At 46.2% G+C, this 72,089-nt stretch overlaps 1 protein-coding gene across 1 annotated transcript; it reads right to left on the bottom strand.

The window, feature by feature from the left end:
- Positions 1–31,225: 31,225 nt before the first annotated feature.
- LOC146194224 (uncharacterized) lies at positions 31,226–54,826 on the bottom strand. Its single transcript, XM_084596019.1, has 5 exons — positions 54,643–54,826; positions 48,148–48,348; positions 45,048–45,170; positions 40,884–40,980; positions 31,226–31,514 (listed from the first exon to the last, which is right to left on the bottom strand). Exons 1-4 carry the CDS (start codon positions 54,824–54,826, stop codon positions 40,904–40,906), a joined length of 585 nt encoding a protein of 194 aa, XP_084452145.1. The 3' UTR covers positions 31,226–31,514; positions 40,884–40,903.
- Between the last annotated feature and the right edge of the window lie 17,263 nt (positions 54,827–72,089).

Below are 72,089 nucleotides of genomic sequence, written 5' to 3'. Positions count from 1 at the left end.
TGGTCGATCGTCGAACAAAGAAAACTAAGCGACTCGGCGGCGGTGATAGAAAAAAACGTGCTGGTCGATCGTCGAACAAAGAAAACTAAGCGACTCGGCGGCGGTGATAGAAACAAACGTGCTGGTCGATCGTCGAACAGAGAAAACTAGGCGACTCGGCGGCGGTGATAGAAACAAACGTGCTGGTCGATCGTCGAACAAAGAAAACTAAGCGAATCGGCGGCGGTGCTAGAAACAAACGTGCTGGTCGATCGTCGAACAAAGAAAACTAAGCGACTTGGCGGAGGTGATAGAAACAAACGTGCTGGTCGATCGTCGAACAAAGAAAACTAAGCGACTCGGCGGCGGTGATAGAAACAAACGTGCTGGTCGATCGTCGAACAAAGAAAACTAAGCGACTCGGCGGCGGTGATAGAAACAAACGTGCTGGTCGATCGTCGAACAAAGAAAACTAAGCGACTCGGCGGCGGTGATAGAAACAAACGTGCTGATCGATCGTCGAACAAAGAAAACTAAGCGACTCGGTGGCGGTGATAGAAACAAACGTGCTGGTCGATCGTCGAACAAAGAAAACTAAGCGACTCGGCGGCGGTGATAGAAACACGTGCTGGTCGATCGTCGAACAAAGAAAACTAAGCGACTCGTCGGCGGTGATAGAAACAAACGTGCTGGTCGATCGTCGAACAAAGAAAACTAAGCGACACGGCGGCGGCGATAGAAACAAACGTGCTGGTCGATCGTCGAACAAAGAAAACTAAGCGACTCGGCAGCGGCGATAGAAACAAACGTGCTGGTCGGTCGTCGAACAAAGAAAACTAAGCGACTCGGCGGCGGGGATAGAAACAAACGTGCTGGTTGATCGTCGAACAAAGATAACTAAGCGACTCGGCGGCGGTGATAGAAACAAACGTGCTGGTCGATCGTCGAACAAAGAAAACTAAACGACTCGGCGGCGGTGATAGAAACAAATGTGCTGGTCGATCGGCGAACAAAGAAAACTAAGCGACTCGGCGGCGGTGATAGAAACAAACGTGCTGGTCGATCGTCGAACAAAGAAAACTAAGCGACTCGGCGGCGGCGATAGAAACAAACGTGCTGGTCGATCGTCGAACAAAGAAAACTAAGCGACTCGGCGGCGGTGATAGAAAGAAACGTGCTGGTCGATCGTCAAACAAACAAAAATAAGCGACTCGGCGGCGGTGATAGAAACAAACGTGCTGATCGATCGTCGAACAAAGAAAACTAAGCGACTCGGCGGCGGTGATAGAAACAAACGTGCTGGTCGATCGTCGAACAAAGAAAACTAAGCGACTCGGCGGCGGTGATAGAAACAAACGTGCTGGTCGATCGTCGAACAAAGAAAACTAAGCGACTCGGCGGCGGTGATAGAAACAAACGTGCTGGTCGATCGTCGAACAAAGAAAACTAAGCGACTCGGCGGCGGTGATAGAAACAAACGTGCCGGTCGATCGTCGAACAAAGAAAACTAAGCGACTCGGCGGCGGTGATAGAAACAAACGTGCTGGTCGATCGTCGAACAAAGAAAACTAAGCGACTCGGCGGCGGTGCTAGAAACAAACGTGCTGGTCGATCGTCGAACAAAGAAAACTAACCGACTCGGCGGCGGTGATAGAAACAAACGAGCTGGTCAATCGTCGAACAAAGAAAACTAAGCGACTCGGCGGCGGGGATAGAAACAAACGTGCTGGTCGATCGTCGAACAAAGAAAACTAAGCGACTCGGCGGCGGTGATAGAAACAAACGTGCTGGTCGATCGTCGAACAAAGAAAACTAAGCGACTCGGCGGCGGTGATAGAAACAAACGTGCTGGTCGATCGTCGAACAAAGAAAACTAAGCGACTCGGCGGCGGTGATAGAAACAAACGTGCTGATCGATCGTCGAACAAAGAAAACTAAGCGACTCGGTGGCGGTGATAGAAACAAACGTGCTGGTCGATCGTCGAACAAAGAAAACTAAGCGACTCGGCAGCGGCGATAGAAACAAACGTGCTGGTCGGTCGTCGAACAAAGAAAACTAAGCGACTCGGCGGCGGGGATAGAAACAAACGTGCTGGTTGATCGTCGAACAAAGATAACTAAGCGACTCGGCGGCGGTGATAGAAACAAACGTGCTGGTCGATCGTCGAACAAAGAAAACTAAACGACTCGGCGGCGGTGATAGAAACAAATGTGCTGGTCGATCGGCGAACAAAGAAAACTAAGCGACTCGGCGGCGGTGATAGAAACAAACGTGCTGGTCGATCGTCGAACAAAGAAAACTAAGCGACTCGGCGGCGGCGATAGAAACAAACGTGCTGGTCGATCGTCGAACAAAGAAAACTAAGCGACTCGGCGGCGGTGATAGAAAGAAACGTGCTGGTCGATCGTCAAACAAACAAAAATAAGCGACTCGGCGGCGGTGATAGAAACAAACGTGCTGATCGATCGTCGAACAAAGAAAACTAAGCGACTCGGCGGCGGTGATAGAAACAAACGTGCTGGTCGATCGTCGAACAAAGAAAACTAAGCGACTCGGCGGCGGTGATAGAAACAAACGTGCTGGTCGATCGTCGAACAAAGAAAACTAAGCGACTCGGCGGCGGTGATAGAAACAAACGTGCTGGTCGATCGTCGAACAAAGAAAACTAAGCGACTCGGCGGCGGTGATAGAAACAAACGTGCCGGTCGATCGTCGAACAAAGAAAACTAAGCGACTCGGCGGCGGTGATAGAAACAAACGTGCTGGTCGATCGTCGAACAAAGAAAACTAAGCGACTCGGCGGCGGTGCTAGAAACAAACGTGCTGGTCGATCGTCGAACAAAGAAAACTAACCGACTCGGCGGCGGTGATAGAAACAAACGAGCTGGTCAATCGTCGAACAAAGAAAACTAAGCGACTCGGCGGCGGGGATAGAAACAAACGTGCTGGTCGATCGTCGAACAAAGAAAACTAAGCGACTCGGCGGCGGTGATAGAAACAAACGTGCTGGTCGATCGTCGAACAAAGAAAACTAAGCGACTCGGCGGCGGTGATAGAAACAAACGTGCTGGTCGATCGTCGAACAAAGAAAACTAAGCGACTCGGCGGCGGTGATAGAAACAAACGTGCTGATCGATCGTCGAACAAAGAAAACTAAGCGACTCGGTGGCGGTGATAGAAACAAACGTGCTGGTCGATCGTCGAACAAAGAAAACTAAGCGACTCGGCGGCGGTGATAGAAACACGTGCTGGTCGATCGTCGAACAAAGAAAACTAAGCGACTCGTCGGCGGTGATAGAAACAAACGTGCTGGTCGATCGTCGAACAAAGAAAACTAAGCGACACGGCGGCGGCGATAGAAACAAACGTGCTGGTCGATCGTCGAACAAAGAAAACTAAGCGACTCGGCAGCGGCGATAGAAACAAACGTGCTGGTCGGTCGTCGAACAAAGAAAACTAAGCGACTCGGCGGCGGGGATAGAAACAAACGTGCTGGTTGATCGTCGAACAAAGATAACTAAGCGACTCGGCGGCGGTGATAGAAACAAACGTGCTGGTCGATCGTCGAACAAAGAAAACTAAACGACTCGGCGGCGGTGATAGAAACAAATGTGCTGGTCGATCGGCGAACAAAGAAAACTAAGCGACTCGGCGGCGGTGATAGAAACAAACGTGCTGGTCGATCGTCGAACAAAGAAAACTAAGCGACTCGGCGGCGGCGATAGAAACAAACGTGCTGGTCGATCGTCGAACAAAGAAAACTAAGCGACTCGGCGGCGGTGATAGAAAGAAACGTGCTGGTCGATCGTCAAACAAACAAAAATAAGCGACTCGGCGGCGGTGATAGAAACAAACGTGCTGATCGATCGTCGAACAAAGAAAACTAAGCGACTCGGCGGCGGTGATAGAAACAAACGTGCTGGTCGATCGTCGAACAAAGAAAACTAAGCGACTCGGCGGCGGTGATAGAAACAAACGTGCTGGTCGATCGTCGAACAAAGAAAACTAAGCGACTCGGCGGCGGTGATAGAAACAAACGTGCTGGTCGATCGTCGAACAAAGAAAACTAAGCGACTCGGCGGCGGTGATAGAAACAAACGTGCCGGTCGATCGTCGAACAAAGAAAACTAAGCGACTCGGCGGCGGTGATAGAAACAAACGTGCTGGTCGATCGTCGAACAAAGAAAACTAAGCGACTCGGCGGCGGTGATAGAAACAAACGTGCTGATCGATCGTCGAACAAAGAAAACTAAGCGACTCGGCGGCGGTGATAGAAACAAACGTGCTGGTCGATCGTCGAACAAAGAAAACTAAGCGACTCGGCAGCGGTGATAGAAACAAACGTGCTGGTCGATCGTCGAACAAAGAAAACTAAGCGACTCGGCGGCGGTGATAGAAACAAACGTGCTGGTCGATCGTCGAACAAAGAAAACTAAGCGACTCGGCGGCGGTGATAGAAACAAATGTGCTGATCGATCGTCGAACAAAGAAAACTAAGCGACTCGGCGGCGGCGATAGAAACAAACGTGCTGGTCGATCGTCGAACAAAGAAAACTAAGCGACTCGGCGGCGGTGATAGAAACAAACGTGCTGTCCGATCGTCGAACAAAGAAAACTAAGCGACTCGGCGGCGGTGATAAAAACAAACGTGCTGTCCGATCGTTGAACAAAGAAAACTAAGCGACAGGCGGCGGTGATAGAAACAAACGTGCTGGTCGATCGTCGAAGAAAGAAAACTAAGCGACTCGGCGGCGGTGATAGAAACAAACGTGCTGGTCGACCGTCGAACAAAGAAAACTAAGCGACTCGGCGGCGGTGATAGAAACAAACGTGCTGTTCGATCGTCGAACAAAGAAAACTAGGCGACTCGGCGGCGGTGATAGAAACAAACGTGCTGGTCGATCGTCGAACAAAGAAAACTAAGCGACTCGGCGGCGGCGATAGAAACAAACGTGCTGGTCGATCGTCGAACAAAGAAAACTAAGCGACTCGGCGGCGGTGATAGAAAAAAACGTGCTGGTCGATCGTCGAACAAAGAAAACTAAGCGACTCGGCGGCGGTGATAGAAACAAACGTGCTGGTCGATCGTCGAACAAAGAAAACTAAGCGACTCGGCGGCGGTGATAGAAACAAACGTGCTGGTCGATCGTCGAACAAAGAAAACTAAGCGACTCGGCGGCGGTGATAGAAACAAACGTGCTGGTCGATCGGCGAACAAAGAAAACCAAGCGACTCGGCGGCGGTGATAGAAACAAACGTGCTGGTCGATCGTCGAACAAAGAAAACTAAGCGACTCGGCGGCGGTGATAGAAAAAAACGTGCTGGTCGATCGTCGAACAAAGAAAACTAAGCGACTCGGCGGCGGCGATAGAAACAAACGTGCTGGTCGATCGTCGAACAAAGAAAACTAAGCGACTCGGCAGCGGCGATAGAAACAAACGTGCTGGTCGGTCGTCGAACAAAGAAAACTAAGCGACTCGGCAGCGGTGATAGAAACAAACGTGCTGGTCGATCGTCGAACAAAGAAAGCTAAGCGACTCGGCGGCGGCGATAGAAACAAACGTGCTGGTCGATCGTCGAACAAAGAAAACTAAGCGACTCGGCGGCGGCGATAGAAACAAACCTGCTGGTCGATCGTCGAACAAAGAAAACTAAGCGACTCGGCGGCGGCGATAGAAACAAACGAGCTGGTCAATCGTCGAACAAAGAAAACTAAGCGACTCGGCGGCGGGGATAGAAACAAACGTGCTGGTCGATCGTCGAACAAAGAAAACTAAGCGACTCGGCGGCGGTGATAGAAACAAACGTGCTGGTCGATCGTCGAACAAAGAAAACTAAGCGACTCGGCGGCGGTGATAGAAACAAACGTGCTGGTCGATCGTCGAACAAAGAAAACTAAGCGACTCGGCGGCGGTGATAGAAACAAACGTGCTGGTCGATCGTCGAACAAAGAAAACTAAGCGACTCGGCGGCGGTGATAGAAACACGTGCTGGTCGATCGTCGAACAAAGAAAACTAAGCGACTCGTCGGCGGTGATAGAAACAAACGTGCTAGTCGATCGTCGAACAAAGAAAACTAAGCGACTCGGCGGCGGCGATAGAAACAAACGTGCTGGTCGATCGTCGAACAAAGAAAACTAAGCGACTCGGCGGCGGTGATAGAAACAAACGTGCTGTCCGATCGTCGAACAAAGAAAACTAAGCGACTCGGCGGCGGTGATAAAAACAAACGTGCTGTCCGATCGTTGAACAAAGAAAACTAAGCGACAGGCGGCGGTGATAGAAACAAACGTGCTGGTCGATCGTCGAAGAAAGAAAACTAAGCGACTCGGCGGCGGTGATAGAAACAAACGTGCTGTTCGATCGTCGAACAAAGAAAACTAGGCGACTCGGCGGCGGTGATAGAAACAAACGTGCTGGTCGATCGTCGAACAAAGAAAACTAACCGACTCGGCGGCGGTGCTAGAAACAAACGTGTTGGTCGATCGTCGAACAAAGAAAACTAACCGACTCGGCGGCGGTGATAGAAACAAACGAGCTGGTCAATCGTCGAACAAAGAAAACTAAGCGACTCGGCGGCGGGGATAGAAACAAACGTGCTGGTCGATCGTCGAACAAAGAAAACTAAGCGACTCGGCGGCGGTGATAGAAACAAACGTGCTGGTCGATCGTCGAACAAAGAAAACTAAGCGACTCGGCGGCGGTGATAGAAACAAACGTGCTGGTCGATCGTCGAACAAAGAAAACTAAGCGACTCGGCGGCGGTGATAGAAACAAACGTGCTGGTCGATCGTCGAACAAAGAAAACTAAGCGACTCGGCGGCGGTGATAGAAACACGTGCTGGTCGATCGTCGAACAAAGAAAACTAAGCGACTCGTCGGCGGTGATAGAAACAAACGTGCTAGTCGATCGTCGAACAAAGAAAACTAAGCGACTCGGCGGCGGTGATAGAAACAAACGTGCTGGTCGATCGTCGAACAAAGAAAACTAAGCGACTCGGCGGCGGTGATAGAAACAAACGTGCTGATCGATCGTCGAACAAAGAAAACTAAGCGACTCGGCGGCGGTGATAGAAACAAACGTGCTGGTCGATCGTCGAACAAAGAAAACTAAGCGACTCGTCGGCGGTGATAGAAACAAACGTGCTAGTCGATCGTCGAACAAAGAAAACTAAGCTACTCGGCGGCGGTGATAGAAACAAACGTGCTGGTCGATCGTCGAACAAAGAAAACTAAGCGACTCGGCGGCGGTGATAGAAACAAACGTGCTGATCGATCGTCGAACAAAGAAAACTAAGCGACTCGGCGGCGGTGATAGAAACAAACGTGCTGGTCGATCGTCGAACAAAGAAAACTAAGCGACTCGGCAGCGGTGATAGAAACAAACGTGCTGGTCGATCGTCGAACAAGAGAAAACTAAGCGACTCGGCGGCGGTGATAAAAACAAACGTGCTGTCCGATCGTTGAACAAAGAAAACTAAGCGACAGGCGGCGGTGATAGAAACAAACGTGCTGGTCGATCGTCGAAGAAAGAAAACTAAGCGACTCGGCGGCGGTGATAGAAACAAACGTGCTGGTCGATCGTCGAACAAAGAAAACTAAGCGACTCTGCGGCGGTGATAGAAACAAACGTGCTGGTCGATCGTCGAACAAAGAAAACTAAGCGACTCGGCGGCGGTGCTAGAAACAAACGTGCTGGTCGATCGTCGAACAAAGAAAACTAAGCGACTCTGCGGCGGTGATAGAAACAAACGTGCTGGTCGATCGTCGAACAAAGAAAACTAAGCGACTCGGCGGCGGTGATAGAAACAAACGTGCTGGTCGATCGTCGAACAAAGAAAACTAAGCGACTCGGCGGCGGTGATAGAAACAAACGTGCTGATCGATCGTCGAACAAAGAAAACTAAGCGGCTCGGCGGCGGTGATAGAAACAAACGTGCTGGTCGATCGTCGAACAAAGAAAACTAAGCGACTCGGCGGCGGTGATAGAAACACGTGCTGGTCGATCGTCGAACAAAGAAAACTAAGCGACTCGTCGGCGGTGATAGAAACAAACGTGCTAGTCGATCGTCGAACAAAGAAAACTAAGCGACTCGGCGGCGGTGATAGAAACAAACGTGCTGGTCGATCGTCGAACAAAGAAAACTAAGCGACTCGGCGGCGGTGATAGAAACAAACGTGCTGGTCGATCGTCGAACAAAGAAAACTAAGCGACTCGGCGGCGGTGATAGAAACAAACGTGCTGGTCGATCGGCGAACAAAGAAAACCAAGCGACTCGGCGGCGGTGATAGAAACAAACGTGCTGGTCGATCGTCGAACAAAGAAAACTAAGCGACTCGGCGGCGGTGATAGAAAAAAACGTGCTGGTCGATCGTCGAACAAAGAAAACTAAGCGACTCGGCGGCGGCGATAGAAACAAACGTGCTGGTCGATCGTCGAACAAAGAAAACTAAGCGACTCGGCAGCGGCGATAGAAACAAACGTGCTGGTCGGTCGTCGAACAAAGAAAACTAAGCGACTCGGCAGCGGTGATAGAAACAAACGTGCTGGTCGATCGTCGAACAAAGAAAGCTAAGCGACTCGGCGGCGGTGATAGAAACAAACGTGCTGGTCGATCGTCGAACAAAGAAAACTAAGCGACTCGGCGGCGGCGATAGAAACAAACCTGCTGGTCGATCGTCGAACAAAGAAAACTAAGCGACTCGGCGGCGGCGATAGAAACAAACGAGCTGGTCAATCGTCGAACAAAGAAAACTAAGCGACTCGGCGGCGGGGATAGAAACAAACGTGCTGGTCGATCGTCGAACAAAGAAAACTAAGCGACTCGGCGGCGGTGATAGAAACAAACGTGCTGGTCGATCGTCGAACAAAGAAAACTAAGCGACTCGGCGGCGGTGATAGAAACAAACGTGCTGGTCGATCGTCGAACAAAGAAAACTAAGCGACTCGGCGGCGGTGATAGAAACAAACGTGCTGGTCGATCGTCGAACAAAGAAAACTAAGCGACTCGGCGGCGGTGACAGAAACACGTGCTGGTCGATCGTCGAACAAAGAAAACTAAGCGACTCGGCGGCGGCGATAGAAACAAACGTGCTGGTCGATCGTCGAACAAAGAAAACTAAGCGACTCGGCGGCGGTGATAGAAACAAACGTGCTGTCCGATCGTCGAACAAAGAAAACTAAGCGACTCGGCGGCGGTGATAAAAACAAACGTGCTGTCCGATCGTTGAACAAAGAAAACTAAGCGACAGGCGGCGGTGATAGAAACAAACGTGCTGGTCGATCGTTGAAGAAAGAAAACTAAGCGACTCGGCGGCGGTGATAGAAACAAACGTGCTGGTCGACCGTCGAACAAAGAAAACTAAGCGACTCGGCGGCGGTGATAGAAACAAACGTGCTGTTCGATCGTCGAACAAAGAAAACTAGGCGACTCGGCGGCGGTGATAGAAACAAACGTGCTGGTCGATCGTCGAACAAAGAAAACTAACCGACTCGGCGGCGGTGCTAGAAACAAACGTGTTGGTCGATCGTCGAACAAAGAAAACTAACCGACTCGGCGGCGGTGATAGAAACAAACGAGCTGGTCAATCGTCGAACAAAGAAAACTAAGCGACTCGGCGGCGGGGATAGAAACAAACGTGCTGGTCGATCGTCGAACAAAGAAAACTAAGCGACTCGGCGGCGGTGATAGAAAAAAACGTGCTGGTCGATCGTCGAACAAAGAAAACTAAGCGACTCGGCGGCGGTGATAGAAACAACCGTGCTGGTCGATCGTCGAACAAAGAAAACTAAGCGACTCGGCGGCGGTGATAGAAACAACCGTGCTGGTCGATCGTCGAACAAAGAAAACTAAGCGACTCGGCGGCGGTGATAGAAACAAACGTGCTGGTCGATCGTCGAACAAAGAAAACTAAGCGACTCGGCGGCGGTGATAGAAACAAACGTGCTGGTCGATCGGCGAACAAAGAAAACCAAGCGACTCGGCGGCGGTGATAGAAACAAACGTGCTGGTCGATCGTCGAACAAAGAAAACTAAGCGACTCGGCGGCGGTGATAGAAAAAAACGTGCTGGTCGATCGTCGAACAAAGAAAACTAAGCGACTCGGCGGCGGCGATAGAAACAAACGTGCTGGTCGATCGTCGAACAAAGAAAACTAAGCGACTCGGCAGCGGCGATAGAAACAAACGTGCTGGTCGGTCGTCGAACAAAGAAAACTAAGCGACTCGGCAGCGGTGATAGAAACAAACGTGCTGGTCGATCGTCGAACAAAGAAAGCTAAGCGACTCGGCGGCGGTGATAGAAACAAACGTGCTGGTCGATCGTCGAACAAAGAAAACTAAGCGACTCGGCGGCGGCGATAGAAACAAACAAGCTGGTCGATCGTCGAACAAAGAAAACTAAGCGACTCGGCGGCGGCGATAGAAACAAACGAGCTGGTCAATCGTCGAACAAAGAAAACTAAGCGACTCGGCGGCGGGGATAGAAACAAACGTGCTGGTCGATCGTCGAACAAAGAAAACTAAGCGACTCGGCGGCGGTGATAGAAACAAACGTGCTGGTCGATCGTCGAACAAAGAAAACTAAGCGACTCGGCGGCGGTGATAGAAACAAACGTGCTGGTCGATCGTCGAACAAAGAAAACTAAGCGACTCGGCGGCGGTGATAGAAACAAACGTGCTGGTCGATCGTCGAACAAAGAAAACTAAGCGACTCGGCGGCGGTGATAGAAACACGTGCTGGTCGATCGTCGAACAAAGAAAACTAAGCGACTCGTCGGCGGTGATAGAAACAAACGTGCTAGTCGATCGTCGAACAAAGAAAACTAAGCGACTCGGCGGCGGCGATAGAAACAAACGTGCTGGTCGATCGTCGAACAAAGAAACCTAAGCGACTCGGCGGCAGTGATAGAAACAAACGTGCTGGTCGATCGTCGAAGAAAGAAAACAAAGCGACTCGGCGGCGGTGATAGAAACAAACGTGCTGTTCGATCGTCGAACAAAGAAAACTAAGCGACTCGGCGGCGGTGATAGAAACAAACGTGCTGGTCGATCGTCGAACAAAGAAAACTAACCGACTCGGCGGCGGTGCTAGAAACAAACGTGCTGGTCGATCGTCGAACAAAGAAAACTAACCGACTCGGCGGCGGTGATAGAAACAAACGAGCTGGTCAATCGTCGAACAAAGAAAACTAAGCGACTCGGCGGCGGGGATAGAAACAAACGTGCTGGTCGATCGTCGAACAAAGAAAACTAAGCGACTCGGCGGCGGTGATAGAAACAAACGTGCTGGTCGATCGTCGAACAAAGAAAACTAAGCGACTCGGCGGCGGTGATAGAAACAAACGTGCTGGTCGATCGTCGAACAAAGAAAACTAAGCGACTCGGCGGCGGTGATAGAAACAAACGTGCTGGTCGATCGTCGAACAAAGAAAACTAAGCGACTCGGCGGCGGTGATAGAAACACGTGCTGGTCGATCGTCGAACAAAGAAAACTAAGCGACTCGTCGGCGGTGATAGAAACAAACGTGCTGGTCGATCGTCGAACAAAGAAAACTAAGCGACACGGCGGCGGCGATAGAAACAAACGTGCTGGTCGATCGTCGAACAAAGAAAACTAAGCGACTCGGCAGCGGCGATAGAAACAAACGTGCTGGTCGGTCGTCGAACAAAGAAAACTAAGCGACTCGGCGGCGGGGATAGAAACAAACGTGCTGGTTGATCGTCGAACAAAGATAACTAAGCGACTCGGCGGCGGTGATAGAAACAAACGTGCTGGTCGATCGTCGAACAAAGAAAACTAAACGACTCGGCGGCGGTGATAGAAACAAATGTGCTGGTCGATCGGCGAACAAAGAAAACTAAGCGACTCGGCGGCGGTGATAGAAACAAACGTGCTGGTCGATCGTCGAACAAAGAAAACTAAGCGACTCGGCGGCGGCGATAGAAACAAACGTGCTGGTCGATCGTCGAACAAAGAAAACTAAGCGACTCGGCGGCGGTGATAGAAAGAAACGTGCTGGTCGATCGTCAAACAAACAAAAATAAGCGACTCGGCGGCGGTGATAGAAACAAACGTGCTGATCGATCGTCGAACAAAGAAAACTAAGCGACTCGGCGGCGGTGATAGAAACAAACGTGCTGGTCGATCGTCGAACAAAGAAAACTAAGCGACTCGGCGGCGGTGATAGAAACAAACGTGCTGGTCGATCGTCGAACAAAGAAAACTAAGCGACTCGGCGGCGGTGATAGAAACAAACGTGCTGGTCGATCGTCGAACAAAGAAAACTAAGCGACTCGGCGGCGGTGATAGAAACAAACGTGCCGGTCGATCGTCGAACAAAGAAAACTAAGCGACTCGGCGGCGGTGATAGAAACAAACGTGCTGGTCGATCGTCGAACAAAGAAAACTAAGCGACTCGGCGGCGGTGCTAGAAACAAACGTGCTGGTCGATCGTCGAACAAAGAAAACTAACCGACTCGGCGGCGGTGATAGAAACAAACGAGCTGGTCGATCGTCGAACAAAGAAAACTAAGCGACTCGGCGGCGGGGATAGAAACAAACGTGCTGGTCGATCGTCGAACAAAGAAAACTAAGCGACTCGGCGGCGGTGATAGAAACAAACGTGCTGGTCGATCGTCGAACAAAGAAAACTAAGCGACTCGGCGGCGGTGATAGAAACAAACGTGCTGGTCGATCGTCGAACAAAGAAAACTAAGCGACTCGGCGGCGGTGATAGAAACAAACGTGCTGATCGATCGTCGAACAAAGAAAACTAAGCGACTCGGTGGCGGTGATAGAAACAAACGTGCTGGTCGATCGTCGAACAAAGAAAACTAAGCGACTCGGCGGCGGTGATAGAAACACGTGCTGGTCGATCGTCGAACAAAGAAAACTAAGCGACTCGTCGGCGGTGATAGAAACAAACGTGCTGGTCGATCGTCGAACAAAGAAAACTAAGCGACACGGCGGCGGCGATAGAAACAAACGTGCTGGTCGATCGTCGAACAAAGAAAACTAAGCGACTCGGCAGCGGCGATAGAAACAAACGTGCTGGTCGGTCGTCGAACAAAGAAAACTAAGCGACTCGGCGGCGGGGATAGAAACAAACGTGCTGGTTGATCGTCGAACAAAGATAACTAAGCGACTCGGCGGCGGTGATAGAAACAAACGTGCTGGTCGATCGTCGAACAAAGAAAACTAAACGACTCGGCGGCGGTGATAGAAACAAATGTGCTGGTCGATCGGCGAACAAAGAAAACTAAGCGACTCGGCGGCGGTGATAGAAACAAACGTGCTGGTCGATCGTCGAACAAAGAAAACTAAGCGACTCGGCGGCGGCGATAGAAACAAACGTGCTGGTCGATCGTCGAACAAAGAAAACTAAGCGACTCGGCGGCGGTGATAGAAAGAAACGTGCTGGTCGATCGTCGAACAAACAAAAATAAGCGACTCGGCGGCGGTGATAGAAAGAAACGTGCTGGTCGATCGTCAAACAAACAAAAATAAGCGACTCGGCGGCGGTGATAGAAACAAACGTGCTGATCGATCGTCGAACAAAGAAAACTAAGCGACTCGGCGGCGGTGATAGAAACAAACGTGCTGGTCGATCGTCGAACAAAGAAAACTAAGCGACTCGGCGGCGGTGATAGAAACAAACGTGCTGGTCGATCGTCGAACAAAGAAAACTAAGCGACTCGGCGGCGGTGATAGAAACAAACGTGCTGGTCGATCGTCGAACAAAGAAAACTAAGCGACTCGGCGGCGGTGATAGAAACAAACGTGCTGGTCGATCGTCGAACAAAGAAAACTAAGCGACTCGGCGGCGGTGATAGAAACAAACGTGCTGGTCGATCGTCGAACAAAGAAAACTAAGCGACTCGGCGGCGGTGATAGAAACAAACGTGCTGGTCGATCGTCGAACAAAGAAAACTAAGCGACTCGGCGGCGGTGATAGAAACAAACGTGCTGGTCGATCGTCGAACAAAGAAAACTAAGCGACTCGGCGGCGGTGATAGAAACAAACGTGCTGGTCGATCGTCGAACAAAGAAAACTAAGCGACTCGGCGGCGGTGATAGAAACACGTGCTGGTCGATCGTCGAACAAAGAAAACTAAGCGACTCGTCGGCGGTGATAGAAACAAACGTGCTAGTCGATCGTCGAACAAAGAAAACTAAGCGACTCGGCGGCGGCGATAGAAACAAACGTGCTGGTCGATCGTCGAACAAAGAAAACTAAGCGACTCGGCGGCGGTGATAGAAACAAACGTGCTGTCCGATCGTCGAACAAAGAAAACTAAGCGACTCGGCGGCGGTGATAAAAACAAACGTGCTGTCCGATCGTTGAACAAAGAAAACTAAGCGACAGGCGGCGGTGATAGAAACAAACGTGCTGGTCGATCGTCGAAGAAAGAAAACTAAGCGACTCGGCGGCGGTGATAGAAACAAACGTGCTGTTCGATCGTCGAACAAAGAAAACTAGGCGACTCGGCGGCGGTGATAGAAACAAACGTGCTGGTCGATCGTCGAACAAAGAAAACTAACCGACTCGGCGGCGGTGCTAGAAACAAACGTGTTGGTCGATCGTCGAACAAAGAAAACTAACCGACTCGGCGGCGGTGATAGAAACAAACGAGCTGGTCAATCGTCGAACAAAGAAAACTAAGCGACTCGGCGGCGGGGATAGAAACAAACGTGCTGGTCGATCGTCGAACAAAGAAAACTAAGCGACTCGGCGGCGGTGATAGAAACAAACGTGCTGGTCGATCGTCGAACAAAGAAAACTAAGCGACTCGGCGGCGGTGATAGAAACAAACGTGCTGGTCGATCGTCGAACAAAGAAAACTAAGCGACTCGGCGGCGGTGATAGAAACAAACGTGCTGGTCGATCGTCGAACAAAGAAAACTAAGCGACTCGGCGGCGGTGATAGAAACAAACGTGCTAGTCGATCGTCGAACAAAGAAAACTAAGCGACTCGGCGGCGGTGATAGAAACAAACGTGCTGGTCGATCGTCGAACAAAGAAAACTAAGCGACTCGGCGGCGGTGATAGAAACAAACGTGCTGATCGATCGTCGAACAAAGAAAACTAAGCGACTCGGCGGCGGTGATAGAAACAAACGTGCTGGTCGATCGTCGAACAAAGAAAACTAAGCGACTCGTCGGCGGTGATAGAAACAAACGTGCTAGTCGATCGTCGAACAAAGAAAACTAAGCTACTCGGCGGCGGTGATAGAAACAAACGTGCTGGTCGATCGTCGAACAAAGAAAACTAAGCGACTCGGCGGCGGTGATAGAAACAAACGTGCTGGTCGATCGTCGAACAAAGAAAACTAAGCGACTCGGCGGCGGTGATAGAAACAAACGTGCTGATCGATCGTCGAACAAAGAAAACTAAGCGACTCGGCGGCGGTGATAGAAACAAACGTGCTGGTCGATCGTCGAACAAAGAAAACTAAGCGACTCGGCAGCGGTGATAGAAACAAACGTGCTGGTCGATCGTCGAACAAGAGAAAACTAAGCGACTCGGCGGCGGTGATAAAAACAAACGTGCTGTCCGATCGTTGAACAAAGAAAACTAAGCGACAGGCGGCGGTGATAGAAACAAACGTGCTGGTCGATCGTCGAAGAAAGAAAACTAAGCGACTCGGCGGCGGTGATAGAAACAAACGTGCTGGTCGATCGTCGAACAAAGAAAACTAAGCGACTCTGCGGCGGTGATAGAAACAAACGTGCTGGTCGATCGTCGAACAAAGAAAACTAAGCGACTCGGCGGCGGTGCTAGAAACAAACGTGCTGGTCGATCGTCGAACAAAGAAAACTAAGCGACTCTGCGGCGGTGATAGAAACAAACGTGCTGGTCGATCGTCGAACAAAGAAAACTAAGCGACTCGGCGGCGGTGATAGAAACAAACGTGCTGGTCGATCGTCGAACAAAGAAAACTAAGCGACTCGGCGGCGGTGATAGAAACAAACGTGCTGATCGATCGTCGAACAAAGAAAACTAAGCGGCTCGGCGGCGGTGATAGAAACAAACGTGCTGGTCGATCGTCGAACAAAGAAAACTAAGCGACTCGGCGGCGGTGATAGAAACACGTGCTGGTCGATCGTCGAACAAAGAAAACTAAGCGACTCGTCGGCGGTGATAGAAACAAACGTGCTAGTCGATCGTCGAACAAAGAAAACTAAGCGACTCGGCGGCGGTGATAGAAACAAACGTGCTGGTCGATCGTCGAACAAAGAAAACTAAGCGACTCGGCGGCGGTGATAGAAACAAACGTGCTGGTCGATCGTCGAACAAAGAAAACTAAGCGACTCGGCGGCGGTGATAGAAACAAACGTGCTGGTCGATCGGCGAACAAAGAAAACCAAGCGACTCGGCGGCGGTGATAGAAACAAACGTGCTGGTCGATCGTCGAACAAAGAAAACTAAGCGACTCGGCGGCGGCGATAGAAAAAAACGTGCTGGTCGATCGTCGAACAAAGAAAACTAAGCGACTCGGCGGCGGCGATAGAAACAAACGTGCTGGTCGATCGTCGAACAAAGAAAACTAAGCGACTCGGCAGCGGCGATAGAAACAAACGTGCTGGTCGGTCGTCGAACAAAGAAAACTAAGCGACTCGGCAGCGGTGATAGAAACAAACGTGCTGGTCGATCGTCGAACAAAGAAAGCTAAGCGACTCGGCGGCGGCGATAGAAACAAACCTGCTGGTCGATCGTCGAACAAAGAAAACTAAGCGACTCGGCGGCGGCGATAGAAACAAACGAGCTGGTCGATCGTCGAACAAAGAAAACTAAGCGACTCGGCGGCGGGGATAGAAACAAACGTGCTGGTCGATCGTCGAACAAAGAAAACTAAGCGACTCGGCGGCGGTGATAGAAACAAACGTGCTGGTCGATCGTCGAACAAAGAAAACTAAGCGACTCGGCGGCGGTGATAGAAACAAACGTGCTGGTCGATCGTCGAACAAAGAAAACTAAGCGACTCGGCGGCGGTGATAGAAACAAACGTGCTGGTCGATCGTCGAACAAAGAAAACTAAGCGACTCGGCGGCGGTGACAGAAACACGTGCTGGTCGATCGTCGAACAAAGAAAACTAAGCGACTCGGCGGCGGCGACAGAAACAAACGTGCTAGTCGATCGTCGAACAAAGAAAACTAAGCGACTCGGCGGCGGCGATAGAAACAAACGTGCTGGTCGATCGTCGAACAAAGAAAACTAAGCGACTCGGCGGCGGTGATAGAAACAAACGTGCTGTCCGATCGTCGAACAAAGAAAACTAAGCGACTCGGCGGCGGTGATAAAAACAAACGTGCTGTCCGATCGTTGAACAAAGAAAACTAAGCGACAGGCGGCGGTGATAGAAACAAACGTGCTGGTCGATCGTCGAAGAAAGAAAACTAAGCGACTCGGCGGCGGTGATAGAAACAAACGTGCTGGTCGACCGTCGAACAAAGAAAACTAAGCGACTCGGCGGCGGTGATAGAAACAAACGTGCTGTTCGATCGTCGAACAAAGAAAACTAGGCGACTCGGCGGCGGTGATAGAAACAAACGTGCTGGTCGATCGTCGAACAAAGAAAACTAACCGACTCGGCGGCGGTGCTAGAAACAAACGTGTTGGTCGATCGTCGAACAAAGAAAACTAACCGACTCGGCGGCGGTGATAGAAACAAACGAGCTGGTCGATCGTCGAACAAAGAAAACTAAGCGACTCGGCGGCGGGGATAGAAACAAACGTGCTGGTCGATCGTCGAACAAAGAAAACTAAGCGACTCGGCGGCGGTGATAGAAAAAAACGTGCTGGTCGATCGTCGAACAAAGAAAACTAAGCGACTCGGCGGCGGTGATAGAAAAAAACGTGCTGGTCGATCGTCGAACAAAGAAAACTAAGCGACTCGGCGGCGGTGATAGAAACAACCGTGCTGGTCGATCGTCGAACAAAGAAAACTAAGCGACTCGGCGGCGGTGATAGAAACAAACGTGCTGGTCGATCGTCGAACAAAGAAAACTAAGCGACTCGGCGGCGGTGATAGAAACAAACGTGCTGGTCGATCGGCGAACAAAGAAAACCAAGCGACTCGGCGGCGGTGATAGAAACAAACGTGCTGGTCGATCGTCGAACAAAGAAAACTAAGCGACTCGGCGGCGGTGATAGAAAAAAACGTGCTGGTCGATCGTCGAACAAAGAAAACTAAGCGACTCGGCGGCGGCGATAGAAACAAACGTGCTGGTCGATCGTCGAACAAAGAAAACTAAGCGACTCGGCAGCGGCGATAGAAACAAACGTGCTGGTCGGTCGTCGAACAAAGAAAACTAAGCGACTCGGCAGCGGTGATAGAAACAAACGTGCTGGTCGATCGTCGAACAAAGAAAGCTAAGCGACTCGGCGGCGGCGATAGAAACAAACGTGCTGGTCGATCGTCGAACAAAGAAAACTAAGCGACTCGGCGGCGGCGATAGAAACAAACAAGCTGGTCGATCGTCGAACAAAGAAAACTAAGCGACTCGGCGGCGGCGATAGAAACAAACGAGCTGGTCAATCGTCGAACAAAGAAAACTAAGCGACTCGGCGGCGGGGATAGAAACAAACGTGCTGGTCGATCGTCGAACAAAGAAAACTAAGCGACTCGGCGGCGGTGATAGAAACAAACGTGCTGGTCGATCGTCGAACAAAGAAAACTAAGCGACTCGGCGACGGTGATAGAAACAAACGTGCTGGTCGATCGTCGAACAAAGAAAACTAAGCGACTCGGCGGCGGTGATAGAAACAAACGTGCTGGTCGATCGTCGAACAAAGAAAACTAAGCGACTCGGCGGCGGTGATAGAAACACGTGCTGGTCGATCGTCGAACAAAGAAAACTAAGCGACTCGTCGGCGGTGATAGAAACAAACGTGCTAGTCGATCGTCGAACAAAGAAAACTAAGCGACTCGGCGGCGGCGATAGAAACAAACGTGCTGGTCGATCGTCGAACAAAGAAAACTAAGCGACTCGGCGGCGGTGATAAAAACAAACGTGCTGTCCGATCGTTGAACAAAGAAAACTAAGCGACAGGCGGCGGTGATAGAAACAAACGTGCTGGTCGATCGTCGAAGAAAGAAAACTAAGCGACTCGGCGGCGGTGATAGAAACAAACGTGCTGGTCGACCGTCGAACAAAGAAAACTAAGCGACTCGGCGGCGGTGATAGAAACAAACGTGCTGTTCGATCGTCGAACAAAGAAAACTAGGCGACTCGGCGGCGGTGATAGAAACAAACGTGCTGGTCGATCGTCGAACAAAGAAAACTAACCGACTCGGCGGCGGTGCTAGAAACAAACGTGTTGGTCGATCGTCGAACAAAGAAAACTAACCGACTCGGCGGCGGTGATAGAAACAAACGAGCTGGTCAATCGTCGAACAAAGAAAACTAAGCGACTCGGCGGCGGGGATAGAAACAAACGTGCTGGTCGATCGTCGAACAAAGAAAACTAAGCGACTCGGCGGCGGGGATAGAAACAAACGTGCTGGTCGATCGTCGAACAAAGAAAACTAAGCGACTCGGCGGCGGTGATAGAAACAAACGTGCTGGTCGATCGTCGAACAAAGAAAACTAAGCGACTCGGCGGCGGTGATAGAAACAAACGTGCTGGTCGATCGTCGAACAAAGAAAACTAAGCGACTCGGCGGCGGTGATAGAAACAAACGTGCTGGTCGATCGTCGAACAAAGAAAACTAAGCGACTCGGCGGCGGTGATAGAAACACGTGCTGGTCGATCGTCGAACAAAGAAAACTAAGCGACTCGTCGGCGGTGATAGAAACAAACGTGCTAGTCGATCGTCGAACAAAGAAAACTAAGCGACTCGGCGGCGGTGATAGAAACAAACGTGCTGGTCGATCGTCGAACAAAGAAAACTAAGCGACTCGGCGGCGGTGATAGAAACAAACGTGCTGATCGATCGTCGAACAAAGAAAACTAAGCGACTCGGCGGCGGTGATAGAAACAAACGTGCTGGTCGATCGTCGAACAAAGAAAACTAAGCGACTCGTCGGCGGTGATAGAAACAAACGTGCTAGTCGATCGTCGAACAAAGAAAACTAAGCTACTCGGCGGCGGTGATAGAAACAAACGTGCTGGTCGATCGTCGAACAAAGAAAACTAAGCGACTCGGCGGCGGTGATAGAAACAAACGTGCTGATCGATCGTCGAACAAAGAAAACTAAGCGACTCGGCGGCGGTGATAGAAACAAACGTGCTGGTCGATCGTCGAACAAAGAAAACTAAGCGACTCGGCAGCGGTGATAGAAACAAACGTGCTGGTCGATCGTCGAACAAGAGAAAACTAAGCGACTCGGCGGCGGTGATAGAAACAAACGTGCTGGTCGATCGTCGAAGAAAGAAAACTAAGCGACTCGGCGGCGGTGATAGAAACAAACGTGCTGGTCGATCGTCGAACAAAGAAAACTAAGCGACTCTGCGGCGGTGATAGAAACAAACGTGCTGGTCGATCGTCGAACAAAGAAAACTAAGCGACTCGGCGGCGGTGCTAGAAACAAACGTGCTGGTCGATCGTCGAACAAAGAAAACTAAGCGACTCTGCGGCGGTGATAGAAACAAACGTGCTGGTCGATCGTCGAACAAAGAAAACTAAGCGACTCGGCGGCGGTGATAGAAACAAACGTGCTGGTCGATCGTCGAACAAAGAAAACTAAGCGACTCGGCGGCGGTGATAGAAACAAACGTGCTGATCGATCGTCGAACAAAGAAAACTAAGCGACTCGGCGGCGGTGATAGAAACAAACGTGCTGGTCGATCGTCGAACAAAGAAAACTAAGCGACTCGGCGGCGGTGATAGAAACACGTGCTGGTCGATCGTCGAACAAAGAAAACTAAGCGACTCGTCGGCGGTGATAGAAACAAACGTGCTAGTCGATCGTCGAACAAAGAAAACTAAGCGACTCGGCGGCGGTGATAGAAACAAATGTGCTGGTCGATCGTCGAACAAAGAAAACTAGGCGACTCGGCGGCGGTGATAGAAACAAACGTGCTGATCGATCGTCGAACAAAGAAAACTAAGCGACTCGGCGGCGGTGATAGAAACAAACGTGCTGGTCGATCGTCGAACAAAGAAAACTAAGCGACTCGTCGGCGGTGATAGAAACAAACGTGCTAGTCGATCGTCGAACAAAGAAAACTAAGCTACTCGGCGGCGGTGATAGAAACAAACGTGCTGGTCGATCGTCGAACAAAGAAAACTAAGCGACTCGGCGGCGGTGATAGAAACAAACGTGCTGATCGATCGTCGAACAAAGAAAACTAAGCGACTCGGCGGCGGTGATAGAAACAAACGTGCTGGTCGATCGTCGAACAAAGAAAACTAAGCGACTCGGCAGCGGTGATAGAAACAAACGTGCTGGTCGATCGTCGAACAAGAGAAAACTAAGCGACTCGGCGGCGGTGATAAAAACAAACGTGCTGTCCGATCGTTGAACAAAGAAAACTAAGCGACAGGCGGCGGTGATAGAAACAAACGTGCTGGTCGATCGTCGAAGAAAGAAAACTAAGCGACTCGGCGGCGGTGATAGAAACAAACGTGCTGGTCGATCGTCGAACAAAGAAAACTAAGCGACTCTGCGGCGGTGATAGAAACAAACGTGCTGGTCGATCGTCGAACAAAGAAAACTAAGCGACTCTGCGGCGGTGATAGAAACAAACGTGCTGGTCGATCGTCGAACAAAGAAAACTAAGCGACTCGGCGGCGGTGCTAGAAACAAACGTGCTGGTCGATCGTCGAACAAAGAAAACTAAGCAACTCGGCGGCGGTGATAGAAACAAACGTGCTGGTCGATCGTCGAACAAAGAAAACTAAGCGACTCGGCGGCGGTGATAGAAACAAACGTGCTGATCGATCGTCGAACAAAGAAAACTAAGCGACTCGGCGGCGGTGATAGAAACAAACGTGCTGGTCGATCGTCGAACAAAGAAAACTAAGCGACTCGGCGGCGGTGATAGAAACAAACGTGCTGGTCGATCGGCGAACAATGAAAACTAAGCGACTTGGCGGCGGTGATAGAAACAAACTTGCTGGTCGATCGTCGAACAAAGAAAACTAAGCGACTCGGCGGCGGTGATAGAAACAAACGTGCTGGTCGATCGTCGAACAAAGAAAACTAAGCGACTCGGCGGCGGTGATAGAAACAAACGTGCTGGTCGATCGTCGAACAAAGAAAACTAAGCGACTCGGCGGCGGTGATAGAAACAAACGTGCTGGTCGATCGTCGAACAAAGAAAACTAAGCGACTCGGCGGCGGTGATAGAAACAAACGTGCTGGTCGATCGTCGAACAAAGAAAACTAAGCGACTCGGCGGCGGTGATAGAAACAAACGTGCTGGTCGATCGGCGAACAAAGAAAACCAAGCGACTCGGCGGCGGTGATAGAAACAAACGTGCTGGTCGATCGTCGAACAAAGAAAACTAAGCGACTCGGCGGCGGTGATAGAAAAAAACGTGCTGGTCGATCGTCGAACAAAGAAAACTAAGCGACTCGGCGGCGGTGATAGAAACAAACGTGCTGGTCGATCGTCGAACAAAGAAAACTAAGCGACTCGGCGGCGGTGATAGAAACAAACGTGCTGGTCGATCGTCGAACAAAGAAAACTAAGCGACTCGGCGGCGGTGATAGAAACAAACGTGCTGGTCGATCGGCGAACAAAGAAAACTAAGCGACTCGGCGGCGGTGATAGAAACAAACGTGCTGGTCGATCGGCGAACAAAGAAAACCAAGCGACTCGGCGGCGGTGATAGAAACAAACGTGCTGGTCGATCGTCGAACAAAGAAAACTAAGCGACTCGGCGGCGGTGATAGAAAAAAACGTGCTGGTCGATTGTCGAACAAAGAAAACTAAGCGACTCGGCGGCGGCGATAGAAACAAACGTGCTGGTCGATCGTCGAACAAAGAAAACTAAGCGACTCGGCAGCGGCGATAGAAACAAACGTGCTGGTCGATCGTCGAACAAAGAAAACTAAGCGACTCGGCAGCGGCGATAGAAACAAACGTGCTGGTCGGTCGTCGAACAAAGAAAACTAAGCGACTCGGCAGCGGTGATAGAAACAAACGTGCTGGTCGATCGTCGAACAAAGAAAGCTAAGCGACTCGGCGGCGGTGATAGAAACAAACGTGCTGGTCGATCGTCGAACAAAGAAAACTAAGCGACTCGGCGGCGGCGATAGAAACAAACCTGCTGGTCGATCGTCGAACAAAGAAAACTAAGCGACTCGGCGGCGGTGATAGAAACAAACATGCTGGTCGATAAACGAACAAAAAAAAACTAAGCGACTCGCGGCGGTGATAGAAACAAACGTGCTGGTCGATCGTCGAACAAAGAAAACTAAGCGACGGCGGCGGGGATAGAAACAAACGTGCTGGTCGATCGTCGAACAAAGAAAACTAAGCGACTCGCCGGCGGCGATAGAAACGAACGTGCTGATCGATCGTCGAACAAAGAAAACTAAGCGACTCGGCGGCGGTGATAGAAACAAACGTGCTGGTCGATCGTCGAACAAAGAAAACTAAGCGACTCGGCAGCGGTGATAAAAACAAACGTGCTGTCCGATCGTTGAACAAAGAAAACTAAGCGACAGGCGGCGGTGATAGAAACAAACGTGCTGGTCGATCGTCGAAGAAAGAAAACTAAGCGACTCGGCGGCGGTGATAGAAACAAACGTGCTGGTCGATCGTCGAACAAAGAAAACTAAGCGACTCGGCGGCGGTGATAGAAACAAACGTGCTGGTCGATCGTCGAACAAAGAAAACTAAGCGACTCTGCGGCGGTGATAGAAACAAACGTGCTGGTCGATCGTCGAACAAAGAAAACTAAGCGACTCGGCGGCGGTGCTAGAAACAAACGTGCTGGTCGATCGTCGAACAAAGAAAACTAAGCGACTCTGCGGCGGTGATAGAAACAAACGTGCTGGTCGATCGTCGAACAAAGAAAACTAAGCGACTCGGCGGCGGTGATAGAAACAAACGTGCTGATCGATCGTCGAACAAAGAAAACTAAGCGACTCGGCGGCGGTGATAGAAACAAACGTGCTGGTCGATCGTCGAACAAAGAAAACTAAGCGACTCGTCGGCGGTGATAGAAACAAACGTGCTAGTCGATCGTCGAACAAAGAAAACTAAGCTACTCGGCGGCGGTGATAGAAACAAACGTGCTGGTCGATCGTCGAACAAAGAAAACTAAGCGACTCGGCGGCGGTGATAGAAACAAACGTGCTGATCGATCGTCGAACAAAGAAAACTAAGCGACTCGGCGGCGGTGATAGAAACAAACGTGCTGGTCGATCGTCGAACAAAGAAAACTAAGCGACTCGGCAGCGGTGATAGAAACAAACGTGCTGGTCGATCGTCGAACAAGAGAAAACTAAGCGACTCGGCGGCGGTGATAAAAACAAACGTGCTGTCCGATCGTTGAACAAAGAAAACTAAGCGACAGGCGGCGGTGATAGAAACAAACGTGCTGGTCGATCGTCGAAGAAAGAAAACTAAGCGACTCGGCGGCGGTGATAGAAACAAACGTGCTGGTCGATCGTCGAACAAAGAAAACTAAGCGACTCTGCGGCGGTGATAGAAACAAACGTGCTGGTCGATCGTCGAACAAAGAAAACTAAGCGACTCGGCGGCGGTGCTAGAAACAAACGTGCTGGTCGAACGTCGAACAAAGAAAACTAAGCGACTCTGCGGCGGTGATAGAAACAAACGTGCTGGTCGATCGTCGAACAAAGAAAACTAAGCGACTCGGCGGCGGTGATAGAAACAAACGTGCTGGTCGATCGTCGAACAAAGAAAACTAAGCGACTCGGCGGCGGTGATAGAAACAAACGTGCTGATCGATCGTCGAACAAAGAAAACTAAGCGACTCGGCGGCGGTGATAGAAACAAACGTGCTGGTCGATCGTCGAACAAAGAAAACTAAGCGACTCGGCGGCGGTGATAGAAACACGTGCTGGTCGATCGTCGAACAAAGAAAACTAAGCGACTCGTCGGCGGTGATAGAAACAAACGTGCTAGTCGATCGTCGAACAAAGAAAACTAAGCGACTCGGCGGCGGTGATAGAAACAAATGTGCTGGTCGATCGTCGAACAAAGAAAACTAGGCGACTCGGCGGCGGTGATAGAAACAAACGTGCTGATCGATCGTCGAACAAAGAAAACTAAGCGACTCGGCGGCGGTGATAGAAACAAACGTGCTGGTCGATCGTCGAACAAAGAAAACTAAGCGACTCGTCGGCGGTGATAGAAACAAACGTGCTAGTCGATCGTCGAACAAAGAAAACTAAGCTACTCGGCGGCGGTGATAGAAACAAACGTGCTGGTCGATCGTCGAACAAAGAAAACTAAGCGACTCGGCGGCGGTGATAGAAACAAACGTGCTGATCGATCGTCGAACAAAGAAAACTAAGCGACTCGGCGGCGGTGATAGAAACAAACGTGCTGGTCGATCGTCGAACAAAGAAAACTAAGCGACTCGGCAGCGGTGATAGAAACAAACGTGCTGGTCGATCGTCGAACAAGAGAAAACTAAGCGACTCGGCGGCGGTGATAAAAACAAACGTGCTGTCCGATCGTTGAACAAAGAAAACTAAGCGACAGGCGGCGGTGATAGAAACAAACGTGCTGGTCGATCGTCGAAGAAAGAAAACTAAGCGACTCGGCGGCGGTGATAGAAACAAACGTGCTGGTCGATCGTCGAACAAAGAAAACTAAGCGACTCTGCGGCGGTGATAGAAACAAACGTGCTGGTCGATCGTCGAACAAAGAAAACTAAGCGACTCGGCGGCGGTGCTAGAAACAAACGTGCTGGTCGATCGTCGAACAAAGAAAACTAAGCGACTCTGCGGCGGTGATAGAAACAAACGTGCTGGTCGATCGTCGAACAAAGAAAACTAAGCGACTCGGCGGCGGTGCTAGAAACAAACGTGCTGGTCGATCGTCGAACAAAGAAAACTAAGCAACTCGGCGGCGGTGATAGAAACAAACGTGCTGGTCGATCGTCGAACAAAGAAAACTAAGCGACTCGGCGGCGGTGATAGAAACAAACGTGCTGATCGATCGTCGAACAAAGAAAACTAAGCGACTCGGCGGCGGTGATAGAAACAAACGTGCTGGTCGATCGTCGAACAAAGAAAACTAAGCGACTCGGCGGCGGTGATAGAAACAAACGTGCTGGTCGATCGGCGAACAATGAAAACTAAGCGACTTGGCGGCGGTGATAGAAACAAACTTGCTGGTCGATCGTCGAACAAAGAAAACTAAGCGACTCGGCGGCGGTGATAGAAACAAACGTGCTGGTCGATCGTCGAACAAAGAAAACTAAGCGACTCGGCGGCGGTGATAGAAACAAACGTGCTGGTCGATCGTCGAACAAAGAAAACTAAGCGACTCGGCGGCGGTGATAGAAACAAACGTGCTGGTCGATCGTCGAACAAAGAAAACTAAGCGACTCGGCGGCGGTGATAGAAACAAACGTGCTGGTCGATCGTCGAACAAAGAAAACTAAGCGACTCGGCGGCGGTGATAGAAACAAACGTGCTGGTCGATCGGCGAACAAAGAAAACCAAGCGACTCGGCGGCGGTGATAGAAACAAACGTGCTGGTCGATCGTCGAACAAAGAAAAATAAGCGACTCGGCGGCGGTGATAGAAAAAAACGTGCTGGTCGATCGTCGAACAAAGAAAACTAAGCGACTCGGCGGCGGTGATAGAAACAAACGTGCTGGTCGATCGTCGAACAAAGAAAACTAAGTGACTCGGCGGCGGTGATAGAAACAAACGTGCTGGTCGATCGTCGAACAAAGAAAACTAAGCGACTCGGCGGCGGTGATAGAAACAAACGTGCTGGTCGATCGGCGAACAAAGAAAACCAAGCGACTCGGCGGCGGTGATAGAAACAAACGTGCTGGTCGATCGTCGAACAAAGAAAACTAAGCGACTCGGCGGCGGTGATAGAAAAAAACGTGCTGGTCGATCGTCGAACAAAGAAAACTAAGCGACTCGGCGGCGGCGATAGAAACAAACGTGCTGGTCGATCGTCGAACAAAGAAAACTAAGCGACTCGGCAGCGGCGATAGAAACAAACGTGCTGGTCGGTCGTCGAACAAAGAAAACTAAGCGACTCGGCAGCGGTGATAGAAACAAACGTGCTGGTCGATCGTCGAACAAAGAAAGCTAAGCGACTCGGCGGCGGTGATAGAAACAAACGTGCTGGTCGATCGTCGAACAAAGAAAACTAAGCGACTCGGCGGCGGCGATAGAAACAAACCTGCTGGTCGATCGTCGAACAAAGAAAACTAAGCGACTCGGCGGCGGTGATAGAAACAAACATGCTGGTCGATAAACGAACAAAAAAAAACTAAGCGACTCACGGCGGTGATAGAAACAAACGTGCTGGTCGATCGTCGAACAAAGAAAACTAAGCGACGGCGGCGGGGATAGAAACAAACGTGCTGGTTGATCGTCGAACAAAGAAAACTAAGCGACTCGCCGGCGGCGATAGAAACGAACGTGCTGGTCGATCGTGGAACAAAGAAAACTAAGCGACTCGGCGGCGGTGATAGAAACAAACGTGCTGGTCGATCATCGAACAAAGAAAACTAAGCGACTCTGCGGCGGTGATAGAAACAAACGTGCTGGTCGATCGTCGAACAAAGAAAACTAAGCGACTCGGCGGCGGTGCTAGAAACAAACGTGCTGGTCGATCGTCGAACAAAGAAAACTAAGCAACTCGGCGGCGGTGATAGAAACAAACGTGCTGGTCGATCGTCGAACGAAGAAAACTAAGCGACTCGGCGGCGGTGATAGAAACAAACGTGCTGGTCGATCGTCGAACAAAGAAAACTAAGCGACTCGGCGGCGGTGATAGAAACAAACATGCTGGTCGATCGGCGAACAAAGAAAACTAAGCGACTTGGCGGCGGTGATAGAAACAAACGTGCTGGTCGATCGTCGAACAAAGAAAACTAAGCGACTCGGCGGCGGTGATAGAAACAAACGTGCTGGTCGATCGGCGAACAAAGAAAACCAAGCGACTCGGCGGCGGTGATAGAAACAAACGTGCTGGTCGATCGTCGAACAAAGAAAACTAAGCGACTCGGCGGCGGTGATAGAAACAAACGTGCTGGTCGATCGTCGAACAAAGAAAACTAAGCGACACGGCGGCGGTGATAGAAACAAACGTGCTGGTCGATCGTCGAACAAAGAAAACTAAGCGACTCGGCGGCGGCGATAGAAACGAATGTGCTGGTCGATCGTCGAACAATGAAAACTAAGCGACTCGGCGGCGGCGATAGAAACAAACGTGCTGGTCGATCGTCGAACAAAGAAAACTAAGCGACTCGGCAGCGGCGATAGAAACAAACGTGCTGGTCGGTCGTCGAACAAAGAAAACTAAGCGACTCGGCAGCGGTGATAGAAACAAACGTGCTGGTCGATCGTCGAACAAAGAAAGCTAAGCGACTCGGCGGCGGTGATAGAAACAAACGTGCTGGTCGATCGTCGAACAAAGAAAACTAATCGACTCGGCGGCGGCGATAGAAACAAACCTGCTGGTCGATCGTCGAACAAAGAAAACTAAGCGACTCGGCGGCGGTGATAGAAACAAACGTGCTGGTCGATAAACGAACAAAAAAAACTAAGCGACTCGCGGCGGTGATAGAAACAAACGTGCTGGTCGATCGTCGAACAAAGAAAACTAAGCGACTCGGCGGCGGGGATAGAAACAAACGTGCTGGTTGATCGTCGAACAAACAAAACTAAGCGACTCGCCGGCGGCGATAGAAACGAACGTGCTGGTCGATCGTGGAACAAAGAAAACTAAGCGACTCGGCGGCGGCGATAGAAACAAACGTGCTGGTCGATCGTCGAACAAAGAAAACTAAGCGACTCGGCAGCGGTGATAGAAACAAACGTGCTGGTCGGTCGTCGAACAAAGAAAACTAAGCGACTCGGCGGCGGTGATAGAAACAAACGTGCTGGTCGATCGTCGAACAAAGAAAACTAAGCGACTCGGCGGCGGCGATAGAAACAAACGTGCTGGTCAATCGTCGAACAAAGAAAACTAAGCGACTCGGCGCCGGCGATAGAAACAAACGTGCTGGTCGATCGTCGAACAAAGAAAACTAAGCGACTCGGCGATGGTGATAGAAACAAACGTGCTGGTCGATCGTCGAACAAAGAAAACTAAGCGACTCGGCGGCTGCGATAGAAACAAACGTGCTGGTCGATCGTCGAACAAGGAAAACTAAGCGACTCGGCGGCGGTGATAGAAACAAACGTGCTGGTCGATCGTCGAACAAAGAAAACTAAGCGACTCGGCGGCGGTGATAGAAACAAACGTGCTGCTCGATCGTCGAACAAAGAAAACTAAGTGACTCGGCGGCGGCGATAGAAACAAACGTGCTGGTCGGTCGTCGAACAAAGAATGCTTGTCACATTCGTCAACGCTCAATTTAAAGGCTGCACAGAACAATCTAGATAACGTCGCAAACAGCTACCAGCACGGGCTGGAACATTGTGGAAAGACACCCGAGTGGCCGGAACCTTGGAGACAGATCTCGGTGGATCTTTCGCTACAACAAAACTGATAAAGGTGTGACTCGCGACATCGAGCATTAACAAGCAAAGAGTACGGAACTGATACGCGGTCCAGAATCGGAGTGATAAGCCTGTATGCCGGCGGCTGTTAAAAATACAACAAACACTGCTTTGAAGGTTTCGCGGCAATATGACCCTACTGGAAAAATTGTACGAGATTTGTACAAGACTGCTGTACGCAATTATTGCTGCGTACAGCCTAGGTGAACGTACAGCCTAGGAGAACGTACAGCCTAGGAGAACGTACAACCTAGGTGAACGTACACCCAACGTGGCCGTACAGCCTACGTGAAGTGTACGACATACATGGCATGCATGACTGCATAATCCCATCACAAAACTAAGCGCGTATATATGCAGAGCTGTATGTTAAGAGCTGCCACTGGTCTGTGGGCCAGATGTTTCATGTCCTATTTTCTTCTGCTCCTTGAGGTCTGCTGCATGCCAAAATTTAATCAGTTTATCACCACCTGATTTGCCCGTCCCCTTCGCAGGTTGAATTGGGAAGTTGCGCTTTCTTGTCATGTATTTGACATCGTCGATCAAGTGTAAACCTTAATATGTAGCAGGAGTGTAATGTCACACAATTTATGTTTGGAGACTCTTCAGTCTGCGTTACAATTCTTGTATTTGCATCAATATGTTTTGAAAATATGTATCATAGTACTGTTGCATGACAGGTGTGTAAAAAATTAGAGCAGTGCAGAATCTGCATTGGAGTAATATGAAAGCACGGATGCTGCTGTTGGTTGCTTAATTCACTTCTTGTTTACCCATTTTAGTCTTTGGTACTTTCAAATTGCGTGCCAACACCCTCCTATGCCCCTTTCCGGCTCTACTTCCGGTTGCGTGTCACATCCTTGACGTCACCCTAATTGACTGATTTGACTATTTTAGTCTTTGGTACTTTCAAATTGCACGCCCAATCCCTTCCTATGCCCTTTTTTTGGCTCAACTTCAGGTAGCGTGGCGTCAGCTTGACTGGTTTAATTAACATGTATTTGATACATCTCGGCCGCACCCTAACTGACAGACTTAACTATATTTTATTATTTGATACATTCAAATGTGTCGCCAAGCCATTGGATCACGGTAGACAAGCGGAGTTGTGAACAGCGTTTAACGATCTGGGGGTGGCACAGTGGTAAAGAGCTTGGCTAGGGATCCAAGGGATGGAGGTTAGATTCCCGGTGGAGACAAAAATTTTTTTTTTTTGAGGAGGAGTCGCACACCTCTTAAACGTTGCTAGGCAATGCTGGCAGAGCTTGGCGAGGAGGCTGCACAGCTGGCCTTGGCTGTGACGTCACACGCATGCGCAGAACTAGGCTATGTGAAGCCACGCGAAGCTGCAGTCTGATACGCGTAGACAAGCTTTCGCTTCAAAAGGTACGGCATGCAAAAACCTGTGCGTGGTTACCGACCCGCACACAGCGTGAGGATTGTTCGAGACTCAGGATTCAAAAGATGCAAAACAGCAGTGTGATCTTAGAGGACGAGAGACATTGACATAGGAATGCTACCATGCTATAGTGATACTCTGCATGGTTGCAAGGCTCCTACACCACTCCTCATGTCTGTGTTGCGCATAATACTAATATCCCAGCTTTAGGCCTTGTGCAAGGCCTCAATCAGTGTTTGCTGCAGTTGTGACAAAATGTTTTGCCGAAATGATGCCCTCCATGAGATATGCCTCATGTGTAAAGCATGCATGCTTGGAAAAGACACATGTGGTCACCTGGATTGGCTTTATTCATGCCATGTCTCAGCATGGCTGACACACTGCGGTCACAAAACATCTGCTTTCGGTCCACCAGTTTGGAGCTTGGATATAGGTTCCCTTGTTCTGCTGCTGTTGACCTGTTGGGTTCGGGCTTGGATACAGGTTTTCACTGTGCGACGTCTGCAAAATGCAAAAAAAAGCAGGACTATATCCCAGATCCAAAAATTCAGCTCATGTCTTTCCAAACATTTTGGGAAAGGGACAAGTAGGTGCTATACTATTATTTGACAACAATTCAATTCAAAAAGTTTCGATTCTGAACTACAGAAATCTGAGGAACTGACACGAGCATACAGACTGTTCAGCATCAGACCCCCACAAAATTTAATACCTCAGTCGAACAGATATTTCAAGGGCCTTCGAACCATGTCCTATCGATCAATCAGATAAATGAAGGGGAAATGAGGGTATTCGTTATAACACATGAAGAAAAGAAGCCAACAGTGGGCGAGGCCAAGGAAAGCACTGGGGATTGTACTTTTTTTTTCAATTTTTGCTTCGGTAATCACACAAATTAGTAATGTAATCTGTTTAGGGGAAAGATAAACACAAAGTAGAAGCAAAAACAATGTGCCGATGGTGGGGACCGAAGCCACGACCTTCGAATATCGCGTCCGGTGCTCTTCCAACTGAGCTACATCGGCCGCTGTTCCACCTGCTACTTTCTTACGTATTAACGTTGTCTCTATACGAACCTTGAGAGTGTTCACCAGCGCCGCCCTCAACCATAGCGGTGGACGTGGAATGTCCTGTGTTACCGCCAGCGTCACATAGAATGTGATCAAGAGCGAGGGCGAAAGCTGTGCTTTATGCTACCTATGGCTTCAAGACTTCCAGAACCGAGACCCCCGTAAACAACAAGCAGATAAATGAAGGGGAAATGAGGGTACTCATTATAATACATGAAGGAAAGAAGCCAACAGTCGGCGAGGCCAAGGAAAGCACTGGGGATTGTACTTTATGGGTTTGGTCCCCACCATCGTCACATTGTTTTTCCTTCTACTTTGTGTTTATCTTTCCCCTAAACAGATTACATTACTAATTTGTGTAATTACCAAAGTAAAAATTAAAAAAAAAGACGAGTACCCTCATCTCCACGTCCACTGCTATGGTTGAGGGTGGCGCTGGTGAACACTCTCAAGGTTCATATAGAGACAACATTAATACCCAAGAAAGTAGCAGGTAGAACAGCGACCGATGTAGCTCAGTTGGAAGAGCACCGGACGCGATATTCGGAGGTCGTGGGTTCGGTCCCCACCATCGGCACGTTGTTTTTCCTTCTACTTTGCATTTATCTTTCCCCTAAACAGATTACATTACTAATTTGTGCGATTACCAAAGTAAAAATGAAAAAAAAAACACACAAAGTACAATCCCCAGTGCTTTCCTTGGCCTCGCCGACTGCTGGCTTCTTTTCTTCACCTATCAATCAATGACATTTGTACACCGCTTCATGAAAAGCTACAATAACTACAAAGTCAAGAGAGCAGTGCAAAACTGGAGATTTAAACGGCCTTCGAGAAGTAGAAGTGTGCACTCTTGGATATGGCTCAGCATACACGGCTAAAGAATAAAAATAAACCTGAAAGATTATGCAATCCTACATATATGATCATATGAAGATGCACCTCGACTCAGCCTTCTGCCTCTGCTACAGAGTGAAGGAAACAGCTGTTCCTCTACTCAAGGCTTGGTTAGAATTCATGACGGCCTCCGAGCGTTCCTTCCAACAAAGTCTCCTTGAGAAATACCATGCGGAAAGAATGCATGGAGACCTTGACTGAAACCTTTAGTCCCAGCGATCCTCGAGGCATTTTTTTTTAGAAATGAAGCTTTACTTTAATCGCTTCTCGAGTGCAGGAGAAAACTCAAGTTTTCTCACGAATTTAAAAGTTGCAATGACGTTAATATAGGGCCACTTCGACCTCCACTTGCAAACATGAGGCATTGTAGCGTTCACACGCTGGGCGGACTTCATTCTACTGCATACAAAGCCTTTCATTAAAGCGGATACAATAAGATTCACAGACCCACTCTTTGAAGCATTGGCTCTGTGGGAACCTCAATCTGACTCGAAAATACTGAAACATTGTTTCAAGTACGACCAAGACAAGTTTCCCGAAGTCCATGCAGCTAACGATGAGTATGGATAGCTGTTGTCAGGTGCAGCTTTTAATGCTGTAGTTGATCACCGCATTATACTGCTGTGGTATAGGCATATTTCAAGTTGTCACCGGATGCCTCAGCAACATTTCAGAGCGTGCCGAGTGCCAAATTGCAGCAAGCATTTGACGGCTAACAGCAAACAAAGCATGTGCAGGGGTTTCTATGAACCACTGTGAACAGTGGTGCAATTGTAGGGAATGGCATATTGTAAATAGGAAGAGGGAGGTACCGGAGGTGCAGTTGTGCCATGGAACATCTGTGCTGCACACATCGATGGCTTGCTGATTGCCTCGGTGCATAATGTTTTAGACGCACGGTGCTGTGGGGAGGGGGGGTCAATTCTGTCTTCAGAGTGGCTCAGGGATATTTGCAGTCAAGTACATTTACAATTACAGATCCTAGCTTGCTTGGAAACAAGCGGCATTTGATTCTGGAAAGCCAAATTTCTTGGCTGGGGTGCATGCGCTGCAATATGCTTCTTTGCACTTTACATGTGCTCAACGCTCACCGCCGAGCACTTCGAGTGCAAACACGCAACTAGGTCACTAGATTTCACAGCAATTCTAGCACTTCTCAATGCCTAAATCCTGTTCTACACAAGCTTTATGTCAATGACAGAAAATGTTGCCAGACGTGAATTGTTTTCAGCCATTTTTCACAGCTGCCTTGTTCATGCAGTTTGCAAAACATATTTTTGTTCTGTTGTGGCCAAAGAAAGACACAAACGCAGGCAGCCAGGAACGTGAGTTTTATTCACGAATGCCTTTGCTTATATAGCCCTTGTCTTGCGCATGCGCCTAAACTGACATCTGATATTGCGCAAAACAAGGGCTATATAGGCCGAGGCGTTGGTGAATAAAACTCACTTCCATTCCCAGCTGCCTGCGTTCGTGTCTTTCATCGGCCACAACAGAGCAGTTTTACTAGGCTGGGACTTTTTTTTATGCAATAAAGCAACTCAGGCTATGAGTAGTGAAGTGCTCCAGAAATTCCAATCACCTGGGGTTCTTTAATGTGCACTGATGTTGCATAGCAAACGGGTGCCTTACTTTTCGTCGCCATCAAAAAGTGGCTGCCGCAACCTATTAGGCTGCGACTCTTGAGGCAGCTTGTTGATGTTGTTCAGAAGGACTTCACATTCGAAAATGACCAGGTTACACGTAGTGGCATGTACTTTCCAGGCCAAATTTTGGCCTTTGTCTTGTCCGAGGCGTTGGTGAATAAAACTCACTTCCATTCCCAGCTGCCTGCGTTCGTGTCTTTCATCGGCCACAACAGAGCAGTTTTACTAGGCTGGGACTTTTTTTTATGCAATAAAAAAAGCACCACCCTGTAAGCCATTGCATAAAAAAAAGTCCCAGCCTAGTAAAACTGCTCTGTTGTGGCCGATGAAAGACACGAACGCAGGCAGCTGGGAATGGAAGTGAGTTTTATTCACCAACGCCTCGGCCTATATAGCCCTTGTTTTGCGCAATATCAGCACCACCCTGTAAGCCATGTGTGCTGCCTAGAGTGGAGGGATATTTCTAGAGGATACGAAGTCATAAGAAATGCTGAAAAGCATTCAAGAATCTCAACTGAACCTTGAGTAGAGAAGACTGTTTTCTTCACTTTATAGAGCTGAGGTAGTGTCAAGTCGAGACATGTTTGTGAATTCGACCCCAAGGGCAAAATTTGAATTAAAAACTATTCCACAGGCATAACAGACTCATGCCCTAATGTCAAGTCCTCTGAACGTTCAGAAGCAACCTCTATATTCACAGGCTAACAGAACATGTTTCCCAGGATGCATGAAAAGGCAGCTGTGAAAAACAGCTGAAAACACCTCACTGCCGCTGTGATACAGTTCATGTAGAACATGACATATGCATTGAGAAATGTGAAATTTAGTGACCAAATTTGTTTATTAAGGTTTGGTTTGAAGTTGCTGCTACACTTGCTCTTTGACCTTGCAGGGCTCAGGGGCAAGGGGAGAAAACATGCATGCTGCTTTGCAACGTATGCACCCAAACAAACAAATTGAACTCCCTGATTGGTTTACAAACAAAGCTCGGAGCCACAATGGTCACTGTGCTTGAAAAGCCATGCCTTCTGCCTACCGTGAATGTGTCTCCACAAAACGAGTGAACCAGCCACTTAGACAGCACCGCGAGTCTGAAGACGTCTGTACTACCCTGATATGACAACTAAGCCATTGATGCCTCTAGCACAAATGTTCATTGTTCCAAAGGCTCAACTGCGCTGCTAGTGGGCCCCAGCTTCCTTTATACGTATGTGCTAAGACCAAAAATGGGAAGACTGCCCAATAGGGGGTGATGAAGAGGCCATGTTTGATGTTTCAATGTCCGAAAGGGGGGGGGGGGGGCTGCCACTTTCAGGCAGTGTCTGATGAGTCCTAATCTAAACATCCTGAGCATACACACATGCAGCAGCAAGCGTGCAATACATGTCTAAAGGTGTACGCCGAGATATCTACAGGCCGTCACCGAGTGTTCTCGCTATGTCTCCATAGCTAAAGCAAAACTGATCTGCGTGCCCACCACCGCAGTTTTCTCTCAGCACCATCGGAGTGCTGTAAGTCTTCAATGCAAAACCATTACTAGCCCTTTTACACGTAATGTCGTCTGCGACCGTTGTTGGCTGTGATTGTTCTGAAAGAAGAGCAATCACGCCATTGTTGTGCATAGAGCAGCTTGGTAAGATGAGGCATGCGGCTGAGCTCAATACAGGAGGATCAGATGGCGTGACATTTGGAAAAACCCTTTAACGTGAAGTGCACCGAGCAGCTGCCCTTAGTTCAGATCGAAAGCGAAGCCAGCAAAGCATCTATATCTACTGTGGCTGCATTAGCTGTGCACCGCTGCCTACAAGAAACGCAGTACATCAACTGTGTGTGCAGCCAGCCACACCTACTCTCGCTCAGCTAAAGTCTGCTTTGATTGATTTCCTGCTTAGCCAATGATGCCAATGGTGCTAGTGGGGCCTTTGATGGAGATGCTGGCAATTAAGACGTGGCTGCTGATTCCGCAGTGGCGGTTTTGCAAAAGCCATTCTTTGCAGGCAGAAGCCCCTTATCGAAACATTTAGGGCAGTGATCGTGCAATCAGAAAGTTCGGTCAAAAATCTGGTTTTCTGGAAAAACAAAGGGTTGGAAGGTATGTACGCAACATGCCTTTCCCCACAAGTGTGTCCCTGTCTCTGGAAGTCACCATGCAGAGCAAACTTGCTCTTAGTCCTCAAATGTGTATCATAGCTCTGCATTAAGTACGTTCTGAAACATTGCTCCCATATAGTGACAATTTGAAATGTGCAGCACCACAGAAGTATGTGATGATCAATTACAGCATTGCAGTTTGTGATAGGCCATGGTTATGCATACTTGGTGTCAAAAGCTGGGATGTCAGGAGGGTAGCCAAAGCTGTATCCACGAAACAATATGCCAGAAGTTCTGGGTTGAACAGGGTTGACCTGGGCCGTCACTCAGCCAATGCTTCACAAAACAGATCTGTGCATACTCACTGCATCTACTTTTGTGAAAAGCTGGATAAACTCGCAGAACAAAGCACAAATAGCGAGCAAATGATATAATGTCCCGTGTTTACAAGTTGAGTGGCAGTCGATGAGCCCTCAAGGTCACCTAACTGCCAACAAATGAAAAGCAGGCATTGAGGGCTGCATGGAGTTGAAGTTCAAGTGAAAGTATTTTTTGTGAAGTGCCAATTTCCTGTCACGATACTCAATCTCACAAGCTGTACGCTGCCCTGCGAATGGCACAAGAGCCCTGGCCCATTCAGGATCATACAGATTATAATAGGTAATTGTGCTCCTACGTGCCTCTTGCTCCTTGAACTGACCAGGGTAAAAATGGGGGCACAATTATCTACAAAGGCTCTTTGCAAAACTTAAGAGTATCAGCTATCCTGCATAGCGCAATTCCTGTGGGAAAATATTTTTGCAGGTCCTGGGTGCACAGTCACGTCACACATGGATGACGTAGCCTATACGACACATATATGTATCTCCTAGATTTTTTTTTTTAACAGATGCGCACTGCTCAGTCAAGACGAGATGCGCGGGAATGTAGTGAGCACTGATTCTGTGCGTTTGCAATTTTTTGCTTTCGTTCTGTTTCTTTCGATAGTTTAGTGTACAGCTTGTATGCGTATGCAAAGCGATGCGGGGACTCTGGAGTTGAGTCGGCTTTTTCGCATCATGTCACCGGGTTGGTGCGTTTGCTCTCCGCAGTGTAATGAATATGTGCAAGAGTACTTGCCGTATGTGGGGCTGCATATATTCAGTACCAGAGCTTGAGTTATTTGCGTTATACACATGCAGTTTTGTAGTGGCGCAAAAAATTATTCTGTCAAGACAGAGTATCTTCTGAACGGTGCATAAACATTGATGTTTGGATTAAGCCATGAAATAGGATACAAGATGTTTCACATAAGGTTTGGTTTGGGGTTTAATGCCCCAAAGTGATTCAGGCTTGTATCACATAGCGGGCTTAACTTAAGGTACAAAACCTGCCCCAGTGCACGGGCACAGAAGCAGCCAAATCTTCAGTGCTCCCTCCACTGCCACTCAGGCTATCGCAGCGCACACCTCACTGCTACGGGAAAAAAGGAGCTAGCGTGCCTACTGCTCTGTGCTTTGCCAAGGGCAGCTCCAGGCGGTCACTCGTTTGAAACAGCACCACCTGCGCTGGCCAAGCCCCCCCCCGCCCCCATTTTTTTATCCTCTCCGCACTACTAAGTAAAAAAAAAGGAAGAAGCATACATGCTGCTGTGCGCTTAGCTCGGAGAACAGCTAGACCCCCCTCCCACTACCTCCACTCCCCCTTTCCACCCACCCACAATTTATTGAGCGCCCCGGGCAGCTTGAAGCAGTCACTCGTTTTAAAGCACTTTGACAGCCAACCTCCCAGTACCCTTTCGTCCTTCCCGCATAGACGAGAAAGACCTTGCAGCCCTTTTCTCACTCCCTCCCAGTAGAATGAAATAGGAAAAAAAAACCGCCACGCAGGATACGCAGGAATAATACACACGTCACTTTTGTGTCAACAAGGTATGAGTTGCTTTGGCCTGAGCAGAAGATAGGGAGGACTAAAGATTTGACTGCTTCTGTGCACAGTGTGTTAGAGCACAGGGCTCAATCGGCCACCTTTGTACCTTAAGTTAAACCCGTTACATGAAACAACTATAGTGCTAAAAAATTGTTAGTTCAATAACTAAGCCACATCTTGTATAAATTCACAGCTTAATTTCAAACATCAACATTTATGTGCCCTTAGAAGATGCTCTCAGTCTTGACAGCTACTTCTTTTCACCACTACAAAACTGCAAGTGTGTGGTGTGCATGTGTGCAAATAACTCATGCGCTATAAATATGTTCGCAGCCCCACATAGGGTCAGTACCCTTGCACATTTTCATTACAATGAGGAAAACAAACGCACGATCCCACTGCGAAGAAGCAGACTCATGACTCAGTTCTTGCGTCGCTCGAATATCAGCAACCCTGCCAAACCACCAGAAGAAAAAGAACGAAAGCTAAGCAAAAATTGCGAACACACAGAATCAGTGCTCACTCCACATTCCCCCGCATCATGCCTTTTGACTGAACAGCGCTTTTCTCTCAAGAAAAAAAAGAATACAAACTCCACGAGTAATGTGTAGGTGACATATAGTAGGCTATGTCAATGAAGTATTATGTGATTGTGCACTGAGGACCTGCAAAAATATTCTCCCAATCCCCGTTGCGGCAGAAGTTGGGTGCCATGCTGAATATTTCTGTATCAAGTCTCATGTTATGCACGAATCTTGGGAGGAGCATGCCTTCTCTATTGAAAACCAGAAGGGAAGGGAGGGGGGTTATGAATGGTACCTGTAAGGTTAAGGTGCTCTTAAGAGCTTAATCCCTTTAATAGAGAGAGCAAACCAAGGCAGAGTGGAGCAGGTAATGGATGTGGTCATTGTCACAAGAGATGTCTCCCGGCAGCACCCTATTTCTGCCCCCAAAACAGGTTTTACCGCCACAGTGAAGGGGTTTTCGCTGAGGAGAGAAGCACTGCAGAAGTATTCTGCCAGAACAACCCCATACCGCCATTTACATTTGCTGAAACTTGTGAGTTCTCCCTCCTCACTCACAAATCATGAGGATGTGCTTTGGTCTACTTTCCATGGAAGGGGTATGGTATCGGTTACCTTTAAGCCTCAAAACAATGCTTTTCACAAACACGCACATATTTCAAGGTGGAAGCAAGGCCACCTGTTTCTTGCCACATTTGTTATCATCAGCAGCTGCATTTCAATGAGGACAGAAGCCAGCAACACTTTCCTCAGTAGTTTGTAGTACCTCCGCCGCCAATACAGCTAGCCGAGAAGTAATAACTGCTTGACGTGATTCCACATGCACAAATTACATCAGCTTAACACTTAAAAGTACAGATAACACTGAATTTTCCCATCCAATTAAACGCTCAACCACTTCCTTCTCAGTTGCTGCAGTGCTACTGGCATCCCGGTACGTGGCATCCCAGCCATGGCGGTATCGTGAAAATCTGCAACCAGTATGCACTGAAGAACTGATCACATGTGGCCGGCCTGCCACTACTCAGAATACTGTCAATCATATTCAAATGAAAGATGGTAGTACTTATGTGAAAGCAGTGCAATGTCAAGACTACTGAAACCTATATCGACTGCATTGCCCCTACTGTACTCTGCTAATTTAACTTGCAGTCAGAGGAATATAACTAGCCCAACAACTGCAGCAACTACAGTGAAGGTGCATGAGCTTCACTTCAAGGTGTACTATCCTCACATCTTATAAAATCAGCTGGTAATGAGATTTGTTTCAAAACTTCTGGCTTTTCCTACCTTAAAAAGAAACTTGCATTTTCTGTAAAATAGCATTTTAGTGAATAGAATGCAGAAATGTATAACACAAGCTAGCTTCAGCTTGTCCTCAATGTGCTTTTATTACCCTAAAGCTGAACATGAGCTATGAGAGACATCATGAAAGAGGGCTTCTGGGCTAATTTCCAGAGCCCTCCCTCTTCCACAAAAAGTTCTTTAAACTGTGCACTGGCACTGCCCAACATGTAGGCAAATTTGCATTTTGCCTGTATCGACAGGCCCCAGGCACCATTCCATTCCATATTCTCAGGCTCAGCAGCCAAATGCCATAGCCAGTAAGCAATGGCAGCAATCAAAGAAAACACTGAAGAAACCTGAACCTCAAAATAAACATAAGGAGCCACAAATGCAATAGTAGGTTAGGCAGATAAGAAACTACACATGCTGAAAAATGTCTTCAGCACTTACATCAATGTCCTACTTGCCCATCATAGCACTGTGTGATTCTGGCAAAGGGTATTGTAGAGCTTGAAGAAGCCATTGCTTTGAAGCCACATGGAGCTTGCTGTAAGGTAAAAAGTACCATGAACCAACAAATCAAAGCGTAATATAGTGCAAGACCTACATGCAGAGGCTTTGTGAGCAAGAAATAAAGGCATAGAATAGGAACACCACAATACTTTTTTTTTCTTGAAATGATGCGTGGCATGCTGGTGTAAGTCACTGTATGAATTCGCCTCTGCCTGCTAAGTAATCCTAGATTAATATTTTTTTGGATTCAAACTTTCACTTTAGGATTGAATTCGTTGAAGGGCGACTGCCTATAAAGCCAGAGAAGAAACAATGTTGACATCACCCGAGACATACCAACACTGAAATAAATCCTTTCACTCCATCTCGTCGCCAGCCTGGCAAAAGAACAGGTCAGGCATCACAGTGCCCCTAGTTACAAATAAAGCATTTACTTGATTTTAACTGCAAGTACATTTTAACATCAACCTATCCATAATCCACTAATTCCCACTAGGCCCAAGATCAGACAAGCTCTCCCTTTATGCTTTATATCGAGCGAGCCTCTTAATTTGTAGTGCAGGGCCTTAATACATGCCTGTAACTACAATACTACTTTTCTAAGAGATGTGGAACTTCATTAGAATTCATTTTATGACCTAAGTAGCAGAAATTGTATTTTATCTTGAAACAAGCAGCCCGAAAAAACAAGGCTGTGAAAGGAGACAAGACAGGCGCTAACTTGCAACATATAAAGGAGTCAAGCAAGAATGCAAACCACTCAATCACTTATAAGCAGAAAGCAAAACATGAGTCACTAAAATTTAAGAGCACTTCCCTAATCTAGATATCCCAACTCACTGCATGTTAACACGATGGACGGCTCACTAACACATTCATTACCTAGTCGTGAAATGCCTTCAGCTTCAATGATTTTCCAGCTGATTTGAAATGGATGACAGCCAGAATGTGCGCAGCTGAAAGAAACTGAAAGCAACCAGTGCATTCTTTACAATGCACAGCCAAGTTGGTACCTCTACCTATATCTACATAAATGGAACCGCTCGGATATTTTAGTGATTGATGTTTTGCTGTCTGCTTATCAGTGACTGAGCAGTTTGCGGCGTTGCTTGGCTTTATATATTTCATGTTTGCATCAATAAAATTTAGTTGCGAGTTACTGCCTGCTTGCCTCCTTTCACATCCTTGTTTTTTCATGCTGCTACTTTCAAGATGACGCCTTACCAACTCATGCAAACTGCCATCCTTCTCAAAGTATGTTAGTCAAAGAAATTTACTTCATTTGGTACTGACCAACACACATGACCAGGTTTGATGCAACTTAAAGGCGATCAAAGAGAGTATCATCATAAAGCATGAAAGTTGGCTCAGAAATGCACCTCTCCATGCCAGTGTAGCTTGCACAGACATGAATTTCTGTGGTAAACAAAACACTGGGCTGCTGCAAGGGTGGTACAGCAGAAGCAGAGGGTGCTCCGACAGTAAGAGGAAATATGGCATTGAATCTTGCTATACACGGAGACATGTTGTGGGCTATGCAGCCAAGGTACGAAAGGAAAGGAGACAAGTTTTAGTCTCTTTGCCGAGGAGAGTGGTTTGCTCACTATTTGGGCTAGGCATGTGCAGGCTTGAAGTGAAGGGAGAAAGTTGGAGAGTTAATGCAAGGTCACTAGCGCTGAAGTAACCCACTCTACATGGCAAGGGAAGAGAGGTATGTTGCCTTCACTTTCTTGCCTAGCTTCAGCTGCATAGCCAGACATTTAACCCTGAGTATAGTGATGTGCTACCGTGTAGAATTGAACACTGAAAGTAGCACAGGAGTACAGCATCATTATTCTATCCATGATAAACAGGTAATACAGGTAAAGAGCATGCTGCGCTCTAAGGTTGCTGACGACGTATTTACTTATCTTACATTAAAAAAAAATTTAGTGACCCATAAATATGATACTTCTGCTATTATGAGAACTCCACAGCTATGTAAATTGCATGAAGAAAGTGAACCTATGGATAGCTTGCACTGACGACTCACTAGGCACCCACTGGTGAACCAAAAGTAGAGCAAAAATCTGTCTAATTTGCATTCACCATCTTCATCATGCAGGTATTTCAGACACTAAGCACAGTTCACCATCATAGCACTTATGATATCATCCAAGCCATCTATAAAAGCTACCCAGATTATCACATGAACATTTCAGTAGAGATATGACTTTCCAAGGGTCATATTATGACACTGACCAAATTCTCATGAAAAAAAAATTATGACCAAATCAGCACCTTTCTCGGAGTTCAGTGCATGGGCGTGAGATATGCTTTTACACTTCTTTTCGTCAACTGCTACTGTTTCAGGAAAAGGGGTCATCAAACTAAGTAACCTGAGTAGAGTTGCAAACAACGAAATTTAGGAGTGTGGTGAGGGGCAGACTTTGTGGCATTGCGAAGGTACTCTACTAATGCTAACAGTAGGCAGCCTTGATTTGATCATGGTGTTCAACATGCCAAAGAAACTGACTTCGAGGGTCAGCCATTGCAGATAGCTCTGGATAATTTCGACCATATACGCTTCTTTAATGTGCACTGACACTATAAAGCACGTGGGCACCTAGCATTTTTCCACCATCGAAATGCAACCACCCCAGCTAAGACCGAGCCCGCGTCACCCAGCTCACTAGTCAAATGTCCTAAACGCTGAAGCTGCCACAGTAGGGTGTAGGCAGCCTTGAGGCAGGGTTGCATTTGCAGGCATGTTTTGTACAAGTCAAGCTTATATAAGCTAGGTATGGCCAAACTGTGGCTCATGAGTAGCATGAGGCTCCTTGCAAAGTCCAGGTGCAGTTCACGACTGCTTGGCACCTGTCCACCTCTCACCATTCACAGTATTTCTGCATCTACAGCCAGCTTCTTTTTTTTTTTAGGAAAAAACAAAACAAAAATACAGCCAGCTTCTCTGTTCTTTCCCCTTTAAGTTCCAAACCACCTTTTGTTTAGTATTCTTTTGAACAATGAAACAATGTGCCACCCTATGGACACACATCTAACAGAGCTGCTTACGACTGTAAACATGCTCATTCGAGAACTTCAATCTGCTTGCTTTACAAATGGGGCAGTAGAGGCATATTAACAGTCGTGGCATGAGTTCTTCACTCTGACCACCTGCTTTGTTAAATAAAAAAAAAAAGTCATTATCATCATTTACTTTGCTCTTTGTAAAATTGCCTTTTTAGTCTAGAGTTCTCATTAAAGGTATGGCAGCTGTTGCTGTAGGCCCATAGTTAACGAGCTGTCTGACATATGCCCGCACTGCACTCGCTTGCTCATACATGCAGCTGAGCCTTAGCAACCTTCGTGGTGATGCAAAGAGATGTTTGCCCATGCTAACATCTTGGCATTTTCATAATGGCGCAGATCAGTGTCTCCACTCCCACTTGTGCTGTGAGCATTCCTGTCACTGCCAGCAGAGAGATGTTCACTTGCTTTTCCTCCACACATAGTGAATTACAATCCCAGAACTTAAGTGGATTGCCCGCTCCGCAACAGAGCACCTGCATCCAGCACAGATTGTGTCCCGACTGTGTTTGGAACTCATGCTAGCGCAAGTAGGTAGTGCCCATGGACTGACAGAGGAATTGCCAGTCATTCTGTGCGCTAGCCTGTGCTTCGTGTACACATGTCGTCTGTTTTAAACCTGTAATAGGTCTTAGAATGGTGTTGACCTCAACAGTTTATGCCATTCTTTCAGATAGTCTAGTGCGGGCAAGCACGGTAAGATTTCTTTGGCACTATTCTCAAATAAAACAAAGGCTCAGATCACTGTTTTCACTGTTTCAGAGTTGAGGAATGGCTTCGAGTTCACAAATAGCACACAAAGATTGTTTCTGCACATAGTTTTCCAGTCGCACTCTTAGCTGAGGTCTTTAAAAAAGATTATTGCAGAATACTGCTGCTCTCAGACTTGCTGTCCTCAAAAGTGAGCACTAGTTCATGACAGCAATTTGCATTCGTAGCAGCGGCAAGTACCAATAGTCGATTATTGCAGAGGGCACAGCAAGCGCAGCAGAGACAATCTACTGGAAATGGTAGGTGCAGCTGAACACATACTCAAGTAAATTTCCAGCCGGTCCTGTTGATTTCGGCAGAGCAATCCAGACTGCTCCATGGAGCGATCTTGGCTCAGCAATCGCTCCTCATCTGCATTTGGAAGATGAAACCTGTGTTCCGGATCTGCATTTGGAATACAGTTGGTCCAAAATGAGCAGAAAAGAATATTCTGTAAGTGACCACAGTCTGTTATTGGAATTCACCATTAACAGAGTTTTACTATCTACCACCTCGATCTGCTCATAATTTAAGTAGCATTATAAGTCTGTGATCCTGCAGGGACCGCCGATCTCACACAAAGGATTCAGTGGCGTAGCAGGCACAACACACATCAAGAGGTGCCAGATAGTGTAACTTGTAAGAAATGTTATGCTAACTCTTCGTTACTTGCTAGCAGAGCAAACAGTATGTCCGTCATCAAACCTTCTTTTAAACCCTACTTCATGGCAATGGAAAAAGGCATTTCGAGTCCACTTGAGGTCTAACTTAGTACAGTAGCGATGAACAAGTCCCTGAGCCTGCCATGTGCCAAGGCGTAAATGCGCTTCACTGTATTGCACGAGTGAAAAACCGGAAGGCTGGAAGCTTGAACAATCTGTTTCCAGAAAATGGTGACGTTGTTTGAGCAGTTAGGTTGGAATAATAAGCAAGCACTCTGCCCGTACCTTCATCTACTGGATTTCCTCTCAAAGGTATGTATGCCCAGCAAACAATGTCTGCAACTTAATCCAGGAGTAAAATCACAGCATGTTCTGAGGACTTCGATCATAACATTGAGTTTTTGATCATTCCAGTCACCTCAACATCAAATCCAAGACATATGTGGCAGCTTATGGAACATTCGCACATACAAAACACACCGAGAAATGCAAGCCAGTCAGTCTAAAGGCAGCCTATCATCCTCATATTGTTCATAGCCTTCCTAGTACCACCAAGTTTGCTTCCCTACCACCCTCTGAACATGCAATGTTCCACCCCAACTCGGGTTACACACAAGCAGTGCACCAAGAAAGGCAAAAGTTCATCCCTAGCTCCCACTACGTCAACTCGAAAGAATGTGCAGAGTCGGACCAGATATATAAATTTTCACAAGAGAATTCAGTCAAGTGCCATCTTTCCATCTTTCAACTTTACTTGCTCTCTAGCAGATCTAGCTTGGATTCATTTTGCACTCACAGCTCAAGTTATGTTTCAACAACTTCAACATATTTATCAGGACTGCAGTGCAACTGCCTCTATTATCCAACCCTTTTTTTTTTGCTGAAGTTGACATGGTGAGTGAGCAGTCTAGTTATACAATAATTTTTTCCAGTTTTAACAGACAATTAGAGAAATAATTTTTGTGAGCTTTCCTTTTTAGAGCTGCTTTGCTGACAAGTTCCTGCCTGCAAGCCAGTGAAGAAAATGTGGGATTATAGCTATCTGCACACTTCCATTAAATGATCTCAACACTGACATGATGATCAAGTGATATCTAGGAAGATATTGGCACCAGCGCAGCAAGCAGTCTGCTGCTTGTGCATCATGACGGGCCAATGCTATCGAACTGCCAAACCTTTTATCATGTCAAAACACGCTCACCTGATCAATTATGAATTGTGAAAGGCTACGCACTCAAAAGTGGAAACACATCCATCCAAAAAGTAAAAAGAAGTAAATTGCAGAATGTAACGTGACTGTTCAAACCATGTATGGAAGTGCATGCGGCCACCAAACGATTCATAAATGTGGTAGCCATTCATGAGCTAGATCCAGACACACCACCACTTGTTGCGACTAAAGGAAGAAGATAACGAAAATGCATGGGCCTACTACTGGCTCTGTAGCTGAGCCACCTCCACTGCCTCGTGCGGACAGAAGAGAAAATAGAGAAGAAAAAAGTGGGAGAGAGAGGCACGTCGCAACAGCCGTCGTCCACCACTGAAACGGTAGTAGGTACAAAGACTGCCTACAACAGATAGAAATCCAGTGGCAGGCTAGCCCCCGCCACAAGCTGCGGTGACCTACCAATCGCAGCACCGTAGGGCCAGGAGCAGCCACCCCCCGAAACCACTTCCTTATCAACATCTACAGTTGTTTCTACAAAACATGCATAAATTTAAACAAAAACACCACACTGGAATGATACCTTGAGCAAAGGCTTGTTTTGCTTGGAATCCTGCATGCACTCCTCAATTTAAAACCTGCATGAATTTCATACACTGAGTACAAAAAAACCTGCACACATTTTGATTCACATTTCATATCAGGGATGATGTCGATGGGGCATCTCAGCACAATTAGTTCAGATTTTTTTGCTTCATTTGTAGATAATTACACAAGAAAATCAATACTATTGGTACTGTTGAATGCATAATTAACTTTACACCTTACTGCTATTTTTGGACTGAAGGCCTGAGTTTGGTGTCTGTCATTTATATGCACTTTGCAGTTTTTGTGGATTACTTCAGTCAAAACAAATTATGCAAAAGAAAATGTGAAGCCAATACAGGTGAAAAAAATTCAAAAATAGCTAAAAAAACTTTTTTTTTTTACCTTCTACTTGCACCCAAGGCTCGACAATGGTGCTTTAAGTACGATTACAGCTGAATCATACTGCCGTCGCGTGTTCGCCGGCTCCTTATCCCATAATCCGCAATATTTATGGAACATTTGAATAATGAGCTAGCCCTGTCGTAACGCAGGTAGGTTTTACCGCTTATTCAGTCCGTGTAAATTCAATGCACAAGCGCCGGAGCTTCAACTGCAGCACAACGTAAGGACCGGGTCGCGGCACTTACGAAGTTGCCCATACTAAATTCTTGCCGAAGGCTGAATCGCAGTACGGCACCGGCATCATGCACCCCGCAATGAGCTTACGAATGATGATTTGCACGGCATATTTTACTCCAATCGTGCAGCCCACGACACTGTCTCTTTTCCAAGACACTGCAAAAGCATTAACACCCCCCCTCCCCCTTACTTTGTCAAAACCAAACAACCGTTTGTTATGAACGCGTCTTGTTGTTTACGAACTAACAAACTAGCATTGTGTTGGCATGCATGACCAGTTCTGCGCTGTTTTCAGAAGAATGTGCAGGACAGAAGGAAATTTACTTACATCTGAGATGCCAAACGTGTCCCGGGTGGTGACCGCCCTCCAATAGTCCCGCCGTCAGCGTAGTGTTTCCAGTGAAAGCGCACAAAGGAAGACGCACTATCTGTTGGGCACGCCGGCACACTTTTTGCACAGGTTTACACAGAACCTGACGACGCTTCTGCACATCGCACGAGCTATTGCTGCGCTTTGTGCCTCGCAAATCTTGAGAGCATGACGCCGCCAGCAGCACAAAAGAAAGGGCACACTTTTTGCACAGGTTTACACAGAACCTGACGACGCTTCTGCACATCGCACGAGCTATTTTGCTGCGCTTTGTGCCTCGCAAATCTCGAGAGCATGACGCCGCCAGCAGCACAAAAGAAAGCGCGACGCCGCGACGCCGCCACCAATGGCTATGACTAGCACTACAGCTTCGGCTGGTTTCGACTTGTTTCGGTTTCGGAAGTTGCCGACTTCAACGGCTTTGCTGTTCGCCTAACAGCGGCAAGCACGATGTCAAGTGTCTACGCACTAACGCTACATGTTTGTCGTGTATGCGCGCCTGTAGTTTGCGCATTCAGAAATGTGGCGGTGCTAGCGAAAGCTAGCGGTGGCGGAAAAGACCACCGTGAGTTTCGCTTCTTTTTTTGCGATGCTGGAAAAACTATGCGTGCTTGTCATGTACGTCGGGTTGACAGATAAGAAATGCGTTGCGGTGGTTCAGCAAATCGGAGCTTTGGCCCAATGCATCGCCAAGCTCCTTGCGAAAATTCCTGATCATAAACAGCGACAGTGGCCATTGTTTTAGTTGTGTGTTTATATTGGAAGTTCAAGTGATTTGTTTGGAAACAGACGCCGAATCCTGCTCGCACACTGTTCCACTGGTCACCCGCGAGTGATACTTCCTTTTGTGATGTGTGCATCACTACTATCAGTGTTCAACCAGTTCAACTCTTGAATGGTGATGAAATTTTAATGGCTCTAGCTTATAGCAAAAGCAAAAACAGTTGTGTGAAAGCATGGCGCCTGCAGTCAGGCAAGATATGCGACATGCAAAAATAGCTTACCGGTCAAGCTTCAAGCGAAGACAGTGTGGGGTGTTTACGTGGGGATCCGGTAAAAACGTCCCCGGAAAAAATATCCCTATTGGCGAAGTAGGAAAAAATGTCCCCGAACGGGGCTGGAGTCTTGCGCTATAGGACGTAGACTACGTTTCTCCGTGGCGAACTGCAATGATGAATGATGCATGTAAACTTTATTGCAGCGTTTCACCTGTCGGCTTGAAATTGACCGCGAACATCGAATTGATGCGGGCATTCATGACAAAAAAAATTATGGCAGCGGTAATACAGTGACATGCTTTAATTTACGCAGTTCTTGTAAACATTTCGGGCCCCCAGAGGACGCAGGTTCCATATGATGATTACATTTAACTTAAAGCCGAGAAAGAATGGCATAACATTTGTTGGTTTTTTTCATGTGTGTTCCAGAATAAATCTTTTTTAGAGCCGATTTTGGCCTTGGGGACGTTTTTTCCTAGTTGCCGCTTCTTCAGAGGACGTTTCTTCCGGAGACGTTTTTTCCGGGGACGTTTTTACCTACACCTGTTTGCGTGCACGTTACTTCAATTAAGCACTAATGAAACTTACCATACAAATATTTCAACTTGTCTCTGTGGCCTACAGCATACATGCAGTAAAGAAGCAAAAGCAGCCAAGCTGCTTGTTCCATGCAGCATAAATAATTATGCACTGCTGTTGGAAACTGCACAGCATATATTGGTGGACGATCGTTGAACGTGCAGCTTTCTTCAATAGGTTACGCATCTCGCGTGACGCAGCCTACAGTGACACTGAAAAATATGCCATCTAAAAGACATTTCCTTGCAATATTATGCTGCAGCATATATCTGTATAGTATGCATAGCTTCGAGATGCAACACATATACTGTTGGTATCGCCCCTCATAAAGTGCTAGGATTTTTGCATCTTTTCATCAGTCTAAGATCACCGACTCAATCGTTTCTTTTTTTTTTCTCATTTGACAATGAGACTGACAGCATTTGCAAGTGTCATTATGCAGCAGAAAGCTTCAATTCAGAGTAGTTCAGTTCAGCAAGGGTTTGTTATAGTCTCAGGAAACTTAAAAATGGCGTATAGATGTAGATGTGCAAGTCAAAACTCAAAAGGCTGTAGAAACTTTTTTGCTCGGCATATCCTTGCGCTTAAAAAGAGAGTCAGTCCGGTTGTTTATAATCAGCCAAATGAGTGATGTAGAGAAAGAAGCAGAATTGTTGTCATCTTCTCTCCCACCCCATCTGTTAGTGCTGTTCAGTCGTTTGAGAATTGTCTTTCTGTGGCCTTTGCAAGGGATTATGAGTTCGTGAAGTTCAGTACTGGAGTTGGCTTTCACATTTCTGTTATCACACTTACTTTTCCTTCTACAGATGAAACTCCAAGCCAATTCTTCTTACAAACTTGTGATGCCTGACGGTGGTAAAGCTGTGCAGTTATAGTGCGTCACCTCCATTCACATGCAAAACACAATATAAGGGTGATTTTGACTGCCAGTTTGACTATCGTATACATGGCAGCGGCAACACATCAACATTGTGCACACAGCATAGTGGCAGATACAATGAACGAAGGGCAGTGCTAGTCAAGGTGTGCAGCAGGAACATCATTTACTAAACTTTAAGCGAACAGTTCTCATTCGACTGAAAAGATTCTGCACAATAAATACCAAAAAAATCCCGATTAGTCGACATATTGGTCATGACATCACAGTTACATGACCTCGTGTGAGAATTTCAAACATCTCACAGTGAAATAAAGCTAACAAAATAGGGAGGGTGCAAATGAAGCCAATTATCAAGGAAGCTCTTCTAATGAGGACATTTCAGAAAATAGTAGTTTAACAAAATAAATACGTTGATACTAAAGCTCAACCCATGTGTGCCCTCTGCATGCAATGTCTATAGCCATGTAGGGTCAAAGGTGTGTTAGTGGGGCATTTAGGGAATGCTGTTACATTGGTAATAATTTTGAAAAGTAGATAACATTAAACGAGAAAAATTATATAAAAATTTGCAGAATGAAAATGCAGTTCATGTTTAAGATGCTGTCACGTCTATTATTGAGGTAAACTAGCTGAAGCTCCAAAATTATTTTAACTTTGTGTAACTACTTTCTCTTCTTATATTTTGCACTGATCATTATAATTAATCTTTGACCTTCTGCATGTTATGCCACTGATGTGCGTTCAATGAATTAAGTTACAATGCTCAAATCTTGTCTTAGTTCATCTTATTTCTTCCGCATTTCTTTCATGCCATGATATATATGTTGCGGATACATTTTTGTTTTGTGATATGTTCATGCTGAACTCTGTATTTATTAAAGAATATGTATTCTATTGCCTATATTTTACATTCAATGTAAGCAGCACGCCCATGTAGATATACGAAAGCATTAAACTTGAAATATATATGGCATATATATCAATGATTATTCAGGAATTAACATGTAAATACAATATGGTTCGCCAACCAGATGAAGGAAATTGGTATCAACTGTCTAACTCGGTGATAAACTGTAAAACTATGACACAAACTTTAATTCTCTTAATGATCTTTTCTATTTAACTGTCAAATATGAGGACATACATGCGGATGATACCACTAAATGGCAGAAAGTGAAGTGGAGCTCAAGAGACTTCTGATGCGCGTACAAGAAGAGAGTGAGAAGTTTGGACTTAAACTGAACATTAAAAAGACAAAGATCATGGCGTCTTGCCCCATCAAGTCCTGGAGCATAGAGGGACAAGAAGTGGAAACCGTGACAGATTTTCTCTTCTTGGGCTCCAAGGTAACCCTGGAAGGAGATTGCAGTCATGAAATTAGGAGACGCCTACTTCTGGGAAAGAGAGCCATGGCTAGCCTTGACTGCCTAGTAAAGAGCAGAGACATTAGTCTGCCAACCAAGACCCATATAACTCGTGCTATGGTCTTTCCAGTTGTGATGTATGGATGCGAGAGTTGGGCTGTGAAGAAGGCTGACCGCCGAAGAATTGACTCGTTTGAATTGTGATGCTGGCGGAGAATCTTGAGAGTTCCTTGGACGGCCAGAAGATTTAATCAGTCGATATTGTCGACCATAAACCCTGACTGCTCATTGGAGGTTCAAATTCTAAAGTTAAAGCTCAGCTACTTTGGTCATCTGATGAGAAGAGAGGAGTCGCTGGAGAAAGGTTTGATGTTGGGAAAGGTTGAGGGTCACCGGAGAAGGGGTAGGCAGCGAACGCGATGATTAGATGGCATCCTCGAGGCGCTGCAGATGAAGTTATGCGATGCTAGGAAGATAGTGAGAGACCGGAAAGCGTGGCGTGATATGGTTCATAGGGTCACGAAGAGTCGGACACGACTGAACTGAACTGAACGGATGAGGACATACGCCTATGAATATCTTCCAAACCAACTAGAACATCCGATTGAGAACTATATATATACCATATGAAGTGCCATTTGAAATCCCGGGAACCAATTCAAATTTTCAAAACCACTTTGAATATCCAATAGGGTAGCGACATATATGAATTGTAATCCTGTATAATATGGAAAATCCAGTTGGGATTCTAAATGATCATTATGAACATGAGAACAATTGGGAGTGCCCATTGTTTGCAAAACCATTTGGGTAATTCCGCTACCTGCCAAATTGGTCGTAATTTTGTGCCCATTTGAGCTCATATATGGCTGTATCTAATTGGGTCAGTGTGGGGCCGAATGGAACCATGTTATAACTGGCTTAATTTTTTACGGGGAGGCTTAGTGAGCCAACTGAACTCGCATGGACCCTGAATGAGCACTGCGAAATCGAATGCTGGTGCTGTACGAGCATCGTGATTTTAAGCGAGCATTACGATGTCTCCTACAACTGAGCGTACGAGCTCTACGAGAGTGCGTACGGCGTCTGCGGGGGTTTTACTTGAACTGTACGAGATCTTCTACAAGCTGCTTGAGCCCTCGTACATCTGTACAAGACATCCTACAATCCTCGTACAACCCTACGAGACACCGTACACGCTCTAGGAGACACCGTAGACGCCCTACGAGACATCGTACAATCCTCGTACAACTCTACGAGACAACGTAGACGCTCTAAGAGACCTCATAGAATTCTTGTACAAATCGCATAGCTCTTAGAAATCTCCCACATTTCTCGTACACATCGTAGCAATCTCGTTCATTTCGCATACACTTTTTCAGTAGGGGAAGTACGATTCTCTTCTTTCTCGTTGTCGACTTGTTTGGAAGTCTGATTGAAGTAGGATGACCCGAATGTTTTTTGCACAGTATGGTTTGAAAGGCACATGTTCTTAGAAAAAGGGGATTTGGCAGTGTGTGGACGTGAGGTTATTGAAACAAAATCTGAATGGTGTTTCGGCCGATGTATTCCATGCCTCGCACACCGCAGCTTAGCATTGGCATTGTTGCAATTCAAGGATTCTTTGAAATTTCAAAGTAAAATCAGACAAGTTATCTTTTACAATGCTTGTCGCCTGCATATGATTGCAAACTTTACAGCGTGGTTTTCCGCATCGTTTACATCAGGGTTAGAGTTAGTGTTGGCGGTCGTTTTAGATTTACCTAACATGTCCTTTAGGTTTCCAAAGCGCCGATACACTACTCCCGGTGGCTGTTTGAAAATGGAAGACAAGTGACAGCTTTGCTGGATTATATTGAAAAGTTTCGATATAATATTATTAACCCGTGGCATGTTTGAGGAATGTGTGAGAACAAGCTTTTTGGCCTGTCGTTCTCTAGTGATTTCTGAAAGCTGATTATTTTATTTCTGTCTAAATTTCGAGCTTTCCCAATAGCATCATCAACAATGGATGGGGGATGTACCCTTTGAAGAAGATTTGTTTTAGTTACTCCCCATGGCGGTAAACGTCCTCCAGCTCAGACAAGATCCGTCGAAATCTATGGGCCTGTGAGTAGGGTACGCTGATTTTACAGTGAGGTGGGTGGCTGCTTTTGAATTGTAGATACTGCTGGCGCTCGGTGGATTTCCGGTATAGGGTAGTCTTAAGAACGTTGCCTTTTTTCTGTGTTGTAACGTCCAAGAACTTAATGATTTAGAAATTCTGTGCGTGAACGATATGAATGGATGAAATGAATTGTAATTTTGTATAAATATTAACAGACTGGCTTCGTTGTAGGATAGTTAAGCGGGCGAGTTGGTGATACATCATCCAAAAAAACAGCGCAAACAAACGGATTAAATTTTAGTTGAGAGTCAGCGCCTGTTCCTGTTGTTTCTCCCTGTCGTCCCCGTTTGTTTGCGCTGTTTTTTTGGATGAGTTCGTTGTAGGGCCAAATGAGCAATATAACGTCAAGAAAACGTTTATAGAGGAGGGGTTTCAGAGACATGAGTGTCCAGCAATTGCTTGTCGAGGGCCGCCATCAATAGCATAGGCTGGTGCCATCTTTGATCTTTGTTCTGATCGCCGTACCTTTAAGATGAAGGTAGTGCCTTCCCTCAAATTCCAAGTTATTGCGAATAAGCACCAGGCTAAGAATAGTGGAGAGAGTTTGCTCATCCAGGTTCACCGAGGGGTCCGTCCTTAGGTATGCATCCACTGCCGCGCGTATGCCATCTAAACGGGGGATTTTCGAGTACAGGGATGTTACGTCCATTGTGACTAAGAAGCTTTCCTACGGAATTTCAAGGTTGGACACGACCCTGACGAAATGATTTGTGTCCCTAATGTAAGCAAGGATAGTTGGTATAATGTCCTTAAGGAGGAAATCAAGGACGGTGGAAATATTTTCGGTGAGTGTATTGACACAATGACACTTGACACAAATGGGCGGCTGAGGGTTGGGTTTGTTAAATTTCGGGAGAGGTAGAATCGCCCGGGAACTGGTTTGATGAGCTTCATTGCTTTAAACATATTTTGCCATATATTTTGCTTTTGAAGCAGAGATTCTGATTGATTGTTGATTTTGGTCTCAAAACCTCTTGTTGCATCGACATCCAATTTGGTGTAGAAACGTTTATCTTTCAATTCTCAAAAACCGTCTGTTATTTATTCGGCCTTTTCCATAACAACAATAGCGCCGCCGTTCTTCCCAGGTTTTATGATAATGTCGGACCGCTGACTGAAAACGTCGAGGGCTTGGCGCTCTTCGGGTGACAGGCTTTTATGGACTGCTTTAGGTTGCGATTTTGTATACGCGGCCAGGATATCCTTTTGAGCAGCAGCGGTGTAAATATCTAAATGTTTGTCTCTGTGTTCCCTTGGTGTCCTTGATTTATCAGATATCCCAGGTATGTTAACTTCTCGCTTCGTTGCGAGATTATTGAAGTATTCACGGAGAATAAAATAGATAATCGGGAAAGTTTTGTGACATCCTGTTTTAATTTTCCTCGGCTATTAGTCACAAGCAAACGATGTCTATATATATTTATATTGCTGCGGTTGGTTTTTTTAAGAAACGGTAGGTGCAGCATTTGTCGCACCTCTCGGTGAATGCCCAGGCCTAAACTTATAACGGCATACAAGTTTGAAATCTGTTCAAATTTAAACTAGCCTCCAACTTGACAAGCATATGGATGCACAAGAAAGGAGTTTTTTTTTCAGTCATTTTTGTGTGAAATTTTGATAAAAAGTCATGCGCGTATTTTCGCGTTACGCCTACAAATACGATGCCTGCTTTTATGGTGTTACGACGCCTCGTACCGTATGGTATCCTCGCAGTCGAGATGAACAAAGCCGCGCCGCGATTTCCCACAAATAACATTGCTCGGCACAGCCCTACACTACCGTGTCCGTGGCCTTCGAAAGCGAACGCCTTTAGTTACGCCACACCAGATCACACTTTAGATATGGGCGTTACAAAACTTAGTTACATGGAAAAAATTAGACGCGTATAATTTTTTTTAGCTTTTAAAATAAATTTGTAATCAAACCCAAAAATTACTTTGTCTCTGCAGGAGCACCAGACCATAATAATCTCCTCATGCCATTTGTGTGCGGATAAAATTACCTGGCACTTTTCGATTTCCATGTTGCATTAGAGATATCGCTCCCTATACAGAACAAAGGTTTGAAAGCCCAGGTACATACGGGGAGACAAGTAACTGAACCTTTTCAGCATAAGTGGAATTTGTTTCGGTGACCATTTCAATGAAAATATTTTCGATTAACATGCCCAACAACGTAAGAGAAGTAAACATATTAAAAGAATAAAAATCAAAATTGGGATACTTCAATGCTCTTTTTAACTTTTTCTTTAAACTTTAGAACCGTTGAGGTGTCAGCTGATGACAGGATCATCACACTGAATGCAAAAAAAAGTTTCCTCGAGGCTGCATACCAAGTGCCCCGTGTGTCAGCATTTCCTGGCCATTCTTGTGGTGAGTTCATTTTGGTCCAATCAAAAATATGTATAGAACCGCTTCAAAAATGCAAAAAAAAAAATATTTGTTTGTTTTGTTTTGAAGTAGCATGAGTTCAATAACACGGAAAGTTGAGCTAGTTGGTACATATTTTTAAGGAATAACAGCGCGGAGACAAAGGACAAGGAAGAAGACAACACCTGCGCTGACTATCAACTGCAGTTTATTAGAAAGAAACGCGCAAAAATATACTCTTTTCTTAACCAATAACGCATGTCTGTATCTGTTCATGACTGTGAACTAATCTATCTTGATTCAAAAGACTGAGGTATCTGTTTGGCGATTGGTGTTGCACATGCGTTATTGGTTGTGAAAAGAGTATATTTTTGCGTGTTTCTTTCTAATAAACTGCAGTTGATAGTCAGCGCAGGTGTTGTCTTCTTCCTTGTCCTTTGTCTCCGCGCTGTTATTCCTTAAAAAAAGTAGCATGAGGCATATCTGTATCTGTGTGCGGTACTTGTTTTGTCGTCCTGTAGCCCTTTTCGGTAGAGGTTTTATGTGGGAACCGACAATTGTGATCTAGACATTTATGCAGTGACAACATGTTCGCTGTCAAAACCCGTCGACTGGGAACCACATCACCTTGAGACAGCACTTGTGCGCGCATCGGGGCCACGTTTATTTCTGTGCCACTCAGTTCAGACGAGCTGCTATTCTCGAGACGGCGGGAGATCAGCCAGGGCCCGCAGCGTTTTTTCCGATGGCAATCGTCGCCTGCCTTGATCCACGTTCGCTGTATTCCACTGCTCGCGGGAGACCAAAATAGTTTCGGCCGCAACTCAGGCATTGTGGCAGGCATCACTAGCCCCCTACAGAGGAGGGCAAGGGTGTTAAAAATATGCATGCTTTGGCCACCTGGGGGCGCCTATTCTTCGGAAGGAAGAATAGGAAGTGATTACGTTGGTATGTGGAAACGAGCGCAGGGTGTTTCGAGAAAAGCTGTCTCCCTTTTTTATCGACACAGACAGACATGAGAAAACGGGTGAGGAAGGGAGTGCCTGAAAGGAAAGAGGTAGGCTCGGGAATTTCGACCAACTAGAAAACTTCACTTTTGCACAGACATCATGTTGGAAAGGCCGCTGCTTGGTGCTCCGGCTCAGCAGCATATCCCAGTCGGTGACCGCCGCAGACTGTGCTTATGTGAAGCCAGGTATACAACTCCAAATAAAAATAAACTTGGTTCTCAAATTCTTTAAGATATGCGCTCATTTTTGTCGGTTTTAGCTGTTCTCATTGCGAGAATGGTTGGCCTTGGTAGAATGGTAGAACTGAGCCGGCTACAATACTGTCAAGAAAGGGCTCTCAATACAAAATCAAAAGACCGGTGTCGGATGCCTGTGAGGATTGTTCATATCGCCGTTAACAGCTGGACACTGGTGTACAGTGAACACGGACGAACGGGTAACCGAAACGATCGAGCACGCCAAAACGATGGGTGTGCTGAATGGTATTCGATCGGTCCAAGGACATGTAGTTCCCGTTCTCGGTGCCCGCTTAACGGTGCCGCTCGAGAGATGGTGTAGATTTAGGGCCCACTGTCTCAGGGAGGATCGCGCTGACGCCTTTGGCTGTTAACGCGGAGACTACCTCGTAACCTGCGTTGAGAAGCTGCACTGGTCACCAAACTCCGCGACCGTGCCCACCCTCTCGATTTAGAAAAACAGGACCGACTCAGGAAACTACCATTTTCTGAAAGGCGTCCTTGATCAGTTCGAAGAAGCTTTGATAAACTTTTATAAGTGTGCTGTCGAGGCGAGGGCCAGAATTGTATTTTTTACCTTTCCGCACGAAAACTAGGTCTTACTCGCTGACTGGCGCGAAAGCGGGCTGTATTTATCTGTAAAAAAAAAGTAGCGCGAACAAACAAGAGCACTTCAAAATGCAGCTGGCTCAGCGTAGTGGGCATATCCACAGCCATCCGCCAAACCAGAGCGCTACATGTGCTCAAGTTTCGTTTGACATATTGCCGATCGTAAGCAGCACGTGGCTAGAGCGCGCGACGAATCTCTTAAACGGTTATCACCCTCGCCCTCAGTTGATTGCTGTTCTAACATGCCCAATCCTCTCGCCTGATTCGGAGTCTACACTGGACGTCCCTGGTGACGCACTCTCGATGCCCCGTGTCTTTTTTTGACCTTATTACTTGTAATTATTTGCGTTTTAGCGTAATTTTCAATCTCAATTAAGTACGTTTGTTATTTTGTTCTGTAGTTGATTGCCGGTAAATAAATACTTATTAGCAAAAAAAAGACAACAGGCGTCCGTGATTGCATAACATTATTCGACTGCCTGATGATGCACGCCGTCGACGTCAGGCCATCCACCAGCCGAGGAGTATTATTCTTTGATTACCAAGAAAGCATCCTCGGATGATGTTCTCAACCTTTCTGAGGCCTTTTTAGGGAGGCAAAAAAGGAAGGTTAGCATTTTGAAGGCAATATAGAAGCTGGTATCAATATATTTCTTAACTGTGTGCGGAAGCTGCTAGTGTTGTATTTATTGATACTACGATAATTTTGCACGGTAGGCACACAATATAAAAGTACATGAGTGCTGGAAACAAGAAAAGATTAGATCTTAATGCGAAGAGCACAAACGCCGAAGTACAAATGAACCACAGGAATATGGCTGTACATATTCAGAAAAGTAAGGGTTGTTTTTAAGCATGTTCAGTGAAAATTTTATTACTACATCATTGGTAACGATATTCGTCTGTAATCGTTCTGGGGAAAATGGAGCACTGATTTCTTAATTTATGCCATTGTTGTGTTTGATACCAGGGCAGGGCGATATAATATTATATGTCAATATTTTTATTTACTTTTTTTTGTAAAAAGGAAGCAAACCAGTTTGATAAAGAAGAGCAGTGATAGTTTTGCGGCTATTTGTTAATAAACCGCACTGCGTTTTGAACTCTGTCTTACTAATGTTAGATTTATTGAAAGGATCCCGACATATTCAAGCATAGAGCGAACAATGGTGTTATAGGAAAGGGAGCGTGTGCTGGTGGCGTGAGCTTTACTGCATGCCAGATGAAAGATAATATGCGTAAGGCAGAAGCGGCGACGTTTCTTCGAGAATTTACCGCTGTACTTGTAGTTGCACATTTAAGAAATAGTTGCACGCATGAACAATGCTTTAGCATAAATAACACAAATTTGCCATTGGTCACATCATGTTGTTATTATCTTGGTAAAATCTTTATTTATAACCGGATTTGACCCTCAGTGCAATGCTTTAGCATAAATAACACATATTTGCCATTGGTCACATCATGTTGTTATTATCTTGGTAAAATCTTTATTTATAACCGGATTTGACCCTCAGTGCAATGCTTTAGCATAAATAACACATATTTGCCATTGGTCACATCATGTTGTTATTATCTTGGTAAAATCTTTATTTATAACCGGATTTGACCCTCAGTGCAATGCTTTAGCACAAATAACACATATTTGCCATTGGTCACATCATGTTGTTATTATCTTGGTAAAATCTTTATTTATAACCGGATTTGACCCTCAGTGCAATGCTTTAGCATAAATAACACATATTTGCCATTGGTCACATCATGTTGTTATTATCTTGGTAAAATCTTTATTTATAACCGGATTTGACCCTCAGTGGCGCTAGTCTTATTATGAGACAGACGATTGTCGGTGTAAAAAGCAGTCCAGAGAGATAAAGAGTATAGCATTTACCTAAACCAGCGGAACTGAGATCCCGGCGACAATATTTTTATGCCGCGTAGGGGCTTATTTTGGGTTCGAGGAAGAAGAGGAAACGGACTCTCGCAGACTGCTCTGGCTCTGAGCCGTTTGAGACCAGGTTCCATCCGTCGAGCTTTCACCTGTATCAAACCCATTTCATCCACTACAATATTGTTAACCAAAATCCAAAAAAAAGCGACCCAAGATAAGACTCCTCAGGAACTCCGGAATCGAGAGTAACTGGAGGGAACGAAAAATTGTTTACTAGCACAAACTGACGGAAGTTTGTTGTGTATTTTCATTGCATGGCGTAATTTGCCAACCTTTAGTTCATTACCTTGTTTTTAAAGCTTGTTATGCCAAACGTTACCAAATGCGTCTGCAAAGTTCATTATTAAAGCGTCAGTCTGCTTTTTTTCGTTGATTATCTGCGTAAAATCACAGCTTGTATTAGCTGACTGGCGATGGAAACGCCTCGAGTAAAACAAAAACAATGCCATGCATCAGTTAGAACTTGAATTTGTTCGAGAAAATATGCTACATGATCATGACCAATGAGTTGTAAAACTATGCATGCAGCAGCGCTAATGATACCTGACGATAACTTAGAAAATATATTTTGTGTTCAGTTTCATTTTGAGATTGTTTAATTATGTCCGTGCTCCAGTCATCCAGTAATAATCATTCGTTTGTTTCAATTGTATCGAAGTTTATTTGCACCACGCACAAAGTGCATGGAGGAGTGAAGGAAAAACTGCCTCAGGACACGTTGACAGAGCCTCACGCCACCGGCTTGGCATTTGATGAACACGGTCATCGACTTGGTGTCTGTACAACAGTAACTTTCGTTGGAACAGGTGCGAACGGTAAGAACTACATGTAGAACATTTCAGTAAGTGTCATTTACGATTGGAGGGTTGCAGTGCGGATCCTAGATTAGACACCAATGTTTACTGCTAAATTCCTTGCAATCTGCTTGGTCTTTTAATAAGTAATATTACGTAATCGTGGTCTCAGACTGCCTATCAGTCTTTGCAACGCTGAAAACCCCAAAGACACGTCGCTTGATGCGAAACGTTAAGTTTTGCTTCCCTTGCATTTACAGGAAGGGCGTTTTCAGTGGGTTTCGAGGCATTTTTTAAATATTTTTCTTCTATTGATTACTACTCCTACCACTTGAAAATTTTTACACATTATTTTACCAACGCTAGTTCCTATTCCTATGTGCGAATGTGCTGCTTCTTGGAGTGAACGATATCGGCATGTGCCAGTGACAGTGCTTTTCCCCGCCAACGCCGGCTTTTTCAACGACAGCGACGGCCGTTGTCCGGAACTTTTTCGACGTCCGCACTGGCTATCCCAAGGAACATCGACATCATCAGATCCTTCGGGAACCGCCCCTGAGGTTTTCTTTGCCAGTGGGATGCAGTCGCAGCTAAACCCTTTCGTCTTTTTTATGCAGGTCAGTAGATATCGCTACTCCTATGAATTTAAAAGTGATTCTCTTTGTTTGGTCGTGCTGCCTTGCCCAGGCGTTTTGCTTGAAACATTTGCAGAGTGTTTTGACTCATTTTGTTTGCTTGCACTTTTGCTTAGCGGTGACGTTGAGCTCAATCCAGGCCCAGGGGTAGCAAAAAAGCTCGATGAAATTATCGAGAATCAAAAGGTTTCTTCATGCGAACTACAATCTCTAGGAGCAAAACTTGACCTACATATATCAGAGACAAATCAGAGACTTGCTTCAATTGAAAGCAAACTGGAAGTACTATCACAAACAGCTCAAAGGGTTGAAGCCTCTGAGCACTCGTTGGCAGAATTGAACAAGGACATAGTTTCACTAAGAACAAAGGTGGACTATCTTGAGAACTACTCTCGTCGAAACAGCCTACTCATTTATGGCATTGAAGAGTCAGAAACAGAAACAGTAGATGACCTTAGGAAGCATGTTCTAACCGAAATCTTTGAAGGTAAACTTGAAATCAAAGTAAGCAGTTTGGAGAGGATACACGGCTTGGGAAAGAAAAGTGAAGATAAAAAACGTCCCGTGATTATGAGGTTCTTTGATTTCGCTGAAAAAGAAGAGGTTCTCCGGAATGCTTCAAAATTGAAGGGTTCCCAAACGTCCATTTCAGAAAACTTCTCGCCTAGGCTACGGAAAACGAGAAAGCTTCTCTGGGCTACTGTTAAGGATGTTAAGAAGCCTGAAGATAAAGTGTACCTCAAGTATGACAAATTAGTTGTCAATTAAGCGGGGTAGTTTTGGGATGAAAAGAAAAACCGAAGGTATAAAGTAAGTCGTGCCGGTTCACATGATATTGGTCATAGCTCTCAGAGTGATGCAGCAGCAACCTCTGAATTGATGTAAAGTGCCGGGCGTCCTCGAAGGAAATGTGCTCATGCTTCTACTTGACAAGCTGCCAGTTCTGTTCGGTCGTCTTTCAACGCCCTTAGTACTCATCATCAAACTAAAAAGACACCGTTAGAAATTCCCTTGGTAGTCAGGCGAAACGTCCACCTGAACATAGCCAATTACGTGTCATATCAGGAGCATTGTGAATAAAATAGATAGGCTTGAGGTACTGCTCCTTTCATATGATCCCTATCGTTATAACCGAGACGTGGTTGCACAGTGGTATTTTAGACGAAGAAATTGTGCCTCCGGGCTACGTCATATACAGACGTGATTGCGGTTCACGTGGTGGAGGGGTTGCTGTGATTGCCAAGCGTGAAGTGAACGTAACGCTCCTTGATCAAATTGATCAGCATGAAAGCTTGTTTTTGCGCCTGATAACACATGGCTTCACCTTTTACCTTTGTGCTGTGTATCGCCCACCTGATGCTACGGATGATTTTATGTCTAGTCTTTTCGATCGTTTAATGCATTACCAGAGTCGGAATTTAATGCTTACCGGTGATTTAAACCTCCCTGCCATCGACTGGGACAAACCGTCGTATGGCATATGTGCCTCATGTGATGTTATTTTAGATATTATGTTCTCATTAAACCTTAAGCAAGCTGTTCGTGAATACACAAGAGAGTCATCTGTTCTTGACCTATTCTTTGTAGCGAAACCTTTTTTGATGGAATGCTTGACTTTGAACCGGGAATCTCAGATCATCGTCTATTACAGTTTTCTTGTACTTCGCCTGCCGCTTCCGGGATGCGTCCAGTTAAATTGATAAAGGACTACGCTCGTGCTGATGATAATGCAGTTATCGACGCCTTACAATCACTGTTGAACAGCTGTGGCGGGAATGACGTTCATAGCTTATGGCTGCATTTCAAGAATGCAGTGCAGTACTGTACTGAACATTTCGTTCCGCTTAGAAAGGTTCGCACCCACCGTCACAATCCTTGGGTAACTCGTGAAATTGTTCAAATCAAGCGCAAAGTGAAGCGATGTAGGAAGAAAAAAACAGCTTCCTTACAGCACTTCCAAGTTTTGAAACAGAAACTTGCCTCAAAATTAAAACTAGCGAGGCCTCATTATTTCAATACGACGCTCCCAGAATTCATCAGAAGTGACCCCGAGAAATTTTGGAATTTTCTAGATCGAAAGGTTGAGCAGTTGAGTAAGGTTCGCATTGATAATGGCATAAGTAACATTAAGAGATAGAAAGCGTGCAGAGTGGGTCAGAGAAATAACTCAAGTTACCGACATTCTAGTGGAAATTAAGAAGAAGAAATGGACATGGGCAGGTCATGTAGGGCGAAGAGACGATAACCGATGGTCGCTGAGGGTAACAAACTGGATTCCAAGGGAAGGAAAGCGTAGCAGGGGGCGGCAGAAAGTTAGGTGGGCGGATGAGATTAAGAAGTTCGCAGGGGTCAAGTGGATGCAGCTAGCACAGAACCGGGTTAAGTGGAGAAATATGGGAGAGGCCTTCGCCCTGCAGTGGGTATAATCAGGCTGATGATGATGATGATGATGATAATGGCATTGTCACCGACTGCACGAAAATAGCACAAGGTTTTAACCAGTACTTTCAAAGCGTGTTTCTGACGGTGACGGCAACCACAGCTAGAGTTCGAATTGAAGACCAAGGTAACATACCAAATATTTCTGTAAATGGTGTTCTGTCTATGCTGCGTAAACTCGGCGATAAAAAATCTGCGGGCCCTGATGGGCTCTCAAATGTGTTTCTTAAACGTTTTGCGGCGCAATTATCCGAGTTTTTAGCAAAAATCTATCAAGTTTCTTTACTTTCTGGTGAAGTGCCGGAAGACTGGAGAATGGCCCGTGTTGTTCCAATTCATAAGAAAGGCGATAAGCTAACCATTTCTAATTACCGTCCAATTTCTATCACTTCTTGTTGCAAGTTATTAGAACACATAGTCTCTGGTTATCTTAACTCCTTTCTAGCTGAAAATAACATTTTATCCTCCTTGCAGCACGGCTTCAGAAAGGGTATGTCCACTGTCACGCAGTTGGTAACTACAGTTAATGAATTTCAAGTAGTTCTCGACAAATCTGGGCAGATTGATGTCCTCATTTTAGACTTCTGCAAGGCCTTTGACACAGTTTCCCATAGTAAACTCATTTATAAATTAGCAAGTATCGGCGTCCCTAACTACCTTGTTAATTGGATTAATGCTTATCTTACATACAGGAAACAATACGTAGAGGTTAACGGTTTCAAATCAAACGAGCTTCCAGTCATATCAGGTGTACCCCAAGGGAGCGTGTTAGGACCGCTGCTTTTCATAATTTATATTAATGATCTGTCTGTTTCTCTTCCTGATAATGTCTCTTTAAGGCTTTTTGCAGATGACTGCATACTTTTTAGGACCATAAATGAGCCCAACGATCACTACACCTTGCAAAATTCGCTATTAGCTGTTCACCAATGGTGTCTTAAATGGGACATGAAATTAAACCTCGACAGAACAGTCCTATTGCGAATTTCACGTAAAAAACATATCAGTCACTTCTCTTACAGCCTGCTTAATGATTTAATTGAGGAGACTACACATTATAAATATTTAGGGGTAACCTTAACTCATGATTTAACTTGGACTTCTCATATTTCCGACATTTGTTCCTCCGCATTTTCCAAGCTGTGCTACTTGAGGCGGAAACTTAATGATGCTCCAAGTAAACTCAAACTTCTTGCATACACATCATTTATTAGGTCTAAATTAGAGTATGATTCAGTTTTATGGGATCCTTATTTAAAAGAAGACATACATAAAATAGAGATGGTGCAAAGGAAAGCGGTTAGGTTCATTTACAGTAAATACAAGAGGTCAGACTCACCTACTACACTAATGAAAGCTAACCATATTCCACTACTTGAACTACGCAGAAAAATGTCCCGTTTATTGTTTATGCACAACCTCTTAACACACAAATGAAACATACCTCGCCCTGAAATTCTTAAACAATTGTCGCGCAGGACACATCATTCAAGAAGTAACCTGCTCGAACCCATTTTTGCAAGGACTATCTCTTTGAAGCACAGTTGTTTTCCACGGACCATTTCCGACTGGAACTGTCTTCCTGAGGACATTCTCCAGTCTTCCAATTTCATTAAAGCTCTAGAGTTACATTTTTTTGAATGATACAGTGTTGTATTTTGTTGACTTGTTCATTTACTCTAATCCCGTGTTTTGATGTTTATTTTTATTTGTTGTTTTAATGCCTTGTATATCCACTCCTGCCTGGGCCAAAAATATTGGCCTGCAGTATTTTGAAATAAATAAATAAATAAATAATAAGAGTAATTATCATAATGTCGAAGACTTAATCATGTATTCAATTCTTACACTGGCCAATCCCGGGTATGTGCCATATGCATTAAGAAGAAATGTCATTGCTATCGCTGCGCCTGTCTACGGAATGTGTTCATCGCTGCTCGTCCCAGAACCTTTAAATACACCTCCATCCTACATTTGTTGGAATCGCTGAGTAAGGACGCGGCTGAGCTTTGGCCGCAAACTTTGCTTTTTTGCATTTAAATAATTTGCTCCCTGCTGCCGCAGTTTCATCTGATGTTAAACCGTGATTGATATAGATAGTCACGTCCCAACTGCGTGCCGGCGAGAACTTGACGAGGACGAAACTCAAATGAGCTGCGGTGAGCGCAAATTTCTTTTTGAATTGGGGCGAATGTTCCGGTGTCACTGAGGAAGCACACAACGAGAAACGGAAAAAGTCATGGAAATGTTCTATATGCAAAGTTGATACCACTAAAGCCGAAAATTCCGATTTGGAACGTGAAGATGAAACCACTGAAAAAACCATAGCGAAGGACCTTATTTCAATAGAGCGAAAAATCAATGCACTTCTGGCATTGCCTAGCGAAGTGAAAGGTTTGGAAGCTTCTGTGCAGTTATGACAAATGTGACGAGTTCCTGTCAAGGCTACTGACTGAAGAAAAACTGGCGAGAGATCTGATGAAAGGAGTGGGCGAACTTGAAAACGAGTGTTCTAGTAAGGACTTGATCTAGAATTAACAGGAGATAGATAATCTTGCATACCGTGGCCGGCGTCTAAACATTGAAATACATGGCATTCCTGCTAGCGAAAATGAAGATCTTTCGAAGAAAGTGAGTGAAATATCACTAAGACAAAGTTCCGCCGGTGACTCAAAACTACATCAAACATGTACACAGGATGTTTCAAAGCAGTGTGAGCCTTCCGTAGATGTTCTTTTGTTGTACATGCCATGCTCTTCCTCTTTCATTTGTACATACCATCATCATCGTCCCGCGGCGCCGGCTCCGGCACGCGCCTGGAGTTTTGGTCATCGGGTTAAAACGCTAGACAAGGCATCGCTGCCTTGCCGTCACGACCTTGCCGTCTCAACCTAGCCTTCTTTCACAAGTGGTGGAGGTCAAATTCGCTCCCCTTTCTGTCTTGGGCCCTGCCTCTCGCTGGAGCTACGTTCCGGTCGCCGTTTGGCAACTGCCACTATAATCATGCCCGCCGAGAGCAACCCCGACCCGGCCGGACCCTCTACCTCGGCTGCACCGACGCCTCCGACTCTGCCCACACGTCAACGCGACCCGCCGCTGTTCGCTGGTCGTCGCGACGAAGACGTAGATGACTGGCTCGACACATATGAACGCTGCAGTGCCTATAACCGGTGGAACGATGCTTTAAAATTCCTCAACGTTTCGTTCTATCTCATTGAGGTCGCCAGAAACTGGTTCATTAATCGCGAACCCCACACTACTAACTGAACCACTTTCAAACAGCAGTTCCGACAATACTTCGCCGAACCGGCAGTTCGGACTGAGATCGCGAGAAACAAGCTCGCTTCCCGCCTTCAAGGTCCCGATGAATCATATGTTCTTACATAGAGGCTGTTCTTGCACTTTGTGGGCTCATTAGTCCCACCATGACGGAACCTGAACGTGTGCACCACGTCTTAAAAGGGATCAATTCTATGGCTTATCACACCTTAGTTGCCGAGAATCATTCAATTGTTGATTCAATTATTACGACCTGTAAACGCCTCGACCAGCTGCAGTCCTCTCGATTACAGCCCGGCTTCGCAACTGGTCCGACCTCTGCTGAATTTGATCTGAGGGCAATGATTCGAGTAATGATCCGCGAGGAGCTCCGAGCCCTCAATCCTTTCTGTCAACATGGGTGCGATCATTCTTCCGCACCTTCTAATGACGCCGTTCTTCGCAACATGATTAAAGAAGAGTTAGCGACCATCAGCCACCCTATGACATCCGAACCTTCTGCAATCCGCCCAGCGCCGACCTACGTCACTGCACCCCATCCCCCTTCTTAAGTTCCCCGACCGGCACCAACCTACAATCACGTCAATGCAATGGCGATGGCTCAACCTACACCGCCCTATTACGCACCTTGGCGTCCCTCCCTACCAGTCTGCTATTACTGTGGTCTTAGAGGACGTATATCCCGCTTCTGTCGTCGCCGCCTTCAGAACGAGCGCTGTGGTTACGACACCTTCGAAAGTGACATGCCTTCAACCTCATATTATCAACGCCGGTCTATTCCAAGCCCACCTCGACGATCCTCCCCACCTCCAGTATCTTCCTCGGGGCCTCGTGGGAACCATGTATCCCGACGCCGATCCACATCCCCAAACCGCCGCTCAGTTTCCCCTCTCCGCTCCGCAACCGCTCTCCCTGTCCGCCATCCGGGAAACTAAGTGTTACAGTTTCCGGAGGTAGAACTGCACTCTGCGAACTTACTGATCGCCTGTATAACGTGATTGCTGTTATCGCTGAAGGTCTACTGGTCGAAGCTTTGATTGATACAGGGACTGCAATTTCTGTCATTCACGCTGATTTGTGCTAGCGTTTGCGAAAAGTGACAACACCATATGATGGGCCGGAACTCCGTGGAGCCAATGATGTCCCTTTCCGCCCTTCAGCGAAGTGCACCGTACAAGTTGTTATTGACGGCATCCGCCATCACGTGCAGTTTGCTGTGCTCTCACCTTGTGCGCATCTGATGATTTTTGGATGGGATTTTTTTATTTCATTTCATTTATTTCATCCTTAAGGGCCCGAGGGCATTACATAAGGAGGGGCTACAGTTTGGGTAAATACAATCTTGATGAAGGCAGGCGCGGTCACCTTTTTTGAAGATCGGGACAATTTCTGCTATTTTCCAGTCGTTAGGGACGTCTCCAGATTCTAATGATTGGGCAATTATTAGATGCAGTATCTGGCATAATACTGCACAGGTGTTTTTTAGTAGTTTATTGTTGATCTGGTCGCAACCAGCCGATGAAGAAGTATTGAGTGAACTGATTAGATTAGCTATGCCTGCCGGAGTGACTGTAAATTGGGGCATGGCTACTGTTGAGATGGCTGGAAAAGGATTTGGACAGGCAGCTGCTGGGGAGAACACTGAACAGAAATAGTCCTTTAAGATTGTTGCGCTCTTATCACTGTCTATTGGTTCACGGTTTGAAGTTTGAAGTTTATTTTCATTTCAAGAAGAAATGAGGGACCCGAGACAAAAAGTGAACGTTAATTCACTTGACGGCGCTCGGGCTCCAATACATGGCAACAGCGAGGGGTTAGTAATTACAATATCGGTGCATCCAAAATTCAGATTGTGGTTTCAAAACAAGAGTTACAAACATCTTCCTTTTCCACATAATTCAGTCTGCGGAAAAGCTTAATATAACTGCACAACATGAAATATCAACAGGGCCAGTGAATGCCATCAAAATGAATGCAGCATGAAATCCAGAAAATACAAAAAATGAAAGAAAACAGCAAATCATATTTACATCACTTAGCAGGGTAGTTGTGTAGGCCAGTTGGTGAGACATAAGGAAAATAAAACCGCAGCAGACACAGGACGGAGGCTAGAGACAACACAGGGCGGTCATATTTACATCTGTGACATAAAAAATGAATGTATTGTCCTCTTATTAACCTTTTCAATATCAACTTTACTTTGGAGAAGATAATTTAAGAGAGAGGGCAAAAGATATGCGAGCATTTGCTGGCCAAATGTTGTTCTCGTAAAAAGCACAATCTAAGTATCTGTAGAACGTGAAGGGTATGTTCGTGTAAGTGCTCTTAAATTGGCGATGGAAAGTACTGCAGATTCAGAGGTAGCAATGTGCTGTTTGTAGCGAATGGCTAAGTTGTATGAATAGAGATGGGCCACTGGCATTATTCTAAAGTTCTTGAAAAGCGGCATGGTATGAGTGTAGTAGTCTGCTCCAGCTATATGGCGGACCGCCTTTTTCTGAAGTATATATAATCGATTTAAATTTGTTTGTGTAGTTTTACCCCATACAAGGAAACAGTAGTTTAGTTGAGACAAGAACAATGAATTGTATATATGAAGCTTAATTTTGGCCGGTAGAAAGAAATGGAATTTTGCTAATATACCCACTACTTTTGACAGGCGTGAAATTGTTTCTTTTACGCGCCTATCCCAGGACATATTTTTGTGAAAATAAACACCGAGTGTTTTTACTTCATCAACGATTTCAATAGGAGCATGGCCAAAAATTATACTATTATTTAGAGATATTATTGGCAACGATGACTGTCTTAAGGAAAAAAAGCATTGCTTTTGTTTTGGTTACATTTATTTCTAATGAAGTTTGCTCCGTGTGCTCAAATAATTCAACGATTCATTTATGTCGTTTACAAGCTCGTTGTAGTCATTGCTTCGAAACAAGAGTGTTGTGTCATCCGAATATATTATGTAATCTGGCCTTGCACTAATGTTTACAATATCATTGACATAAAAATTAAATAAGAGGGGCCCCAGGATGCTCCCTTGAGGCACGCCCATAGTAACACGCTTTGAGGAAGAAAGATTTTCGCCCATTTTAACACTTTGTGTACGATGCTCCAGATATGAACGTATTAAGTCTAGGGGCACACCTCGGATTCCGTATGCTTCTAACTTTTTGAGCAATGGCCTATGATTTAAACGATCAAATGCTTTGGAGTAATCAATGTAAATACCAGCGACTAACTCTTTGTTTTCAAAGCTTCGTAGAATGAATTCTTTTTGTGTTAATAGAGCTAGTTCAGTAGATCTGCCTTTACGAAAACCATATTGTGCGGGAGTAATAAGACAACATTTATCAGCAAATGCAGTAATTCTAGTTTGTATTAATCTTTCTAAAGGCTTAGAAAAAACTGGTAGAATAGATATTGGACGGTAGTTTGACAAGCTATTTTTATCGCCTCCTCTAAACAGCACTATTACCTTTGATGCCTGCATTTTCCGAGGAAAGGTTCCTGTTGAAAGGACCAAGTTATATATAAACAAAAGCTGCGGTAAGATCAAATCTAAAACGTATATAACCGGCTTGATTTGTATGTCATCAATATCGCAAACCGTACTATTATTCATAGAAATGAATTCTGCATGAATCTCACTCTCATCTGTCGGCCCTAAGTACAAACTATCACTGTTTCTGTTAATTACATTTATTGCCTCAGAATGATGTGAACTCGAAACTATGTTGACAAAATGATGATTGAAGGCTTCCGCCAACTCAACACCAGATACCAGAGAGGCATTTAATGTTAATTCGGAAACGCTGTGATCTGTAAGAGAACGGTTTAAAATCTTGTTTGTGTTTTTCTTCAAAGCATCCGGTTTAGAGTTGGACTCTGGCTGAAAAAGATTAAAAAGGTATTCTCGCTTCTTATTCCGTATCACAGCATTGGTTTTGTTTCTATGGCGTTTAAAAATCTTCCAGTCATTTGTGTCTCGTGTGGTTATGAACTTTTTGAACAGTTTATCTTTCCTTTTTATCATCTTAAGGCATTCTTTCGTTATCCAAGGTTTCTTTGATTTGCTAGTCTTTTGCTTAGGGACTAAAATGAATGATGATAGGTAAGACTTTAAAAATAGAGACAAAAAAGTATTATATGCTTCATCAGGTGTTTGCGACCAATACACTGCATCCCAGTCTGTTTCTGAGATAATAGTGCGAAATTTTTCCAATGTGTTGTCGTTTATATTCAGCAATTTCTGGCAAACGTCCGGATTCTTTACCCTCTTTGTAGGGGTCGATCGACTAAATAAAAAAAAAATTGGCATGTGATCACTGATATGTGAGGCGAGAACGCCGGCGGTAGTATCTTGTATGGCTTGGTTGGTTATAAACAGGTCTATCAAAGTACTACTGTTTAGTGTTACACGTGTAGCAGATTTAATTAGGTTGTTGAAGCCATGCGAGTCCAGGAGTGTTTCAAAATTGTGTTGTAGTGTAGATGGATTTAACAGGTCAATATTCAGATCACCTCCGAGTATAAGCACGAGCTTCTTTTCGTTTACATAATTTAGTATCTTATCGATGAGAGAGAGAA

This window comes from Amblyomma maculatum, chromosome 3, assembly GCF_055883805.1.
Source record: "Amblyomma maculatum isolate TAMU_Amacu chromosome 3, ASM5588380v1, whole genome shotgun sequence".
Classification (NCBI taxonomy): Eukaryota; Metazoa; Arthropoda; class Arachnida; order Ixodida; family Ixodidae; genus Amblyomma; species Amblyomma maculatum.
The sequence above is the reverse complement of the archived record's forward strand: the minus strand, read 5'-3'. Positions and strand labels throughout refer to the sequence as shown.

Excerpts from the sequence above, each read along its gene's own strand:
- LOC146194224 (XM_084596019.1), bottom strand. The coding sequence starts at position 54,826 with ATGGACGTAACATCCCTGTACTCGAAAATCCCCCGTTTAGATGGCATA. Across the intron at positions 48,349-54,642 it reads GCACTACCTTCATCTTAAAG|ATTTGCGAGGCACAAAGCGC; the intron begins GTACGGCGATCA and ends CATGCTCTCAAG. Across the intron at positions 45,171-48,147 it reads ACACGTTTGGCATCTCAGAT|ATCCGGAACACAGGTTTCAT; the intron begins GTAAGTAAATTT and ends TTCCAAATGCAG.